The following is a 58,361-nucleotide window of genomic DNA, read 5'->3' on the forward strand; positions in this document are numbered from 1 at the left end:
CGGAAGCCAGCCACTTGTGGGTCTGGTTCTCCTACTTAGCTCTTTCCAAAGCCTCAGCCTCACCTCCTCCGACTGGGAGCCTGGCACAGTGCAATGATCCAGGACCAAGGAAAGTCAAGAACTGGGTTAAATCCAAGACCTGAGGGCATGAGGGTACTCCCAGCCCCTTCAGTGCTGAAGTACCCCCTCAGTGTTGCCCGGCAACTAACTGCTACTGCGGGGGCAGAAGGCGGGTGGGATGATGAAGGAAAAGTAGCTGGATCAATGACACGGAAAAACATGAAGTGGGAGGGGCTTTTCAAGTGTCCGCGCTTTAAATTTTACATCATCTTCCAAATTGTAGCTGTGTTTCGGGGAACTGAGTTGTGTTTACCTTGGCTTCCTTCCCAACGCTGACTATGTTAGCAACAGGTTTTCTACACTGAGCAGGTGCTGCTCCACATCCTCATCCCGCCTGCCCTGCCCCTTGCTTCCAGTAGCCATCTTCCAGTCTCCAGAGGCGTCCCAGAGTAAACGCGGGGCATTGGCCCTTTAAACGCGACCAGCGAAGGCCGACGGAGCTAAACCTGACGTGGAACGAAGAGTAAGCGGCGTCAGACACGTGGTACAAGGAGGCGCTCATCTTGGAACCGGGCAAGGAGTTTTTCCGCTTTGGGCTGTACATCTTTAATATGATGTTAGGAAAGTATCCGCCTTTGTTTGTCCTTCTTTAATTGCTTTTCCAATCCCCTCTTGATGATTCAACTCTAGAATAAAGGGTTTAGTTTAAAATCACACTTCTGTCCCTACTCTTATGCCCATATTAAAAATGGCCGCCGCCTTCCACAACGACAGTTGCTCTGCGAACTAGATCCGGGTGGAAACAGTGGGCAGGCAGATGCAGTGGGGCAGAGGCAAGGTTGCTTTATAGAGGCTCGCGGGAGTCCGGAAGGCGGCTCAGGTCAGAGTTGTTGGGTTTCGCTTAGGGTGGTGTGGGAAGATCCAGCCTGTGGCGAGCGGCCACTCCTTACTGCTGGGGCCACAGGGCTTCTGCCCAGCTTGCCCGTTAGCTAAGGAGGGGGCCGACCGGGCCCCCTGGCCGGTCACCATGTGGGCCTTCCCGGAGTTAACGATGCCGCTGTTGGTGAATTTGATCGGCTCGCTGCTGGGACTTGTAGCCACACTCACCCTCATCCCTGCCTTCCGTGGCCACTTCATCGCCGCACGGCTCTGCGGCCAGGACCTCAACAAATCCAGCCGGCAGCAAATGTGAGGGGCCGCGCGCTGGTCCGGGGCAGTGGGGAAGGGGTGGGCAGGCAGGGGCGGGGACTGGAGTGCTGGACTGCGAGCGGAGACGAAGTGCTAACCCAACAGCCAGCCCGGGACTCTGGGAGGTGGAGGGCAGATCTGGTTAGCATTGGGGAGGGGGTGGAGGCGGGAAGGTGGGACCCTTGGGTGTATCTGGGACTCCAGTAGTGTTGCCCTTCCCCGCCCCCAAGTCAGGTTATGGTGATGCTTGCCCTAGTGAGTGACCACGCCCCCTTTCCTCTTCCCCCTCCCCCCGGCTTGCTGCTGGGCCACAGCCCAGAGTCCCAGGGAGTGATCAGCGGTGCTGTTTTCCTTATCATACTCTTCTGCTTCATCCCTTTCCCTTTCCTGAACTGCTTTGTGGAGGAGCAGTGTAAAGCCTTCCCCCACCATGAAGTAAGTGGGTTAGTGAGGGCTGCTGCCTGTGGCTGGGACTGGGAGCTACTGGAGAGAGTTGGGGTTATTTGGGTGTGGGGGGAGGGGCTGAGAACGAAAGAAAAGATGGGAATTCTTGAAAGGAACTGTGAAGTGGGAGTAGGCTGGAGCCATGACCTGCCCGAGCCCTCCCCAGTTTGTGGCCCTGATAGGTGCGCTTCTTGCCATCTGCTGCATGATTTTCCTGGGCTTCGCGGATGATGTACTGAATCTGCGCTGGCGCCATAAGCTCCTGCTGCCCACAGCTGCCTCACTACCTCTCCTCATGGTCTATTTCACCAACTTTGGCAACACGACCATTGTGGTACCGAAGCCCTTACGCCCACTTCTTGGCCTGCATCTGGACTTGGGTGAGTAGCACCGCCACTTCTGCCCCTGTGGCCCCTGCTTCAGGGCACCCTTGCCCTGTGAGATATCCAGCAGAGCATCCTTTCTGGTGCTCCACATTCTCCTCCCTGTTTTGTCCCTGTGTTTTCTTAGATCCTTTTGTTGGCCTTTCATCCCATCCTCTATCCTCACCACTTTTCTCAGAAGAATATCCTTCAATTCTCATTCTACAGGTGGCATTACTTCTCTTACTGTTTTCTCCCCCCAGGGATCCTGTACTATGTCTACATGGGGCTGCTGGCAGTGTTCTGTACTAATGCCATCAATATCCTAGCAGGAATTAATGGCCTAGAGGCTGGCCAGTCGCTAGTCATTTCTGCTTCCATTATCGTCTTCAACCTGGTGGAGCTGGAAGGTAGGTGGGATTGGACTAGGGAGAGAAGAGAAGTCTGAGTGTTAAGGAAGTTGCCTGATATCTGGCTTTGGGGAATTTGTTAAACGTGAGAAAGAAACTAAGATTTGTTAAATGTGAGAAAGGAAAACAGCAGCTCTGTCATTTATAACGGCATTGGCACTAATAGGTAGGCCATGGTCTTCGCCTATTGAACATAAACAATTTCATAAAACCTCAACATCAGACAGGGTCACTCTGTGACCTTGATAGAGTATGACCCAAACTAGACCCCTCTGTAACCATGTCTGAGCATAGACAAAACCACAGGAACATGGTGCATCTCACAAAAATGACCAAGATCCCCTTCTAGCTAACACGAGTGCTTGCTGCTTCCTTCCGATAACAACTCAGTTCCTCTCACTTCTTGGATAAAAATTATTAAGATGCCCAATCATAGCATTATCTCTGCTGACAGCACCCAGTGCAGGGCAGAACTCTGCCTCCTTGCATCCTCCCCAGAATTATTTAAAACAAATTCTATAAAAAGTCCTCCTAACACCTCCTTACTGAGGCATCCCATGGTTCCCCAGGGTGTGTGGGTTCCAGAGTTTCTCTTGTTTCAAGTCAGTAAACCCAGCTTTGTCTACAGGCGTGTTTCTGGTGGTTTTCGGCTGATGGACATCCATAAGTACTTATTAAAGCACTTTAAAAATGTGATCTCACTTTAAACTCTGTAACAGCTCTATGTGGCAGGTGTTTTCATCAGCCTTTTTTCACAGATAGGAAACTGAGGCTCAGAGAAGTTAAATGTGTCATGATCAACGTCACACAGTTAGGAAGGAAAGCTGGCATTCAGACCTAGGTCTGAATGGTCTAAACCAAATGTAAGACAGTAACTAGTTTAGGAAGGGTTCATGAAAGAGGTGAAATATTGGGAACTGCATGGGTGACATAAAAGGAATAGTGAGTTCTTGGGACTTAGAGAGGTGGATGATACAGCTTGGGACAGAACTCAGGGACAGACAAAAATAGGACCCAGGTGTGCAGGGGAAGTGGCTATCAACGTTTCCTTCTTTCTTTTTCCCCTGCTTCCAAAGGTGATTATCGGGATGATCATGTCTTTTCCCTCTACTTCATGATACCCTTTTTTTTCACCACCTTGGGATTGCTCTACCATAACTGGTAAGTAGGCCTGTGGATAGTGGGACAGCTATTTGAATTTGTGGCCAGTACGGTCCTCCTCATTGTGACCCATCTCCTGACGGAGAGGCTTAACCCGCGCATCTCTGTATTGAGTGTTTTCTGGGTCTTTTTGGTAATATTCTTAAATCTTAAATATTCTCTACCCAATTGTAGCTGGGGGCAGGTGCTGTGGAGCCCCCAGGAATAGATGGATTCAGGGCCTTGTTTCCTGGAGAGTTGCTGGGAGAGCTGGAATGTCCTCTGAGCCAGAACTAGGGTCAGGGCTAGCCCAGTGAGCAGGGTGTGTGATGTGAGAGAAAGGATTGCTCATGCCTCTTGCCCCTGGCTCAGATCCTCTCCCCCACACAGGTACCCATCACGGGTGTTTGTGGGAGATACCTTCTGTTACTTTGCTGGCATGACCTTTGCCGTGGTGGGCATCTTGGGACACTTCAGCAAGACCATGCTACTCTTCTTCATGCCCCAGGTGTTCAACTTCGTCTACTCACTGCCTCAGCTCCTGCATATCATCCCCTGCCCTCGCCACCGTATGCCCAGGTAGCCACTTTGGGGCTTGAAAAGGGACATCATAGCTTTTTCCCTTGGGATGCCTTAGACGTTTGCTGTGCAAAGAGAATGGGCCCAAAGAAGGGCTAACTCTTGCCATGCGGTTAGCCCTTTATACGTTACAAAGCACATTTAGTTCCACGATCTCATGTAATGTTCACAGCAGCTCTGATCACACAGACGCAAGCAGCAGAGCCAGAAATAGATCTCAGAGTGTTTGACTCCACATTCAGTGCTCTTCCTGTTAATGAACCACAGGGAGGAGAGTTCTTTGAGTAGTGGCCCAGTCACATGAAGCTGTCTTCCCCTGCAGACTCAATACCAAGACAGGCAAACTGGAGATGAGCTATTCCAAGTTCAAGACCAAGAGCCTCTCTTTCTTGGGCACCTTTATTCTAAAGGTAACAGGGTAACAAGGAGGTAAGGCTCTAGGCTGCCATTCGGAATTCAGGGAATGGGGAACCTAGGCCTACAATCACACCTAAGGGGAGTTTGGAAGCATTGAGCAGATCCCCATTCCTGAAGCGTAGGTATTAGCTGAAGTTCTCTCCACTTTTGGCCCCTCCAGGTAGCAGAAGGCCTCCGGCTAGTGACAGTGCACCAGAGTGAGAATGAGGATGGTGCCTTCACGGAGTGTAACAACATGACCCTCATCAACTTGCTACTTAAAGTCTTTGGGCCCATGCATGAGAGAAACCTCACCCTGTTCCTGCTGCTGCTACAGGTGCAATGCTGTTGGTGATGTGGTTTACATCTCCTTGTCTCCCTTTCTCTGTGGTTCTTACTGTAGTTCATTTCTCCTTACAGGTCGTGGGCAGTGCGGTCACCTTCTCCATTCGGTACCAGCTTGTCCGACTCTTCTATGATGTCTGAGTCTGCTGATCCACTGTCCTATGCTTCACGGCCTCCAGATTTCCTGACTCAGGCCGACCTCTTCTAGACCAAGATTGCCTCCTGGCCCAGGCGTCTCCCACCCTTCATTCTCCTCCAGATTTTGTCCTCAGCATTTCCTTTCCCCTGTGATTATTGACATCCTGGGCCGTTCTTGCCCCCTAATGACTATTGATTGGACTTTGCCTATGGCTTTCTTCTACTTGCCGCTTCCCTTCTCCGTCCCATCTTTGCAGCCTCCTAAGGTGGGATACTGTAGCTTTGATGCAATTACCCACAACTCTGACACTCAAGAAATATGTTGGGCCTGGGGATAGAACCCTGGCTGGGGATAGGGACACAGGCTCGAAGGTGACTTGACATTTGACTATAAATTAAGTATTCTGATGATTTAGCAGACTGGGGGGCCTGTGCTCCCAGTGGTGACAATAAACTGTCGTCTTTTTCTTGTTGTTCCTGTAGGTGTATCTCCTATATAGGACATTTTAGGGTAGACTGGGAGGGTTGGTGGAGGCATTTCCTCGGAGAGGATGCCTATCTCTCTGCCCCATCCTTTTTCTTTCAGTACATCAGGCCCCTCCTAGCAAGAAGGGAACAGAAAGAACAGACCAGACAGAACATGTTGAATAAATAGGAAATCCTGCTGCTCAGGTGGCATAAAGGGCCATAAGATTGGCGTTATCTGTTCTCTGGTAGGGGGTTGGACTTTCAGGGGGTCTCATTCCTTCCCTTTTTCACTCTCCCTTTGCCAGGCAGGAGGAGGGAGTGACCAGACCTGGGACGGGAGGAAGAGGTAGCCCTAATGTTGACCCCTTTCCTTTAAAAATCCTAGACCCGCACAGACTTCCCTGAGGCTCTTGAGGTGACTTCGGACTCCGCCCTCTTTGTCTTCCGGCTCTGGTCTGGGCTGTAGGGTTTAAATCTGGCGCGCTTCACTTGGATTGGCTACACCCGGGAGTGGTTGGCTGTCTGCTTGCTGCCGCTCCTCCTCGCCTTTTCCCCGGGCAAAAGGTTTTCAAATTCGACCAGTCGGCGGGCGCGTTCCCTCAGCTGAGGCGCGTCATAGAAGGGTTAACCGCAGCCGACCGGAGGCGGGTACTGGAGAAAAGAGCCAATCAGGAGGACGCGGGGGTGCGCCCTGGGGGCTTATAAGGGCGGCCCTTGGGCGCGCGCGGCAGCAGTTGGACTGCGGCGGACGGCTGTGCCTTAGTCTCGTGAGCAGCCCTCCTCTCCGTTCCGCTACCTCGCGCAGCATGTCGGGCCGCGGCAAGACAGGCGGTAAGGCCCGCGCCAAGGCCAAGTCGCGCTCGTCGCGAGCGGGCCTCCAGTTCCCCGTGGGCCGCGTGCACCGGCTGTTGCGGAAGGGACACTACGCCGAGCGGGTGGGCGCCGGCGCGCCGGTCTATCTGGCGGCGGTGCTCGAGTACCTCACAGCCGAGATCCTGGAGCTGGCGGGCAACGCGGCCCGCGACAACAAGAAGACGCGGATCATCCCCCGCCACCTGCAGCTGGCCATCCGCAACGACGAGGAGCTCAACAAGCTGCTGGGCGGCGTGACGATCGCCCAGGGAGGTGTCCTGCCCAACATCCAGGCCGTACTGCTGCCCAAGAAGACCAGCGCCGCCGTGGGGCCGAAGGCTCCCGCGGGCGGCAAGAAGGCCACCCAGGCCTCGCAGGAGTACTGAGGGCGCCCGCGCCGCCGCCACCGCCGCCGCCCGGCCCCTCCCCTCGCCACCACAAAGGCCCTTTTAAGGGCCACCACAACGCTCACGGAAAGAGCTGGGCCCCGTCGGGCTCCGGGCCGGGCGGCAGCGCACTCGCCCCCTCCGCGGCCCCGGCGCCGCCGCCGCCGCGCGGCCTGCCCCTCCCCCGCGCGGCTCGCTCCAGCCGTGGCTCGGCGGAGGGCGGCCGTTTGAACGCCGCTCGGTGCCAGGAGCGAGCTCGTGACTCGGCCGGCCTGGCCCCCGAATGCTGATGGGCTGCAGGGAGGCCGCGGCACCTTCTAGAAGGCTGGGCCGGCCGCGCTGACGCAGGGCCGGGGCGCGTGGCGGGGAAGGTGAGTCGGTGCGGACGGCCGCCGGCGGGGCCGCGCGCGTTCCCCACCAGCCCGGTGCTCCGGACGAGACTCGGTTGACGGCGGCGGCGGCGGCGGAGTCAGTCGGTCACTTCATTTGTCCCGGGACGCCCTTTGCTGCCGGATCCCGAGCCTTGCACGTCCGCGCTCCCTCCATGTCCACTCGCAGGCCTGTGCGCGTCCCGGAAGACACACTTCGCGGCGTGAGCATCGCCCCCGGTGTCGGGTCCCGGCGGCGTGGGGGCTGCGGGAGTCCTGACCCTGGACCCGCGCCCCTCCCGGCGGGTCCGCTCCGCAAGCCAAGCACCTAGATACCAGCACTAGTCCGTTAATCCCCATCTGGACTGAGTCGCCGTTGGCCTCGGAACTGGAATTTTGCAGCTAACCCATCCAAGACAGTACTTTAGGTATTGGGGAGTTTCAGATGGACTAATTTTGTTTATTAAAGGATTGTTTTCTTTTTTAAACAATGAGGTGTGTCTTCATTTTGCAGACGGGTTGTAGGATCGATGACTGTAGATTCCTAAAGGTAGTGGGGGTGGGGAGCTATCTGATACAAAGGCTCTACCGTTAACTGGAGCGGCAAATCGTAGATTATAAGATTATGGTTCTTTCTTGGTGTTCCCTGGGAGACAATTTATTCTGTCAGAACTACTGAGACAGAAACAGAAGGCAATGTATTCCAGGAGAACTTTGGACAGGGGTCCTAGCCTCTGAGGTAAGGAGCAAAGAAAGGGTCTTGTGTTTGTCCTTATCTTTCTGTCCTGCAACCCCATCAGAAACAAAGCCACCTTCAAATCTAGTTTATTAGTAGAGTTGGTTACATTCAAAGGCTGTGGCTTGTTAGATGTTTTTTCTCCAGAGACTAAGCCTGCACCTACTGAGGAGACAAGGCATCACCAAGGCCCCAAGTTGAGACAAGTCTCTAAGTCTCCGCCCCTGCAGTTCCATCCCCTGGGTAATCACCCCCCAGGTAACAGTGAGACTGGGGCACTGAGGGCTGGGGTGAAGGCACGGGGCACCAGCAACCCAGGCACCTGTGCCCCACAGACCAGTTAGTGGGCATCATTGAGCTGCCGTGCCACATCCAAGATGTTCTTGGCTCCTTTGTTCAGCAACAAGGTGGCCAGGCTGATGCCCAGGCTCTCAGCAGCCAGCTGGGCTTGTCGTGAAATGTTCCGGGCAGTGATGCCCACCAGCTGTGGATCATCCTCAGGGCCATCTTCATGCTGGGTAAGGGAAGGAGGGTAGGATTTGGTGAGCACAAAAGGGGAAGTAACATACAGACGTGTTTTTTACCCTCTCCGTCACCCTCCATCCAGCCTTGGCACCTGGGCAGGGACATGGATGGTGGCCTGCATGGTCTCTTGCATGCTATCTGCGCCATTCAGACTCCAGACTCCTCCAGTCAGGTACAGCTGGGAAAGAAAACAGTTGCCTCAGCATATTGTGAGAGGGAACTGCTTAGAAACCTGGGCTTTTCTTGCTGGCAGCTCAGGATGCACAGGAGAAATGCCAGAGTCCCTTCCCTGCCCTCCCACCCATCTTCCCCTGCTTACTTGCCCATCCTTCATAGCTGTATGCACTGCCACTGGCACACTGCAGCCTCCTTCCTGCAACAAGTTCTCCCTGTGAGCTCCAAGGACCCTTACCACCACCCTGTAACCAGAGTCCTCAGAGAAAACAGACCCCTCTAAGGACATAACTGAAAATGAGGTAGCGGCCCAGACCTGGGTCCTGTCCATACTTTCAAGGATGAGTTACCACTAAATACAGAGCAACAGTTTGAGAAATCTCCCCACTACCCTTCCCAGCTCCCCAGGTACCCACCCCTCCACAAGAGCACAGGCCCTACCAGGTGCCTCAGGAAGGCCCGTTCAGCAATGCAGCGAAGCAAAGTCTCAGGATCATGCAACACACCCACCAGATCCAAGATGTCCTGGTCCTTGGCTCGAACTTCCACTCCCAGAGCCCCCTGATGGAAAAATAGCCTAAGATATCAGGGCCAATCTTTCCCCAACCAATGGAGCTAACAACGATGGGAACCAGCCTACTTCCACCTGTTTGCCAGGTCCTTTGGGGCCAGTAGCCTCCCAAGGCTTGCCCCTCTCTGGGAGTGTTCTTGGTTGAAAACAAAGGAAAGGGACACATCAATACACGGCTTCCCTGGTCAAGCATACCTGACCCACAGCATACATGCACTCCTCAGGGTGCAGGATCTGTGGGGGCAGAAGAGGCAGTCAGAAGGGTGGAGGTGGGAGTGCCTAAAAGCACACAGCAGTGAGATGGGGCTTTCCTAGCATACAGAAGGGCTGGAGAGGCAAGAGTGGGAGTTTGGCCTCTGATCCCCAGTCTTCCCAACCTGGGACTCATTTCCAGCTTGCACTGTTAGAGGTGGGAGTCAAAGAACACAGGCAGGAAGGAGATGAAGATCAACTGGGGAGGGAAGAGTGGCAGGCCCTACCTGCCCCACCCGGTTCTGCCAGCCCATGCGCTGCAGGCCAGCTGCGGCCAAGATGATGGCACTGAACTCCTGCAGCTCATCCAGCTTCCGAAGCCGTGTGTTGAGGTTTCCCCGCTGTGGAGAGGCGCTAAGGACCACAAGCTTTGGGCAGTCTGGAGCCTTATGCTGTTCCCTTTGCCTGAGTCTCTCAATCTGCTAACTTCTCACCTTTGAGTTCTCAACTTAATGACAACAGCTAACACTTACCTCATACTTACTACATGCCAGACGCTGTTCTAAAGTGCTTTAGATATGTCAATTCATTTAATTTTCACAACCCTATGATGTAGGTAAGTATTATCATCTCCATTTTACAGATGAGAAAAATGATAGAGAGGTTTTAATTTATTTAATAACTTGCCCAAGGTTACAAGACCTCTGAGAAGCCTTCCCTGACTCTCAAGTCTGTGTTTAGATGTTCCAGCTAGAAGCTTCCAGAGAATTCCCTACTTTGCGCACTGGAGCACTTAGCAAATACTATTTTGAAAATCAGTTTTACAAACATAGCATTGTAAAGATCAAAACAATATAGTGGAATATAAAATAAAAATGGAGTTATGGTTACCAAAGGGGAAAGGGGATGGGGGGAGATAAATTAGGAGTTTGGGATTAGCAGATGCAAACTACTATATATAAAATAAACAACAAGTCCTATTATATAGCACAGGGAACTATATTCAATATCTTGCAATAAACTACAATGGAAAAGAATATGAAAAGGAATCTGTATATATACGTACAAGAATCACTTGCTATATGCCAGAAACTAACACAACGTTGTAAATCAACTATAATAAAACAAATTTTTAATTATTTAAATTTAAATGGAAGCACCCCCCAACCCCCCTCCCTCGATGTAATCATTATTCAGTATCGCTCTGTATTATCAATGCCTGGTTGTCGTCTGTCTCCAGAACTAAAATGTAAACTCCATGTAAGCAGGGACAATGTTGATCTGGCTCACCATATCCCCAGTGCCAGGCACTTGCCTGGGGCTAAGAAAACATGAAAGGATTATGAATGAATGGATGGACGGATGGATGAATGGGAGGACAGGCAGTCCACTGCATCCATGGTCCACTTCCTCTGGAAGCCCCTTCCACTCTCACGACTCCCAGGGCCCTCTGGACCCCGTCTTCCTCCTTGGCTGCTGCCTCCTCCCTCCGCTAAAAGGATACAATACTCTTGAACTCCAGATGTGGGAACTTTCTCTGCAGCTGGGCCGCTCTCCGCAGGGAGCTAGTTCCCACCACGCTGCTCAGAGAGATGGTTTAAAATGAGATTTAACTCGCATGAGATTTAACTAGGCAGGCACTGTTCCCTTCCTCCTCCTCCCACCCCTCCATCTTCTGTGCACATCCCACCAAGATGCCTATCCAGGCCCCACTCACCTCTTCTCTGGCAAGGTTTCTAGGGTCTTCCCAACAAATTTTGGGTGAAAGACCACAGCATCATAGGGGCTCTCCCGCCTGGGGATGGAGGGAAAGTCATAGAATAAGGAAGGGAGAGATCTCAGTTCAGGTCACTTCCAGGCTCTCTCAATAGTCAACTAACTGGCATTTTCTGAGTTTTCTGCCATGCTTGACACTCCTCAGGGCAGGGGGGACAGCCTAGAGGCAGAGGGCCAAGTCCCAAAGGGAAAAGTCAAGGTTAACATGATGTCTACCCCATGCCGAGGCCCCCTGACTGGCAGGACTCTTACTTGCAGATGGCTCCAATGGTGAAGCCAGGAGGAAGCACTGTGGGCAGGTCTTTCAGGGAGTGAACAACCAGGTCCACTCTAGAGAGATGGCAGAGAGGGAAGGAGAAGGGGTCTGAGCAGCACGTCCCCAGCCCTTCTCCACCCACTCCTGCCTGTACGTCACTGGCAGAGCCTAGAGCAGTTCAGGAAGCAGGCCTTTCCGAGACCTTGGGTCCCAGAGACCTGCTCCCCTCCTACCCTCCCTTTCACCCCCCTCCCCCAGCCAGTCCTGCACCCCAGGCAGCGAGATGGCTCAGAACCAGGACACTCTCCTTTTCTGAGGCCTGAAAAACTCACATATGAGCCCCTCTCTAGCCCATCCAAGCATTTAAGCCCAACAGTCTAGCTGATACCCAGGTCTGATGTGCACTGGGGTCCTAGCGAGAGCATGGGAGGGCGCCATGCTCCCTGCTTTCACTTACTCATTCCTCTCCAGCGCGTGTTCCAGCTCCTTGGTAAACAGGCTCTTCTCTCCAATCTGCCAGGCAAGAAAGAGCCTCAGGGTGAATCTTTTGGGGGAAGGAAAGAGGAGGGGGAAAAGGGTTGGATGGAAAATGTTACCTTAGAGAGAGCAGTATCAAGAATCTTGTCCCCTGTGGTGGACATAGCAACTGAGGAGAGAATCAACAAATCAGACGTTCAGTGATCAGCATTTATTGAGCCCCTACTGAGCTCAGCACTTGTGCTAAGATTGTTGGTGGATACAGAGGCACATAAGCCCCAGTCCCTACCCTCTGGGAATGTACGATCTTGGAGGAAGACCAGACATAATCACAAAAAGACCCAAAGCAGATGTTAAATGCCAGGCAAGCCCAGGTAGTCAGAGCTGGAGGTGTTCAGAGAAGGAAAGGGCCCTCCAAACTGGGGACAGCCAAGAAGAATTCTCAGAGGCAACAGGACCAGGCTTTGGTCCAAGACAAAGCCAGAAACACTGTGTTCTCCCCTCCAGGGGTTAAAGGCTTCCCATTAGCTTCCATTCCTGTCCAGAAAACTCACTGATTTCAAACTGCAGGCCTGGGTATAAGGCTTTCAGCGTTGCCACCACACTGTCCGTCTGTATGCGGGCCAGCTGCGGGTAGAAATTCAGGTTAGTCCTGTCCTCTGGCCACTACCCTAAGGTCAGACCCTCACAGGGTCAGGGAGATCCTGAAAGGATTGGAATTCAGAGAGGGGATTGAATGCCCACCTAGGAAGGGGAGGGGTCTGGCCTAGGAATCCTCTGTACCCCAACTTCCCAGCCCAGGGACTATCTATTTACAGAATGCAATCTGTCATCCTGCATGGGATTTGATACTCAGTCACCCCATTTCCTCATCCCCGAGCTGCTGAGAACGCTCTGGGCCCCCCAACTTATAATACCGTGAACACAGAAGTCTCTGACATACCTCCTCCACCCCGGTACTTACACTCACCTGGCTCTTGCGGGTACCCACGCGAATCACTCTCATCTTTGAGCTGTTTTCTTCCTGCAGAAAAAGTCCCCAGGTCACAGTCCCTGCTGCTCTTTGTACTCCTCAACACCTTGTCCAAGAACCAGAATCACTGGCTTGGAAGAAAGGAACCTCAGCCCCTGGCCTGTGGCCAGCTGAGCCTCGGAGTGGGGAAACACTCCCCTCCCCAAGACTGGTCCCTTTACCTTCCCCAACAATACCTTCTGCCTCCTCAGGGATCCAGAGAAGCAGAGACCAGAGTGAAGTAATAGTAGGACCTGCTGTTGCTGTAATGACCAGGACACTAAGCCCTGAAGCCCATCCAAGCTAAGGCAGTAGGAATGCTGCACTCAGCCAGGTGGGTAGAGAGATAAGGTCTATCAGTCTGGCCCCAGGGAGGGTGGGGCCTGCAGCAGGCAGGGGCAGGACAGCTGGGGCCACACAGGGGAACATGAGCTGAGTCACTGAGGACAAGTTCAGCATCCACAACAGAGCGGCACTTGAGAAAGCTTCAGTGCCACCTAGATGCCATAAGAGCTACCCCACAGCTGCTGCACTATGGATCTCATAATCTGGACGGAATGCATGACTGGGGTGGACAGATCTGACGTACGGTCCTGCTCAGCCTCTTGGCTGGGCGAACTTGAACACATCATCTTATTTGTTCATCTATAAACCTGTTTGTTCATCTATAAAATGAAGAAGTTTGCACTCAAGTATCTTCTGCTTTTGATATTCTGTAAGACTAAGAGGGTGAGCTGTCTAATGTCCATTCATCTAGAGTGCAGCCTCTGGTTTCACCACAAAGGAAATATTAGGATGTCAGAGACCAAGCCAAGAACTCAAAGGGCCATGCCTCTTCCTCTTGCCAGGGCACCTTGGACAAAGGTATTCAGTGCCAAGCAGGCAGAACTGGGTTCTCCAGTCAGGTCCTGTTTCTTCCCAGATCAGACAGTGGTCACTATAGATACTATCAACTTCCCCTGTTCTGGGATCTTCACCCTACAGAATTCTTCTGCAGTCAGGTATCTGGGGCCTCTGTTGTTGGAGGAGGTGGACTCTAGTCCATTCCATAGCTATCACTTCTCCAAGAAATAAACGCTGGGGGACCCTAAGCAAATTAGGCTAGGTTTGAAATGCTCAACATGGCAACTAAAATTCTGGGCCCCAGGGAGCCCACAGAAAGGGATCTAAGGTCCCAGAAACTGCTATGTTCAAACAACCCCTTAATTTCATTGATTCTGCACAGCATATTCAAGTCAAATTGTTCCAGTAAAAAATTCCTTATTGAGCATGTATATCATTGCTTTTAATCTTCATAACAACCTATCAGGTAGACAGGGCAGGCATCTCTGGAACTACGTTACAGAAGCAAAGTCTGGCTCTGAAGAGCAAAGTGACTTGCCCTGGGCCACAGGGTTAATCATGGGTAGAGAGCTGGAATCCAGATCTTCTTACTCCTAGTCCAGCACTCAGGAATGTCAGCAATGGCACAGAAGCCCACTCCTTGCCAGCACACAGGTCAGGGAGAGAAAGGGCAGCTGCCCCACTCCTTTCTTATCTCAGGCTGACGTTGGCCTCATGGGCTCTGCAGTTTGCATCTGCACAAGCCCAGAACTGGGACCCCAGGCTAGGAAAAGGAAGGCCCAAGGGCGTCCCCCGTCCATGGTAGTACCCCAATGATGTGTCTCAGTTGGAGACTTTTGAGTGTAGGCCGGGGCTGGGTGTCCATTAAAAAGAAAAAGAGCGGAGAAGGTGCACTTCCAAGATGTTTGTGTGCAGTTCGGAGAATTCGAGGTACACTCTCCTCTCTGGATCCAAAATGGAACACTTCCCCAAAGTGGCTGAATCTCGACTAGGACCTGTCTCGTGTGAAGGGATCCCGGGGAATAGCACCCTGTCTCGTGCAGACGAATTTTCCTGTGTTGGGTCACTACATCTAGAGCCGTGGAAGCCACGCCTCATGAAATCCCATCCAGATCCCCGCAGGAACGGGGTTCCGTTCGAGACAATCCATCTGCTCTTAAGTCCGCCCCCACCGCTCACTGATTCCCGTAAGGGCAACCCAGCTACTGGCCCTTTAAAAACTGTTCGAACCAAAAAAAAAAAAAAGACGGATAATCGTCCCGACCAATTGACGACGGAGAGTGCCAACTTGGGGCCAATCGTGGCACTGCTAGTGCAGAAGACCGAAGCTGCGAGGGTCACCGTCTCAGGACTCACCGCCGTTGCGGCCGCGTCGCCGTTACCAGACATGGCTGTGCGCGAGAAGTAGGCCGGGGGCTGCTGCCAATGTCCTCCGGAGTCGGGCAAGCTGAAGGCCCCGGCCGGCCGGGCACTGGGCGCACGCGGAGCCCGCAGTCCTCCGGCAGCCACACACTCCCGGCTCCGCTAAGTGCGTGCGTCACTTCCGGCCCCGCCCCAGAGGTCCTAGACCTCCCCTGGGCGGGAATTAGAACGATTGCAACAGAGAAGACCTTACCTTGGGTTACCGCACCTACTCCCCCAGGCTGGCTCTCGTCTTCCCCGTTTGAGACCCAGGCCCACCAACTGTTCATTTTTACTTTTTACGTAGCCAGGAATACCGATGGTCAGTGGCCAAGATATGCTTCCCGGATTTATCCACAAAGTAAGTTCTTTGCAGTCCCTCCTACCGCCACCCAAGGGAACGTCAATAAACCAAAAGTAGGCGTGCCGAGAGGAAAAGGATATTAACCCTACAATGCGGCGTCGGAAGTTAAAGGCTACTTGAGCAACTTACCATGCCCCCAGGCTGCATTCAACGTCTACACATAAAAGAGGCCTGCTTCGGAAAGCTAGTGACCCAGAATTCCACAGCTTTATCTCCTTAGCTGTGGCACAAGCATTCAGTGCAGCTCATGTGGTGCTTCTTCTGCTACAACCCTGAAGTAGGCAACTAAAGACAAATAACTGAAATGGGAGTGCCAACACATTATTAGTGTTAGTGGGAAAAGGGCTTGTGAGTAAAAGTGCTTTACCCACTAACAGTACTAATAACCACGTATTAATTAACCACTTTCAAAAAACTGGACACTTGTCATCCATACCAGCCCGAGGGCTACAAGATTCCAGCCTTGACTTATCTCTATGTATTTCAAAAGCACCTGGTATTTGACAGAGATGTTTTGCAACCGAGCTTTAAGAGATATGCAGTGGTCAACAGCCCCGAACTAGCTCTGACTTGACCACAGGACCTGGTGGTGTCCTAAAGCTACCTTTGCTTCATTACCATGCCAAGATCCCCGCCCAAGGGGGGTATTTGTACTCTGCTAGGCACAATTCCTGCCGTGTGGAAGACTGTGATGCCCCAGCTCCCCACTCCCCAGAAATCTCTGCCCTGTTTCTAGAGCCCTGATGACGTCTGCCTCCTATCCCTTAAAATTCTTTTACTGCCCTCCCTTGGGGGAGAAGGTGTCTTTAGAGCATGTGCTCTCCCCTCTCCATTCCTTGATCAATGAATAGTTCCTGCTCTGCTATACCGAACATGGTGTTGTTTGACCGGAATTTGCAACTCCAGGCAAAGGACCCACTGAGGGGTCACTGACCTCTTGGGGACCAGTAACACATCCATTGATTGGCTCCTTTGACCTTCCTAACAGCCGTACTAGAAAGATGTAATTCCTCGTGTACAGACGAAGAAACTGAGGTCCAGAGAAGGTTCAGAGTTGCCCTAAGTGAAACTAAGAATCAAGCTCAGGGCAGCTGATCCAAAGTCTGTATTCTTAGCTGCTACCAGTGTAGTGTACTCTACCTGCCTCTTCTGAATACTACCTAAACCACAATGTCTAAGCTACTTCTTTTAATTAAACAACCCCATAGGAGCAATTTTCCAATGGGCAGTGTAACCCCAATTACACGCAGACACTTAGCAATACAAACTTCAGCTGACAACTTCGAAGAGGGAACAAAATGTTTCAATAAAGACCCTTTTATCCTGCTTATCATCTGGTACTGAATACAGCAAGACACCAACCACCCCATTATGAAGGCAGCCTTTAAAGCCCAAGGCTCCCCACGAGAATAGGCCTCCAGCTTGAATACTCTGTCCTTACAAGAGCCACAGAGACCAGCCACACTATAGAGCAGAGTCCTCAGTCCGGGCTGCTCTTGGGGCTCAGGCCTCAGGCCTTTGCAGAGGTTCTTCAACTGAACTCTACTAGATGCCACAGGCCCCACTCATTACTGGAATGAAGTCTCGTCAACATCATCTTTAAGGAACTCTGTAGGAAGGGAAGGGGAGCTCTAGGAGAGCAGAGGGGAAGAAGTACATTTTGCACAGTTAAGAATCACCAGGAAGTCCCCAGAATAAATCCTTCAACCCCGAAATCATTATATGCTTTTATTTATAGACTCTGGGAGCCAGGACCCAAGCACAGCCTGGTGCTCTTGGATAGAGAATAAAGCCGCTATTGTCCAGACTCTGAGGTTGCTGAGGTGCCCTCCCCCTCTGGTCTGGAATGATCTACACTGCTCAAAAAGTCAACAGGAGAAATGGCAGGTTGGCTGAAGGAGGAGGCAGGAAAAGAAAGTCCCCTTAAGTCCTGAGGGCTATGGCATCAGATGAGAGCAGAGTCCTGGGCATGTCTGCCTAACTCCTGTGCAACAGCCCTGTCTCTGTCCCCCTGTGTCCCTGCTGCTGGGCCTCCACCATCACACCCCTCCCACTAGCCGCTTAGGTGCCCCTCCTGGCGTGTATGAGCAAGTCCCTCTGCAGCCCAGCCTCCAGGCTCGCAGTCAGTCGGGCTGTGGGCGGGTCGGTCAGCAGAGTCAATTTGTTGAAGACACCTCGGCCAAAGTAGTCAGCAATCACAGAGAAGCTGTCGTTGGAGCACTTGAGCTGCAGGGAAAGAGAAGAGTTGCGAGTCAAAAACCCACAGGACGGGCTTCCCTGGTGGCACAGCAGTTAAGAATCCACCTGCCAATGCAGGGGACACAGGTTCGAGCCCTGGTCCGGGAAGATCCCACATGCCTCAGAGCAACTAAGCCCATGCGCCACAACTACTGAGCCTGCGCTCTAAAGCCCGCGAGCCACAACTACTGAAGCCCGCGCGCCTAGAGCCCGTGCTCCACAACAAGAGAAGCCACCACAATGAGAAGCCCGTGCACCGCAACGAAGAGTAGCCTCCGCTCAACGCAACTAGATGAAAAGCCCGCGCACAGCAACGAAGACCTAACACAGCCAAAAATCAATCAATCAAAATAAAACAGAACACCTCATTCCATCTCTTTAAAAAAAGAGAGAAGCCACCACAATGAGAAGCCCGCGCACCGCAACGAAGAGTAGCCCCCGCTCGCCGCAACTAGAGAAAGCCTGCGCACAGCAACAAAGACCCGATGCAGCAAAAAATAAATAAATAAAATAGATACATTAAAGAAATAGAATATTAAAAAAAACAAAAAACCCACAGGAGGAGGAGAAAAGAACACCAGTCCCCAGCGCTCACCACCTCCCTGTGGGCGGGGGAGTCACGTCATCCCCACCTGGTGCTGGAACTGATCATGGAGATCTCGCTTCTGTTCCTGGGCCCGAATCATATCCATGACCTTGCGGTTTTCAGGGAGGCAGGTGGGGCAGTCGGCATCACTTTCTGAGTAACTCTCAAAGCAGTGCTGGTGGAAGGAGTGGCCGCAGAGAAAGTGGACTGAGGGCAACTCCAAGGCACTGTTACAGATGCTGCACTTGGTCTTCTGGAAAATCTTCGGACTACAGGCAAGGGAGACCAGAAAAGAGTGGCAAAAAGTGAGGGCAGGGCCAGGAACCATGTGGAGAGAGAAGGCAGTTGGAGGCAATGAGGAGACAGAGGTCCCCGTTAAGGAACTATGAGGCTCTGCTCTTACCACCTAAAGCGGGTCACAGGAGGACCCCACGCTGGGCCTGCAGGGGGTCTCAGCACCCTCCCAGCAGGTCCATCCAACCCAAGAAAAGTACCTGCTACAAGATAATATCCTCCAAAGCCCAATACATCACGTTCTACGTAGTAAATCATTCTTTGGAATTCCTCCATCAAAACAGATCTTCAAGAATGAAATGCTCAAACACACTCCATACAATCCTCTGTCTTTGAAAAATGACACCCTGTGAAAAACAGTGTTATCCCCGGACGCCTCCACAGTTCTGGATGCCAAGTACCTCGCCTTCAGCTCCTGGATCTCCTGGCGGATACGGGTGGTCTCCTCTCGGTAGCGCCGCACCCGGAGCTCGTCCTGCGCGATCTGCTGGCTCTGCTTCTGCAGTTTTTGGACCAGGTAGTCCCGGATGACAGACAGGGTGGCCGTGGAGTTGTGGGCCAGGGTCTGCACCACTGAGATAGGGAGGAAACAAGACCATGAACCAAGCAGCCCTCTGGATAAAACTGAAGGGCCCCTGCCCCAGAGCCCGAGTGCCGGCAGCCTGCACCCAGCCGCCCACCCTGTCCTCGGAATACCTAGAAGAGGCGGCATGAGGTTCTTGCTCTCGATGTGCTTGAGCACCGCCGCCACGTACTGCTTGCAGTCCTCCTCCTTGCGGGCGAAGTAGCTGAGCGCCTGTTCCCACAGGGAGGGCTCCTGCTCCCCGTGGCGCTCGCACACGGCGAGCACCTGCCGGTACTGCTCGTGCTGCATGTGATAGTGCATGATCTGCTGGAACCTGCGGCCGGGCAAGGCGCACATCAGCAGCTGTCCCCCGCAAGTGGCTCGGCTGCGTTCCCCTTCCCTGAGATTCCCCAGACTCTTACAGTTTCCCCTGCTCATAGAGGTAAAGGACCCCATCCTGGAAGTCATGCATCTGGCAGAGGACCAGGGCTTTGTCAAAGACATCACAGAAGCGACCACTCTTCAGTAGGGAGATGGCCTCCGCGTGAAGCTTCTCTTTGACCTAAAAGAGGAGGGTAGAGCTGCTGGACATCAGGGAAAAACGACAAGGCCTCTCAGGACCAGGCAAGTCAACTATCTCTTCCCCTCAGTCCAATTTCCTCTTCACGGGGGACCATTTAGCCCCCAGGGGTGAGGTGTTATTGGTCTAAAGAAAGCGGCAAGAGGCAACCAGGAAAGAAATGGAAGCGGTTTTTTCTCCAGCGCCTCCAGCCACTTTGCCAGGTCTCACCTGCGGCTCCTCCTCGTGAGCCCAGTTCTGGAGTCGCAGCTCAAGGAGCGTGTCATAGATGCCCTGCGGGGAGTCAGGCTGCACCTCACTCATGTGCTCTAGGAAAGCTTTCAGCTCCCGCGGGTTGTTGGCAAAGATGGGGATGAACTCCTCTGAGTTGGCCTAGGACGGCAAGGGAGGAGAGGTGGCCGAGTGAGTGGGCTCGGTACTTGGACTGCTAAGGTGATCCCTGCTGACCAAAAGCCATTCTCCCTGAGGCCTCACCCTGCAGCCTGGAGCCTCCCTATCGCCTCGGCCTTCAAGGCTGGGCCGATAGTCGGTACAAAGTCCCTTCAGCAACTCGGTCGTCTGCTCTGGTATATGGTGCATGAGGATCTTGCCATAGCGTTTCATGTTGCTCTCTGCCTGCTCAAAAGGCAGCTTGCCGATGTATTGAAGGGCTTCCTGATAATTCTGTGGAGAGGGAAAGGGCAGAATAAGCACGTGCTCCAGCCTCACCCACCAGGAAGCACTTGCAGCATCCCAGGGATGTCCTAGAAAAAGAACAGGGTCCTGCCCGTGTCAAGGGGCTCACCTACCTTGATGTCCTCTAGCTGGATCTTCAAGTACCACTCGTGATGTGCATGGTTCTCAGCCAAATAGAGGGCATGGGAGTAGTAGCCAGCCTGCCGGAGGACCTTGATGGCTGTCTCCACATCAAAGTGGACTTCACTCTCACTCTTTGTCTGCCAGGGAGACATTAGACAAAACCAGTCATAGAGAGGTTGTGGTTGGGGAACAGAAAGGAAATATGCATCTGATTCTAAGACCAGATTCTTAAGGCAATAAAAAAGTTGATACTTTTTTTTTTGGCAGCGCTGAGCGGCATGCAGAATCTTAGTTCCCCAACCAGGGATCGAACCCGTGCCCCTTGCAGTGGAAGCATGGAGTCTTAACCACTGGACCACCAGAGAAGTCCTAAAGTTGATGTTTTTAAAGCACTGTTATCCTGCCTCTCCAAAAGTCTTCATCTGCCTCTACTATTAGAGGGACTTGTCCGGGAACACAGGGCTTCCCTGGGCTTAGATACCACGAGAAGTTCTGGCATCAAAAAACAAGAGGGGGGCTTCCCTGGTGGCACAGTGGTTGAGAGTCCGCCTGCCGATGCAGGGGACACGGGTTCGTGCCCCAGTCTGGGAGGATCCCACATGCCGCGGAGCGGCTGGGCCCGTGAGCCATGGCCGCTGAGCCTGCGCGTCTGGAGCCTGTGCTCCGCAACGGGAGAGGCCACAACAGTGAGAGGCCTGCGTACCGCAAAAAAAAAAAAAAGAAAAAAAACAAGAGGGGTGGGAATTCTCTGGCGGTCCAGTAGTTAGGACTCTGCGCTTCCACTGCCGGGGGTCCGGATTTAATCCCTGGTGGGGGAACTAAGATCTGGCAAGCCACGCAGTGCAGCCAAAAAGAAAAAAAAAAAAAAAAACCAAGAGAGAAAACAGGAGAAAACTCGCAAAAAAGGCTATTCCTCTTCCTAGTTTATAGACCAGAGGACTCTGGTCCCCAAATAAGGTCAGCTCTTCCCTGTCTCTGCAGCCCTGGTGGAGCCCCTCATGCTCAGTGGGGCCCTCACGGAATCTCCCGCCAACACCACCCTGCACCTTGATGAATTCCTCCAGCTTCGAGCTGTCCTTGAGCTTTGTGTAGCAGTTGAGCAGTAGGGTGGTGTGGTCGGCATTGGCCAGGGACTGCCGGTGCAGGGTCTGCAGGTAAGCTGTCAGGTTGTGGATGCGCTGGGCATCCAGGAACTTGCGGATCACATACGATGGCTCCAACTTTCCAATGGTTCTAGGGAGACACATGCATCAAATAGCACTGGGGTCAGCGTACTTCTCAAACTTTCATGTGCATAGGAATCACTTGAAGATCTTCTTAAAATGCAAATTCTGTTTCAGCACATCTGGAGTAAGGCCTGAGATTCTGCAATTCTTACAAAATCCCAGGCAATTTCGATTCTACTAGACCATGGACCACATGAGTAGCAAGGCTCCAGAGCACTGTTTCTTAAACTTGGCTGAAAACAGGAATTCAAGAGAGGTTGGGAAAGAGGCTAGACAGGTTCTTAAGACCCCTTATTAATTTAAGAATTAGTATTGAGGGAAGAAAGTGTGGAAGCAAGAGATGAATACCCTTTTCCCTTTAAAGACTCTTATCAAAATGAGTATTAACAAAGGTCAAGTTAACATCTAAAATAACAGAAACTCATCAGCTCAACTGCATGCTGGTCATGTAATATTTGACCCAAAACATTCCCTTTCTAATAAGGTATACTGTCTTCTCACTTGAGGCATCACAGTTTCTGGAGGAAAAAAAGACGGTTCACAGTGGAGTCCACCCTCCTTCCCCAAGTGCAGGTTTTAGATTATCTGGATGCCTGTCCCTGCATTCAGAGCTATATCCTAAAGCGCCTCCAGACTGACCGGATATACTGCTGGACAGCCCCATCGTGGTTGCCCTTGCTGTAGAGATGGTCCCCATACTGCATGAAGATCTGGGCCAACCCATCACTGTCCAGATGTTGGCTCTTGGCCAGATTAATCGCCATCTCGAATAGGTTCTTCTTAAACAGCATCTGGAAGGGAAGAGAGATTAGAAAACTGGAAGCAGCAGTCCTTAGAAGACACCTTCCCAGAACGCACCCACAACACACAAGGCAGACAGTCGTGAAGCCCCGATCAGCCTAGATCTTAGACAGGGTGAGACCTCTCAGATACCCCCAAGACCAACATCAGCTCGCCTCACAAGGTTCTCTACAGGCAGGCAGAGTGGACCCTGAGAGTGGGCTCAGGCTCCCAGCCACTGCTTCCCTCTAAGGCCTCATCCCAGGCCGCTGGCCTTGTAATCCTACCCTAAGGAAGCTGAGTAAGTGACCCAAAGGGAAGGAAACACCCTGGCCAAGGGACTTGGGGAGCCTGTTCCTAGAGCTGCATCTGGGTGCCCACGGCCTGCTCTGGGAATCTGGTGGCCTTGCCTCCAGTTTGGTCTGTGTGTCCTTCTCCTGCAGTGCGTGGACCCGCCCATCCCGCGTCAGCACGTACAGGGAGCCCCACTCAGCAAGCACATCTACTATATCCTCAAAGACGGTGCTATAGGCTATGAACTTGTTGCACAGGTCATAGATGTTGAGAATCTGCTTGTCGGAGCTCTGGGAGTCCCTGCTGGTAAACTCTGACCTGTGTGGGAAAGAGAAAGACCCAGATATTTGTACCGCCTCTGTCTCAGCTCCCCTCGATTTCCTTTCCAATACAACTTTGGTGTTGCCCATTCCACCCAGAACAAGACACCGCTTTGGCCCCTCTAGCAGCTCATCCTGTAACATTTAGCAGGGTGCTGGCAGTTGTAGGAAGAGAACATATAGACCTGGTCCTACCCTTTAGGATCCTGTAATTAATACAGGCAACAGACTGAAAAATTAACTACATTCCAACATCCATTATTTAACAAATAATTAGTGCCTGGTGTATGTAGGCCACTGAGCTTAGTACTGAATGAAAACTAACATCTGACAAGGATCACTTGCATCACGCTGAAGACCCCATCACCCTTTCTGGTGGCTCAGAGAAAAAAAACGCCCTGTCTTGCATCTCCCAGAGCTTTCCAGTTTCTCCACTACTCAGTCCCTTGTTCCTCTACCCAATTCATTTTGACCAAGGAGTAAAAATCCCAATACCAGGTCCCAAAATCCCTGGAGCATTCTAGCGCATCAGGGCTGCTCAGCAAATGTCTGCAGCAAAATCACACACTTATCAGCAAAAAAAAAAAAAACATTATAACTGAGTCTAGGTGTAAGCACAATCTACCTAAAACCAAATAGGAGATTGACGGGATCCAGGCATTAGGAGTTTAAAATCAGGTTAATTCTGGGGAACAAGTTCAGCCCTCTCCCTTTTGCTTCTCCGTGGAGTCCTTACTTGGGAGAAACCTTCCGGTCACGGGAGACAATGACAAGGTAGCCTCTAAACCAGTGAGCAATGAGTTTATGGCCCTCAAAGGCAAAGCAGGGCCCCCGTTCATCAGGCTGGTATAAGTAGACGCATTCATCCCCTGCCACTATGAACTGCAGGTCCTGAGAAGGGTCGCTTAGGGCTGAGCAGCGCAGGCCACAACCGTGGGTGTCCAACTCCACACGAGGGTAGTCCTTTCCAGAAACTATGTAGGACTGCAGGAAGTAAGAGAGGGGTTAACAGGCTCCCTTTGAGGAGGCGGCAGCTAAGCCTTCCCAAAGGTATCTCCACCTCCATATTGGCTCTCTCTTCTTAATTCTTAGCACCCTAAGACCTTCCCTGGCTGCTTGCCGTCTCCATTAACCACCACCCATCTATTAAATATATAAGCAAAGACTACATTTCTTTTCTCTGTATATACTATCACTACTTACTACAGGTATTTAGCAAGTAAGAGAATTTCACTGCTTTATCCAAAAACCACTGCTGAAACAAAACAAAACTATCGCTGAGACTAAGCTGTTATAAATTAGGAGCACAGGAACCAGAGAAGTAAAGCAACTTGTCCAGTGTCTCTTAAGTTAATTAGGAGAAAAACTTAGGTCTTTTACTACAAGACCAAGAGTTCTTTTCCTAGCTCTAACTCTTCCCAGCCTCCTAGGGGAGGAAATAAAATATTAAGCTGGGCAAATGATTCAAGGTTGTATGATGAAAGCTGCAGGAATTCTACCTCTTTTGTCAGTTCCTTACCCTAGCCCCCTGAGCAATGTTAAAGCCTTTCCTGCCTGCCCGTAACAGTGGAGGCCCTGGTCCTACCTGAACATTCTCAGTTGTCACAACAAACAAGTGAGTGGTCTTTCCTGCTTGGCGAAAGGCCAGTCCGGTAACAGGATAGTTGCCCTTGTGCAAAATCTGGGTCTTGCTATGCCGGTCCCGAGTGATGTCCCCTTTATTCAATGTAACACTGCCATCTGTGAAACCTGCAGGAGAGCAAGAAACAGCATTTTATTGAGGCTGAATAGATCAGGAAGCACAGAAGGGGAAAAAGACCACTTGAGGCACTTGTTAGATGTGACAATCTTCCTCCTCATACCAGACTTCTCCAGGGGTTACCATGAAGATCAGGACTCACTGACTCATTTTCAAAGAACAAAACTAAATGCTCTCCCATCCAAAACTTTAAAATCTCAAACGCATCAGTTCAGTACAAAATGGTCTCACGAAAACAGTGAAGATGAGCTGCAGAAGCAACTCTGAAGAAAATCTATAAAGAATCATGGGGTGTTAGCTTTGCCTTCTTTCTGCTTACCGATGGCCATAAAGTTGAGATTTTCATGGACAGTCAAACAAGATACAACAGTCGGCTCTGCCCCTGGGATGGCAGGGAAGATTCGAGTGCAGAGTGGATTGCCACCATCTCTCTTCTCCAGGTTCCAGATCTTTACCTGTGGACAGACCTCAGGTATGTGAATGCTAGTCACCCTCCAACAAACAGCCATTCCCAGGCTCCTGCGTCTTTCCCATTTCCTTTCTAGGACTCACCAGGGGGTTGATCCCCTCTTCATCCTCACCAACAGATGCCAGAATGTTGTGCTGCTTCAACTGGTACAGGTGTGTCACCCGTAGTTTGTAGGCCTGGAACCCGGTAAGCTGTAGGGAGCGGGGCAAGAACCAGATCTGGCCTTCCATGTGTGCAGAGTAGTCAAGGAGCCTCCTTTCCAAGGAGAGATACTTATATTTAGGCCAGAACCCAAATAACAGCTAACATACATACAACTCTTTAAATTTTCAAGGGTTTTTGCACAGATTATCTTCTGGGAACTCCCCATCTTAAAAAGACTAGAGGGCTTCCCTGGTGGTGCAGTGGTTGAGAGTCCGCCTGCCGATGCAGGGGACACGGGTTCGTGCCCTGGTCCGGGAAGATCCCACATGCCGCGGAGCGGCTGGGCCCGTGAGCCATGGCCGCTGAGGCTGCGCGTCCGGAGCCTGTGCTTCGCAATGGGAGAGGCCACAACAGTGAGAGGCCCGCGTACCGCAAAAAAAAAAAAAGACTAGAAAAGAAACGCCCGAGTTTAGTGGCAGCATTATGAAAAACAAAGCAGCAAACTCATGGTCTCATTTAACTCCTCCCCCACAATACTGGGCTGGGGAGATGACACCTCACATATTCATCTTTTAAAGCCAACTTGCATCCGTTCTTTTCATCGATCTTAAAAAACAAAAACAAAAGAAAAACCTTGCCGAACTGTTATTCTACGCCCCTTCTGCAGATAAGGAAATTGAAGCCCAGAGAGGTTAAGTGACTCGCCCAGGATTGTTCGCTCAGTTGGCAACAAGTTAGAGAACGGACTTCCTCCTTTCTTCCCTCGGACCACAGAAGGAGCACTGGGCGCCCATCTAAAGGAAAGTGGCACGTAACACGAACCCCTCTGAGGGACAGATATCATCCCACCTGTATCTCTTCAGGGATTCGGGGAGGGAAGAGGCAGCTCCAGAGGAAGGATATCTCCAAAGACTAGGCTCCCTCGGCCTGAGTCGCAGACAGTGATGCCAGGAGGGAGGCAAAGGAACTTGGAAGCAGAGGGTCCAGAGGCAGGCGCAGCCCCGGGAGCAGCCCCATCATTGCCCAGTGACTCCTTCACCAGCTCCTTGTCGAAGAAAACGAAGCGCCGCCACTGCAGGTAGGCCGCCATCTTGGCCGAAGGCCCCCGCCTCCGGCAGAGAGGTCACATGAGAGGAGCCGGCGGATCACGTGACCCGGCAGCTTCCTGGAGCCTGGGTGCACAGGCGCTCTCCAGTCGCCTTGACAGCTTCCCCCTGCTGGGAGAGTGCGCGCCGCCGCTTGAGGCAGTGTCCCCAGCCCGCCGCTCGCTCCGCATTTTGCGGTTTTGCCGGCTCTGTAAGTGCACTGGCTGAAATGCTTGTTAAGATCTAGACCTTCACCTCTCTGAGCATCAGTTTCCTCCTTTATTAAATTCGCAGGCAATGAGGGATCAAGATGAGGATCAAGTGTCACGCGGTTTGTGAATTGTAACCCGCTGTGCCTAGGTGAATTACCTTCTGCCCTCATAGGACTGTTTTGAGGCCTAAATGAACCCTTGTATGTGAAATTGGTTTTTCGGCTGTAGAAGAGGAGAATTAAAGTTAGAGGTTTGTGTCTGCCACTAGATAAGGATTGTGAACTATAATCAGTGTCTTATATTCGTTTTTGTGTCCCTCTGTCTGAGCGCATGGCATGTAATGGGCACCTAAAACATGTTTCTTAAGGAAGCTGGGAAATACTGATGGGTCAGGAATTCCAAGAACCTGGGCTTTCTCTCGTTGCCATAGTGGCAGGGTATGGCACGTAAGCTGAGCACAGCAAAGAGCCTTGAAGCCGCAGCCCTGAGCACTGAGTGATTAACGAGTGGTGTCTAAGAGACTTCATGGTACCCACCAGTCCCAACTCGGGCTAAACCAACTGTCCACGTGGAAAACTGCAGGTGTACTGTTTGTGTGCCACAGGAATCTACAAACAGGAGTGACACAGAGTCATTTGAGATAGTATGCATATGAAAAAGTGGCCATGTGGTTAGTATTTGTGAAGTTCATTTTTGCATCCTTGCCCCCCACAGCTTTTTGTTTTCAGAACATTTTACTCCTTATTCCTTCCCCGGAGTTCCCAGAGAGTAGGGCCTGTATCTTGGTTACCAGGAACCAGGTCTAACAGAGCCTGGTAGATACTCCATGTTTGGTTGAAGCAATGAATGTGGATGACTTTCCTCTTATCACCTCCTCTCCTTGGTCTTGTTGACGGGAAAGGTAGTGTCCATTTGTCTAAAGAAATAAATTAGGGGAAGGCACACAGATTGCCTGATTTCCAGCCCAGATTTCTTTCTTCTTTGTCACACAGGTATTGGAACTAGTTCAGGATCTCAATCCGCGGGCAGAAGCACAAATGGGGAGTAGATGGGACCAGCTTTCACCTGCTGAGCGTATTCTGTACTATTCATTAGAATTTTTAGATCGTATGTTATGTCAGTTGTTAAGACTATGGATAATGTATGTTAAAGGAAGCAAAGTGAAAGCAGAGATGTGAACAGCAGACTGGCATCTTTGTTGCTGATGTGCGTGCTCCCCCTACTGTCCAATGGTAGAGGCTCAGTATCTTCCTTTGATGTCTGAACCTGGTAAGGCCCATGCGCACTGGATCTTCTTGTTGATGGGGGTACACAGGCAGATAACTGCCCACCAGAGGACCCATGGCACCTCTTCAGACTTGCTGCCTTCCTTCCTTTCCTCTTTTTGACCAATACGTGTTCACTACTAACTGTTCCCGGCATTGTACTAAGTACCCAGAATAGGGCTTCCCTGGTGGCGCAGTGGTTGAGAGTCCGCCTGCCGATGCAGGGGACACGGGTTCATGCCCCGGTCTGGGAAGATCCCACATGCTGCGGAGTGGCGGGGCCCGTGAGCCATGGCCGCTGAGCCTGCGTGTCCGGAGCCTGTGCTCCGCAATGGGAGAGGCCACAACAGTGAGAGGCCCGCGTACCGCAAATAAATAAATAAATAAATAAATACCCAGAATATATACATGAAAAAGACATGGTTCTTACTCTTCAGGGAGTTTGACCACCACCATAGGGGACAAACAGCACTGACAGTATCCAGCCCTTAATTTCTTTTTTATAATTGAAGTATAGTTGATTTACAATGTTTCAGGTGTATGGCAAGGTGATTCAGCATATACATATATCTTTTTCAGATTCTTTTCCATTATAGTTATTGAATATAGTTCCCTGTGCTATACAGTAGGTCCTTGCTGTTTACCTATTTTATATATGGTAGTGTGTATCTGTTAACTCCAAATTCCCAATTTATCCCTCCCCCCTTTTCCCCTTTGATAACCATGTTTGTTTCCTATGTCTGTGAGTCTATTTCTGTTTTGTAAATAAGTTCATTTGTATCTTTTTTTAGATTCCACATATAAATGATATCATACGATATTTATCTTTCTCTGATTTACTTCACTTAGTATGATAATTTAGGTCCATCCATGTTGCTGCAAATGGCATGATTTCATTCTTTTTTATGGCTGAGTAATATTCCATTGTGTGTGTGTGTGTGTGTGTGTGTGTGTGTGTGTGTGTGACATCTTTATCCATTCATCTGCCGATGGACATTGTTTTTTAATATTTATTTATTTGGCTGTGGCAGGTCTTAGTTGTGGTAGGTGAGGTCTTGCGTTGTGGCGCACAGGCTTCTTCTCTCTAGTTTTGGCTTGCAGGCTCTAGAGCACGTGGGCTCAGTAGTTGCGGTGCTTGGGCTTAGTTGCCCTGCAGCATGTGGGATCTTAGTTTCCCGACCAGGGATCGAACCCAGGTCCCCTGCATTGGAAGGCGATTCTTAACCACTGGGCCACCAGGGAAGTCCCTGTCGATGGACATTTAGTTTGCTTCCGTGTCTTGGCTATTGTAAATAGTGCTGCTATGAACATTGGGGTGCATGTATCTTTTTGAATTAGAGTTTTCGTCTTTTCTGGATACCAGTCCTTAATTTCATGTAGTGAATGATACATAACAAAGTGTTTTCACTTTTCATGGATTCTTCATAGCAACCATCTATAGAAGTATCATTATCTCTGATGAGAAACAGAGTCTCAAAGAGGTTCAGGTGATTCTCTCTGGGCAAAAACATCAAAGTCCTTTGGAAATAAAACAAGATGTCTTCAGTTCCCTAACCTTTAATTAAATGGTTTGCTGGGGTGTAAAGCTAGGCCACACTTGTCAGAACCCACACTGGGGTTTAACTTTTAGTTATGCTTGTCTGAATCCAGGAACTTCAGTATAGTGAGGAAGATAAGAAGGCTGACTACACAGAAAATGATCGAGTGTACAAATTCACTTACAGTTCTGCATACTGAGAACTGGAGTTCTGAAGAGACTAAAGATGAAGAAGCAACTCAAGTCTTTAGCTTGAAATTAAAGAGATCACAACTCAGAATCAAGAATTGCCTATCAATGCCCTTTCTTTTGCCCTTCAACCAACTGCAGCCCATGATGTACAACAGTCATTTCCACTAGAGCAAAACAGGAACACTACTTGTTCTAGCTGCAAGCTTTTATTTTCTATCATTTCCCCCCCTCATCTGGCTCTCTGGGAAGAAACCATTTCCTAGACTACTGGAAAGTCTGTCTTTTTTCTCTTAGCCCCTAAAAAGGCTAGCAGCAGTTTCCACTTTAGGAACAAGAAGGTCAACCTAAAATAAACTCAGAGGTCTTACAGTATAAGAGAGTCCAGGGCTCCAAGGCTACCATGAAACAGGAGAAGGAAGCAATTAACTGATTATTGGTTGTGAAAATCTAGCCTACAAAAAGAGAAATTCCCCATGAACTTGGCAAAGCACTTAATCAAGCTTTTTTTTTTTTTTTTTTTTTTTTTTTTTTTTGCTGTACGCGGGCCTCTCACTGCTGTGGCCTCTCCCGTTGCGGAGCACAGGCTCCGGACACACAGGCTCCGCGGCCATGGCTCGCGGGCCCAGCCGCTCCGCGGCACGTGGGATCCTTCGGGATAGGGGCACGAACCCGTGTCCCCTGCATCGGCAGGCGGACTCTCAACCACTGCGCCACCAGGGAAGCCCAATCAAGCTTTTAACACTGCAATAGTGCACATCTTTTAGTTTTATTTCTCTAGACAAAAAACAAAAACAATAAAAAAGTTAACTAATGTATATTTGGTGCTTAGGATGTCCCAAGCCCTGTGTAAAGCACTTTACTACCTTCTTTTTTTTTTTTTTTTTTTTTTTTAAGTTAGGGGAACCACTAAACAGGCTCTTTTTATTTATTTATTTATTTATTTGCACAGGGCCTTAGTTGCGGCTCCAGGGCTCCTTAGTTGCAACTCACCTGCTCCTTAGTTGCGGCACACAGGCTCCTTAGTTGTGGCACACGAACTTTTAGTTGCAGCATGCACGTGGGATCTAGTTCCCTGACCAGGGATTGAACCCGGGCCCCCTGCATTGGGAGTGTGGAGTCTTATCCACTGTGCCACCAGGGAATTCCCTACTGCCTTCTTTAATTTTGACACCAACCCTGTGAGGCACATACCAGCATGCCTCTTTAAATGATGTCGAAACTGAGGCTCAGGAGAGCTAAACAACTTGCCTAGAATCACACAGGTAGGAAGTAGTGGGGTTTATAGACAAATCCAGGTCTGCAGACTCCAAAGCCCTGTATTCTGTGTGATCAGTTATTTTTTAAAGAGCACTCAAGTCCATAAATTTGTTCATAAGTCTGAGTCATTTTTCTATGTGATCATGAAGTCATAGAATTCAAGAACCCTAAAAGTCTTGCTTTCTCTCCTTGACACGTAATAATCCCCATCTCAATGCAAGCTGAGAAATGTTCCTAAGCCTTTGTCTCCTCATCACCCCCCGCCTCATTTTATTAAAACTCATAATGCTGATCCAGTGGTTAAGAATCTGCCTCCCAATGCAGGGGACACGGGTTCAATCCCTGGTTGGGGAACTAAGAGCCCATGTGCCACAGGGCAACTAAGCCCGCACATCGCAACTACTGAGCCCATGAGCCACAACTACAGAGCCCGTGTGCCACAACTACAGAGCCTACATGCCATGGAGCCCGCACGCTGCAAAGAAGAGCCCGTGCACCACAACTAAGAACAACTAAGAACCGATGCAGCCAAAAATAAATAAATAAATATTAAAAGAAAAAAAAACCTCATAATGCCAAGACTTTATTTTTTTTCCTTTTGGCCGTGCCACGCAGCTTGCAGGATCTTAGTTCTCCAACTAGGGATCAAACCCATGCCCCCTGCAGTGGAAGCGCAGAGTCCTAACTACTGGACCACCAGGGAATTCCCACCAAGACTTTAAAAATGAATTAATATTCTAATGTTAGTAAGGATACAGGGGCTGTCATCCACTGCTGTTGGGGAGTGCATATTGGTAAACCTTTCTGGAGGGCAATTTGGCAATATGTATCAAATGCCTAAAAACCAGAATTTAAGGCCACATTTCCACTTTTATAAATTTATTTATTTATTTATTTTTGGCTGCGTTCGGTCTTTGTTGCTGTGCGTGGGCTTTCTCTAGTTGTGTTCTCTAGTTGCGGCGAGCAGGGGCTACTCTTCGTTGCGCTGCGCGGGCTTCTCATTGCGGTGGCTTCTCTTGTTGCGGAGCACGGTCTATAGGCACGCGGGCTTCAGTACTTGTGGCTCGCAGGCTCTAGAGCACAGTCTCAGTAGTTGTGGTGCACGGGCTTAGTTGCTCCGTGGCATGTGGGATCTTCCTAGACCAGGGCTCGAACCCATGTCCCCTGCATTGGCAGGCGGATTCTCAACCACTGTGCCACAGGGGAAGCCCTCCACTTTTAGAAATTTATCCTAGGTAGATTATAAGGGATAGAGTTACATAAAAATTTATCAATAAATATGTCCATTGCAATTTTATAACAGTACAAAGAACATCTTAATTGTCAAACAGTAATTTTGGTAATTTTTTAAATTAATTAATTTATTTATTATTTTTGGCTGCGTTGGGTCTTCGTTGCTGCGCACAGGCTTTCTCTAGTTTTTGCGAGCGGGGGCTACTCTTTGTTGTGGTGCGCGGGCTTCTCATTGCAGTGGCTTCTCTTGTTGCAGAGCATGGGTTCCAGGTGTGTGGGCTTCAATAGTTGTGGCATGCAGGCTCAGTAGTTGTGGCTCGTGGCCTGTAGAGCTCAGGCTCAGCAGTTGTGGCGCACAGGCTTAGTTGCTCCGTGGCAGGTCCAGACCAGGGATCGAACCCGTGTACCCTGCATTGGCAGGTAGATTCTTGACCACTGTGCCACCAGGTAAGTCCTTGGTAATTAAATATTGTATTTCTCTATGCTACAATTCCATAAATATAGCCACTGAAAATTCTGGAGAGGAAAAATATGACATAGGAACACGGTAAAAGAGTGTGTATCGATTATATACATACATACCGATATTATACATTATAATACTATAAGTGATTTAATCTAGAAAATGGAATTGTGAGTGGCTTTTATTGAATTTTATTTTATTTATTTTTTGTACAGCAGGTTCTTATTAGTAATCTATTTTATACATATCAGTGTATACATGTCATTCCCAATCTCCCAGTTCATCCCACCACCACCTCCTCCCCGCCCCCGCCACTTTCCCCCCCCTTGGTGTCCATACGTTTGTTCTCTACATCTGTGTCTCTATTTCTGCCCTGCAAACCGGTTCATCTGTACCGTTTTTCTAGGTTCCACATATATGCGTTAACATATGATGTTTGTTTTTCTCTTTCTGACTTACTTCACTCTGTATGACAGTCTCTAGATCCATCCACGTCTCAACAAATGACCCAATTTCGTTCCTTTTTATGGCTGAGTAATATTCCATTGTATATATGTACCACTTCTTCTTTATCAATTCATCTGTCGATGGGCATTTAGGTTGCTTCCATGACCTGGCTATTGTATATAGTGCTGCAATGCACATTGGGGTGCATGTGTCTTTCTGAATTATGGTTTTCTCTGGGTATATGCCCAGTAGTGGGATTGCTGGATCATATGGTAATTGTATTTTTAGTTTTTTAAGCAACCTCCATACTATTCTCCATAGTGGCTGTATCAATTTACATTCCCACCAACAGTGCAAGAGGGTTCCCTTTTCTCCACACCCTCTCCAGCATTTGTTGTTGTAGATTTGTGTCTCCATACAAATTTTAAGATATTTTGTTCTAGTTCTTTAAAAAATGCCACTGGTAATTTGATAGGGATTACATTGAATCTGTAGATTGCTTTGGGTAGTATGGTCATTTTCACAATATTGATTCTTCCAATCCAAGAGCATGGTATATCTCTCCATCTGTTTGTGTCATCTTTGATTTCTTTCATCAGTGTCTTATAGTTTTCTGAGTACAGGTCTTTTACCTCCTTAGGTAGGTTTATTCCTAGGTATTTTATTCTGTTTGTTGCAATGGTGAATGGGATTGTTGCCTTAATTTCTCTTTCTGATCTTTTGTTGTTAGTGTATAGAAATGCAAGAGATTTCTGTGCATTAACTTTGTATCCTGCAACTTTACCAAATTCATTGATTAGGTCTAGTAGTTTTCTGGTGGCATTTTTAGGGTTCTCTATGTATAGTATCATGTCATATGTAGACACTGACAGTTTTACTTCTTCTTTTCCAATTTGTATTCCTTTTATTTCTTTTTCTTCTCTGATTGCCATGGCTAGGACTTCCAAAACTGTGTTGAATAATAGTGGTGAGAGTGGACAACCTTGTCTTCTTCTTCATCTTAGAGGAAATGCTTTCAGTTTTTCACCATTAAGAATGATGTTTGCTGTGGGTTTGTCATATATGGCCTTTATTATATTGAGGTAGGTTCCCTCTATGCCCACTTTCTGGAGAGTTTTTTTCATAAATGGGTGTTGAATTTTGTCAAAAGCTTTTTCTGCATCTGTTGAGATGATCATATGGTTTTTCTTCTTCAATTTGTTAATATGGTGTATCACATTGATTTGCATATATTGAAGAATCCTTGCATCCCTGGGATAAATCCCACTTGATCATGGTGTATGATCCTTTTAACGTGTTGTTGGATTCTGTTTGCTAGTATTTTGTTGAGGATTTTTGCTTCTATGTTCATCAGTGATATTGGCCTGTAGTTTTCTTTTTTTGTGACATCTTTGTCTGGTTTTGGTATCAGGGTGATGGTGGCCTCATAGAATGAGTTTGGGAGTGTTCCTTCCTCTGCCATTTTTTGGAAGAGTTTGAGAAGGATGGGTATTAGCTCTTCTCTAAATGTTTGATAGAATTCACCTGTGAAGCCATCTGGGCCTGGACTTTTGTTTGTTGGAAGATTTTTAATCACAGTTTCAATTTCATTCCTTGTGATTGGTCTGTTCATATTTTCTATTTCTTCCTGGTTCAGTCTTGGAAGGTTATACCTTCCTAAGAATTGGTCCATTTCTTCCAGGTTGTCCATTTTGTTGGCATAGAATTGCTTGTAGTAGTCTCCTAGGATGCTTTGTATTTCTGTGGTGTCCGTTGTAACTTCTCCTTTTTCATTTCTAATATTTTAAATTTGAATCCACTCCCTCTTTTTCTTGACGAGTCTGGTTAATGGTTTATCAATTTTGTTTATCTTCTCAAGGAACCAGCTTTTAGTTTTATTGATCTTTGCTATTGTTTTCTTCATTTCTATTTCATTTATTTCTGCTTTGATCTTTATGATTTCTTTCCTTCTACTAACTTTGGGTTTTGTTTGTTCTTCTTTCTCTGTTTCCTTTAGGTGTAAAGTTAGATTGTTTATTTGAGATTTTTTTTGTTTCTTGAGGTAGGCTTGTATTGCTATGAACTACCCTCTTAGAACTGCTTTTGCTGCATCCCATAGGTTTTGGATTGTCGTGTTTTCATTGTCATATGTCTCTAGGTATTTTTTGAGTTCCTCTTTGAATTCTTCAGTGATCTCTTCGTTATTTAGTAACGTATTGTTTGGCCTCTATGTGTTTGTGTTTTTTACATTTTTTTCCCTGTAACTGATTTCTAATCTCATAGCATTGTGGTCAGAAAAGATGCTTGATATGATTTCGATTTTCTTAAATTTACTGAGGCTTGATTTGTGACCCAAGATGTGCTCTATCCTGGAGAATGTTCCATGTGCACTTGAGAAGAAAGTGTAATCTGCTGTTTTAGGATGGAATGTCCTATAAATATCGATTAAATCTGTCTGGTCTATTGTGTCATTTAAAGCTTGTGTTTCCTTATTAATTTTCTGTCTGGATGATCTGTCCATTGGTGTAAGTGAGGTGTTAAAGTCCCCCACTATTATTGTGTTACTGTCAATTTCCTCTTTTATAGCTGTTAGCAGTTGCCTTATGTATTGAGGTGCTCCTATGTTGGGTGCATATATATTTATAATTGTTATATCTTCTTCTTGGATTGATCCCTTGATCATTATGTAGTGTCCTTCCTTGTCTCTTGTAACATTCTTTATTTTAAAGTCTATTTTATCTGATATGAGTATTGCTACTCCAGCTTTCTTTTGATTTCCATTTGCATGGAATATCTTTTTCCATCCCCTCACTTTCAGTCTGTAGTGTCCCTAGGTCTGAAGTGGGTCTCTTGTAGACAGCTTATATATGCTGTCTTGTTTTTGTATCCATTCAGCGAGCCTGTGTCTTTTGGTTGGAGCATTTAATCCATTCACGTTTAAGGTAATTATCGATATGTGTGTTCCTATTACCATTTTCTTAATTGTTATGGGTTTGTTTTTGTAGGTCCTTTTCTTCTCTTGTGTTTCCCACTTAGAGAAGTTCCTTCAGTGTTTGTTGTAGAGCTGGTTTGGTGATGCTGAATTCTCTTAGCTTTTGCTTATCTGTAAAGCTTTTGCTTTCTCTGTTGAATCTGAATGAGATCCTTGCTGGGTAGAGTAACTGTGGTTGTAGGTTCTTCCCTTTCATCACTTTAAATATATTGTGCCAGTCCCTTGTGGCTTGTAGAGTTTCTGCTGAAGAAATCAGCTGTTAACCTTATGGGAGTTCCCTTGTATGTTGTTATTTTTCCCTTGTTGCTTTCAATAATTTTTCTTTGTCTTTAATTTTTGTCAACTTGATTACTATGTGTCTCGGCATGTTTCTCCTTGGGTTTATCCTTCCTGGGACTCTCTGCACTTCCTGGACTTGGGTGGCTATTTCCTTTCCCATGTTAGGAAAGTTTTATATAATCTCTATAATCTCTTCAAATATTTTCTCGGGTTCTTTCTCTCTCCGCCTTCTGGGACTCCTATAATGCGAATGTTCTTGCGTTTAATGTTGTCCCAGAGGTCTCTTAGGCTGTCTTCATTTCTTTTCAATCTTATTTCTTTTCATTCTTTTTTCTTTATTCTGTCCCACGGCAGTGAATTCCACCATTCTGTCTTCCAGGTCACTTATCCATTCTTCTGCCTCAGTTTTTCTGGTATTGATTCCTTCTAGTGTATATTTCGTTTTAGTTATTGTATTGTTCATCTCTGTTTTTTTTGTTCTTTAATTCTTCTGGGTGTTTGTTCTTTAATTCTTCTAGGTCTTTGTTAAACATTTCTTGCATCTTCTCAGTCTTTGCCTCCATTCTTTTTCCGAGGTCCTGGATCACCTTCACCATCATTATTCTAAATCCTTTTTATGGAAGGTTGCCTATCTCCACTTCATTTAGTTGTTTTTCTGGGGTTTTATCCTGTTCCTTCATGTGGTACAAAGTCCTCTGCCTTTTCATTTTGTTTATCTTTCTGTGAATGTGGTTTTCGTTCCACAGGCTGCAGAATTGTAGTTCTTCTTGCTTCTGCTGTCTGCCCTCTGGTGAATGAGGCTATCTCGAGTGGTTTTTATTTTATGTTTTTCCTATGTTCCTCCAGTTTTCTTCAATAACCAGACATTTCTTTTGTAATTCTAAAAACATTTTTATAAAAATAGAAAAAAAACAACTTATCCTGGTGCTTCTCCTGCCTAAGGTTACAGTAAAATCAAACCCTCTAGTCCTTTGTGTGACACATACAAAATAATTTTTAAATTTTTTATTGAAGTATAACATGCAAACAGAAAAGTGTACATACTACAATCCATTGAATTTTCCCAAAGCCACTGCAACCAGCATCCCAAAAGCCTGCCCTACACCCTCTTCTTATCCTGAAAGGGTAAGCACCATCCCAACTTTATCACTGTAACTTAATTTTGCCTGTTTTTAAACTTTATACAAGTGAAGTCATAAACTGTGTGCTCTTTGGCTTCTGGCTTCTTTCACTCAATATTGTTTCTGGGATTCATTTAAGTTGTTGAATGTAATAGTAGACCATTTGTTTTCATTGCTGTACAGAATTCCATTGTGTGAATCTACCCCTATTTATTTATCTATCTAACTATTGATGGGCATTCGGGTAGTATTCAATTTTGGGCCCTTATGAATTAAGCTATTATCAACAGTCTCTACATTTGTTAGATATACAGCTAAGAATGGGGTTGCTGGGTGACAACAAATTTTTTAAATTCTCCTGGATTATGTTCGCCATAATCAACATTGCCCTCAGCCCATAACATAACGTGCATGGTTTATAATGTATGAATGTGCTCTGGCTAATGTGTTCATTTTAGTCTTCTGTCAGTTTGGCACATGTTCTGCAAGACGGCAACTTTCTTCCCTTGCGTTTCTACACAGCGTGGGGGAAGGGATGTAGTCCTCAAATGTTATTACAGGTTATTCTGGAGAACTAGTGGATTCAGCTGTCTTAGTTCATCTAAATCAGGTGTTTTACATTAAGAATTTCCCATTATTTTACAACTTGCCCTTGTGAAATGCTATTCTCTTCTCTGGTCAGAGAACAAAACAGGTGACTTCCCAGAGCACTTGCACCTGCTGCACATCCCATGGGGACAGACACCCAGGTCAAGAAGCGTAGCTGCAGCAAACTGTGCTCCCACCAAGGGTATTCTGGGAGTGGGAGCTCACTTAGGAGCAGGGGAGACTGACTTTCTTACTCTTCCAATTAAGTCATTCAACAGGTTTTTAATAAGTGCATGAAACCATGAACATACTTGTTTCCCAACAGACTGACTTCTCTGAAGGAAAGGACAAGGTCGTCCCCATCTCTGGAATCCCAGCACCTAGCACAATGCTTTCAGACGACAGAGGGCCAATAAATGTTAAAATGCATACTCTGAAAGGGATGGAAAGAATCTACCCTCCTGGATAGCTGGTCAAAAGTAGAGTCAGTTATTGAGAAACAAAATCTTTCTCTGTGGAACTGACATGACAACTTCTATGTTCATCAGTATGGCTAAACAACCCCCATGCTATGGAATGTTCTGTAGCAGTAAACAAGGTGAATCTTTGTGTACTGGTATGGAAAATGCTCCATGATTTATTGTTAGTTACCAAAAAAAAAAAAAAGAGCAAGTTGCAAACAATCTAATTGTATAACATTTTATCATTTAGAAAAAGACAACAGCTACATGTTTCAAAACACATATATGTAAATACAGAGGAAAAGGCCTGGAATGTTACACGTCTGATAACAGCAGATACCTCAGACAGAGTAAGGTTGTGGATATTATCAGAGGGATTTAGCTTTATCTAGAATATTGGAACTTTTTCAAGATTACATTTGTGTATGGTGCTCCAGCGGTTAAGAATTTGTGCTCCCAATGCAGGGGGTGCAGGTTCCATCCCTGGTTGGGGAACTAAAATCCTGCATGCTACACAGCGTTGACTTAAAAAAAAAAAAATTACATTTGTGTATTATTTGTGTAATTAAACCGTTTTAAGCAAATTTCTATTTCTACCAATTTCTCTGCTACCTGAACACTGAACTGTTCTTAAAGGGAAGGAAAATAGACCTTTCCCTGGTACTGCCAGTAGGTTTATCTTCTAAGCATAGACACGAGACTCTCCCTAAGCCTCATAAAAAATGTAGGGAGGGCTTCCCTGGTGGCACAGTGGTTGAGAGTCCGCCTGCCGATGCAGGGGACACGGGTTCGTGCCCCGGTCCGGGAAGATCCCACATGCCACGGAGCGGCTGGGCCCGTGAGCCATGGCTGCTGAGCCTGCGCGTCCAGAGCCTGTGCTCCGCAGCGGGAGAGGCCACAACAGTGAGAGGCCCACGTACCGCAAAAAAAAAAAAAAAAAAAAAAATGTAGGGAAAGGAACAGAAAGAGAGTTCCTTAACCAAGCCCTGGCTGTCATAGCCAGGGCCTTCACGAGAACCTTCTGTGAAGCAAGGCCAGGCGTCGATTTCGTGAGAGAGGCGACTGATACCACGTTTAAGAAAAGTGCGCTCATCTCAGTAAAACTGGGAAAAGAAAGTGCTCTAAGGACCGTGCATATTTCTATGGGACTGCAAAGCACAGAGAGGGAAGTGAGGAGCGCCAATACCCGCCCGAGGTTCTTTAATTCAAAAAAAAAGGAAAGTGCACAAGCTTTAATGGAGGAGAAACAGGAGGTGGTGCATCTGTGCTTAACCAATCACAGCTTCACAAATATTAAAAGCGTCTCGTGTGTAGCGATTTGCAGTTTGGAATATTCCTTCTCATACAAATTAAAGAGTCCAGGCCAACTTCTGCCACGAACACAAGCGTTATCTCCGACCCATCAGCGAATATCTCTCCTTTGGTGGCTTTAGTTTCCGCAAAGAAACAAAGAGGGGTTGAGGTGCACTGAGCCAGAAGCGCAGCCATTCTCTGATTTCCAGCCAAAACCAATACCGACCAACAAGCGAGCGCCTCTTCCGCGTGCCTGCGGAGGGGATGCCGATCTTTCCTGCTCCTCGGCTGGAGCTCCCAGGTGACCAGAAGAATAGGGCCGAGCGCGGGACCGCCCGTGCGCCGACTCGCTCCAGGGACCGGTCACTCCCAACCCGGGGAGTCAAACAACCAGCGCCGCGGCCGGAAAAGGCCCGCGAGCGCACCGGGACTGACGCTGGGCCGCGTGACGTGGTCCAATCCACGGCCAGCATCGGCGGGTTTCCTCCAACTGGTTGACTGGCCCCTCCGCTGCCTCCCCGGGAGCGGTCGGAGACGGAGGAGGGGGCGGGCCTAGGACGTGGCCCAATGGGAATGCGCGCCGCGGCGGCGGGGGGCGGGGCCGGGCCCGCGGCGCAGGGCCGGGCGGCGGAGGCTCCAATGAGCGCACGCCGCGTCCGGGGCCGGCTGGTACGCGAGACGCCGCCGGGAGGTTGGTGGCTAATGTAACAGTTTGCAAACCGAGGGGAGTTGTGAAGGGCGCGGGCTTGAGGGGCGCGCTGCTGGCCTCGTGGGTCCATCGGCCGCCGCGTTTGTCCCAGAGCTGGGGCCACAGGAGCGGAGGCAAGAGGTAGCGAAGGTGGGGATGGCGATGGGCACCGGCCACCCCTCCTAGAGGAGGCAGCGTGCTAGCTCCGGGGGCGGGTCGGTAGTGGGAGTGAGGGCCGCACGAACGCCGGTGCGCTTGGCCCTTCATCTTGGTCCCCGGGGCGCCCCCACGTCTTAGGGGTGGGCCGGGACCCGTTTCCGGGACTGGAAGCCGCCGTCTTCGGCTGGTGAGGCTTAGGTGAACTCGGGGTGCTCTGTACCCAACGGTGCGGAACCTTACCGTTCCAGGCACAGCGTCTGAGTAGGCAGTGGGGCCTGGTATGGGATGGAGAAGGGGAGCGGGCGGGACAACCCGAAGGGATGCTGAGGATGAGACAGGCCCTTCTTCCATCCCAGCCTCCCCCAACGTCACCATCTCTCAGTTCCCGTCCAGGCCCGGCCCGGCTTTCCCCGCCAGCAGGGGAGCTCCAGGTGTAGGAAGGTAGTTGAGTCCTGGGCGGGGATCCCTGGCCGCACCCCAGGTGTCTGACAGCAGGGACAGTGCTGGGGTGCGCCAGTTGCTGCCTATGCTGTGGACGGAAGGCCCTGGTCTCCTTTCTCCTGTCCTGTTACGTTTATTTTGAGATGTGGTGGCTGGCGGCCAGGATCTCTGATGTTTCACCTGGGCCTTTGTGTGGGCACTTCTGAGGATGCTGAGAGTGCTTGGTTCTCATTGGGAGGGAGGGGATAGGATGTAGACTGCTCTGCCCTGGGTTAGGAGGGAGTAGGTATGAATCTTAAAGCTTCTCTGTTCTGGATGAGGTTCTGCCTCCTTCACTCAGGGCATCCAGTTACAAGTGTTGTTTTTCTCCTCCCCCAGAGACACAATGGCAGCCACCGTCAGGAGGCAGAGGCCGAGGACGCTAGCCTGTTGGGCCTTGATGGCTGTGCTCTTGGCAGACCTGTTGGCGCTGAGTGGTGTGTACCCCAACAGAGGCATCAAAAGAAATATAAACGAGTGAATGTTGGATGACACATGGTGGGAAGGGGGAAAGAAGCTGGTGGTGGGAAACTCTGGACTCTTAGGTTGCCAGACCCAGACCTTTTTCTTTGTCCATTGCTGTCTTACTTTCTCCATGGAAAGCAGTGTGTTTTGATTAGCGGGGCCTCAGGAAGTGGGGGAAGAGGGGCTAATTGACAAATCTGTTTCCCCTTCAGACACGCTGGCAGTGATGTCTGTGGACCTGGGCAGTGAGTCAATGAAGGTGGCCATTGTCAAGCCTGGAGTGCCCATGGAGATTGTCTTGAACAAGTGAGGGCGGCCGCAGGGTCGGGTGGGGAAAGGGAGTCTGCGGCCCAAGCCACAGTGTGTTCTTCGTAGTGCCCTCGGCAGACTTTGGTGTCTGCACGATTGATTGTATGTGGGGTGTTGAGGCGCCTGAGAACACACGCTGCCATAGACACCTGGTCCCATTGTCTCTTTTCCACAGGGAATCCCGGAGGAAAACCCCAGTGACTGTGACCCTGAAAGAAAATGAAAGATTCTTTGGAGACAGTGCAGCAAGCATGGTGAGCTAGCGGCCCGCCCCCTTCCCAGGAGCAGGGGGCAGAGGAGAGGAGGTCACAGACCCCAGAGTCTGTTCCCTGATCGATCTCTGAGGTAGGAGGTAGGTGATGGCCAGCTTGGGAGCCTAATACTCTGCTTCCTCTTTACCTCCTCTCAGGCCATCAAGAATCCAAAGGCTACGCTGCGATACTTCCAGCACCTCCTGGGGAAGCAGAAGAATAACCCCCACGTGGCCCTTTACAGAGCTCGTTTCCCCGAGCATGAGCTGGGTTTCGACCCAGAGAGGCAGACTGTGTACTTCCAAATCAGCCCGTGAGTGCCCTGCTGGGAAGGGTGGGCTCAGCGGGCCTGATGGGGTCCCCATTGGCATGTGCTCACCCTTGTGCTTGCCTCGATGCCTGGCTTTCCTTGCCTCTAACTGCTTCCTTCCCCCAGGCAGCTGCAGTTCTCACCTGAGGAGGTCCTCAGCATGCTTCTCAATTACTCCCGTTCTCTGGCTGAAGATTTTGCAGGTGAGCAGCCAAGATGGGGCCAGTGGTAGCCAGGTTCCCTAGGGACTCAAATGGAGGTAGTTTTGCCTCCCAGGGAATATTTGGCAACGTCTGATGACATTTTTGGTTGTCACAACTGGGGAGCTACTGCTACTGGCATCTACCAAGTAGAAGCCAGGGGTGCTGCCAGACATCCTAGACTGCACAGGCCCGCCCCCCAAACCAAAGAATTATCTGGCCCAGAGACTTCCCTGGCAGTCCAGTGGTTAAGACTCCATGCTTCTACTGCAGGCGGCACGGGTTTGATCCCTGGCAGGGGAACTAAGGTCCCGCATGCTGCACAGTGCCACCAAGAAAAAAAGAGAGAGACTTATCTGGCCCAAAACATCAATTGTGCTGAGAATGGGAAACCCTCCTCTAAGGTATGAAGCTGGTGGAAACTCTGTTCTGTTGTCCCCTGTAGAGCAGCCCATCAAGGATGCAGTGATCACCGTGCCAGCCTTCTTCAATCAGGCTGAGCGCCGAGCTGTGCTGCAGGCTGCGCACATGGCTGGCCTCAAAGTGCTGCAGCTCATCAACGACAACACTGCCACTGCCCTCAGCTATGGAGTCTTCCGCCGGAAAGATATCAACAGCACTGCCCAGGTGAGCCGGGGAGGAACTGCTGACCAGACTCGCAGGGTGGCTGAGTCTGATGATGGAGGCCATTTGGCTCATTTTGCATCTTGTTTCCATGGCTGGCCTTGGAGCTGTTTGGCTTTCACTTGAGAGTTGGTACAGCCCCTTGCGGGCAGGGAGGCAGGCACCCTGGAGTTGAATAAGGTTCCTGTGACAGTGGCCTTGATGTCTCTACAGAATATCATGTTCTATGACATGGGTGCAGGCAGCACTGTGTGTACCATCGTGACCTACCAGACAGTGAAGACTAAGGACGCAGGGATGCAGCCACAGCTGCAGATCCGGGGAGTGGGGTAAGTGGGTGCTGGGAGGAGGGCTGCTTGCTGAGATACCCTCGGGTCAGGGGTTTCTTCTCAGAGGGGCAGCTGCCTCACTTTCTTGCTCCCTGCAGGAAAGCTCTCCTGGTTAAAGCATCAGTCATCATAGGGTACCTCTCCCGAAGAGCAAGGGGTAGATGGAAGTTGGGGGAGGACAGCTTGGGAAGACTGAAGGGCAGGGAACGTCCCAGGCTGCTTCTGAGGAAATCCACGAGGCCATAGGCCATACGTGGAGTGTCAGGTTCAATTATTTTTTTGTTCTTGTCATTCCCAGTTTACTTATCACTGGCGTTATCTTATTTCACGAACCCATCCTTTCCTGTCCATCTTTACTGCTTCTATGCTAGTCCAAACCACCATCGCCTCTTACCTGCAGAATTGAAGATCTCCCCGCTGCCAGTGTGGCCTCCCTCCAGTTCTTTCTCCGCATCTCAGCCAGAGGGTTCTTTTCAAAATGCCAACCTGACTGTATCTCGTTTCTTTAAAAACCCTACAGTGGCTTCAAACCTTTGCCTTGGCCTATGAGGCTGTGCCTGTGTGCTCCTGGGCTCCTCCTGCTTGGCCTTGACCCTGAACCTCTTGCTCTTTGAGCTCCAGCCACCCTTGCCCTCCATGAAACTTACACACCGCACTCTCTCTCACCTCACAGTTTGTTTTTTTTTTGTTTTTTTGTGGTACGCGGGCCTCTCACTGTTGTGGCCTCTCCCGCTGCTGAGCACAGGCTCCAGACGCGCAGGCTCAGCGGCCATGGCTCACGGGCCTAGCCGCTCCGCGGCATGTGGGATCTTCCCGGACCGGGGCACAAACCCATGTCCCCTGCATCGGCAGGCGGACTCACAACCACTGCGCCACCAGGGAAGCCCACCTCACAGTTTTTATGCATGCTTTTCCCTCTGTCTAGAATCTGTCTAGAATGTTCTTTCCTCTTCACCTAGTTAACCTCAACTCATCCTTCAGGTTTCAGCTCAAGCTTCACTTATTCACAGAACTTTTCCTGACCTCTCTAAATAGCTGACATTTTCCATATATATGTTTAGTGGTGGTGTCTCTCTGTTATAACACATAGGTTGGTTAAAATTTCACATTTATATGATTATCTGGTTGCTGGATTATAAACTCTTTGACAACAGGGGGCTTGTCTTGTCTTTTCCTTCTCACAGTTGCATCTTCAGAGACAAATACATATTTTGATGCCCAGTAGGTACAGTTGAACGAATGGGCGGATGCCTGTCGCTGTGAGGTGTCAGCCATGTGGGTGAAGGCCAGGTTCTGTGCAGATGAAGAAGCCCTGTGTGTTCCTCATGCTTTTCCCTATTCCCTTTCCTGCACAGGTTTGACCGCACCCTGGGGGGCCTGGAGATGGAGCTCCGGCTGCGTGAGCACCTGGCTGGGATTTTCAACGAGCAGCGCAAGGGCCAGAGAGCGAAGGACGTGCGGGAGAACCCCCGCGCTATGGCCAAGCTGCTGCGTGAGGCCAATCGACTCAAGACCGTCCTGAGTGCCAATGCCGATCACATGGCCCAGGTGCTCACATGCGGCTGCTTGAGGGCACATATTCCCCACCCAGAGGGTGGAGGATCGCGCCACCCTGAGCTAGACTCCCTGTGCCTGGTGTGGCGCATCCCTTCTTCCTGTGCTTCCTTCCATCCTCCCGAAGTCCTGTTCCCTTGGTGTCTGACCTGCTCACTCAGAGAGCAGGACCTGGGTGAGAACTCTGACCCTCCTCATCCTCCCGCAGATCGAGGGCCTGATGGACGATGTGGATTTCAAGGCGAAGGTGACTCGGGCGGAGTTTGAAGAGCTGTGTGCAGACCTGTTTGAGCGGGTGCCTGGGCCCGTGCAGCAGGCCCTGCAGAGTGCCGAGATGAAGCTGGTGAGGGGGTCGTCGAGGAGGGCATGGCGGGGAGGCAGGTGGGATAGAAAGTGATGAGGTGGCAGGAAGGAGGGAGCGGGAACGTCAGGGAGGAGTCAGTGCTGAGGAGGAGGGTTAACGCGTGCTGACCCATCTGCCATTCTTTCTCCCCCTGCAGGATGAGATTGAGCAGGTCATCCTAGTGGGTGGGGCCACTCGGGTGCCCAAAGTTCAGGAGGTGCTGCTGAAGGCTGTGGGCAAGTGAGTGTGGGGGGCTGGAGGGCTGAGGGGAGGCGGGCCAGGCTGGGAGCTGCAGGTGGCTGGTGCTGAGGCTCAGGATGCTCACAGGGAGGAGCTGGGCAAGAACATCAACGCCGATGAAGCCGCCGCCATGGGGGCTGTGTACCAGGCAGCAGCGCTCAGCAAAGCCTTCAAGGTGAAGCCGTTCGTGGTCCGAGACGCGGTGATCTACCCCATCCTGGTGAGTAAGCCTGTCTGGTGGGGTGACGGGCTCCCTTTACCTCTCCCAGGGCCGCCTCCACTGTCTCCTCTAGACTGTCCGTCTGTCTTCCTGCCATTGGTGTTCCCTGCCCTTCTTCCCCGAGACCCTCCTCTGCTTCTCCAGCGTACCTCCCCTCTGCCTGCCGTGTAGGTGGAGTTCACGAGGGAAGTGGAGGAGGAGCCTGGAGTTCGCAGCCTGAAGCGCAATAAGCGCGTCCTCTTCTGCCGGATGGGGCCCTACCCTCAACGCAAAGTCATCACCTTTAACCGCTACAACCACGACTTCAACTTCCACATCAACTATGGTGACCTGGGCTTCCTGGGGCCTGAGGATCTTCGGTGAGGGGATGGGGCAGGGAGAGGGCTCCAGGGAGGGAGGGTTTGGGGTCTGAGGGTGACACAGGGGAAGCAGGCTGTGGGCTTGGTCTTGGGGTTGGGCTGAGCGTCTCCTCCGGGAGGAGCTTCCATCCCGAGGGTGTCCTCGGGGAGGGCCCCACATCTCGTGCTGGGAGGCTGTGTAGGCTAGAGCTGGGGGGGCTCCCCTTAACGGCTCTCTCCTCCCCACCCAGGGTATTTGGCTCCCAGAATCTGACCACGGTGAAGCTAAAAGGTGTGGGTGAGAGCTTCAAGAAGTATCCCGACTATGAGTCAAAGGGTATCAAGGCTCATTTCAACTTGGATGAGAGTGGCGTGCTCAGCCTAGACAGGGTGAGAGCAGGAGACCCCGTGTGCAGGGCGGGGGCCCAGGCCCCAGCAGCCTTTTCCAGAGCAGTTCCTCATGGTATTAGAACGTGATAAACGAAACGGGTTCTGGAGTTGGGTAAACCTTAGGTTAAAGCTAACCGGGGACCCGGTATGGGCCATCTCAGAGCCTGTAAATGCTCGTGGATGTTACAAGTTTCAGGATCTGTAGAATGGTTGAGGAACCTGTTTGTTTTTTGTTTTTTTTTTGCGGTACGCGGGCCTCTCACTGTTGTGGCCTCTCCCGTTGCGGAGCACAGGCTCCGGAGGCACAGGCTCAGCAGCCATGGCCCACGGGCCCAGCCGCTCCGCGGCATGTGGGATCTTCCCGGACCGGGGCACAAACCCATGTCCCCTGCATCGGCAGGCGGACTCTCAACCACTGGCGCCACCAGGGAAGCCCTAGGAACCTGTTTTTAAAGAACGGTTCTGGGGTTAATATCTGTTAGAACATACGGGGGCAGTAACGGCCCATTCAGTGGAGTGGAGAAGTGTGAGGGTGGGTGGAGGAGGAGCTACGGTCCCCTCCTGAAAGGGCTCATAATCAACAGGGCTGGCGGTGACTCCATCCAAGAGCCTGTAGAAGGAGGCCGGTGAGAGAACAGGCCGGCACACCTGGAAGTCACTTGCATGTGCCTAAGCAGTCACCCGCCAGGCAGGATGTTTGTGGGGAAAAGGTGGCTTAGCGTGTGCATTTCTTCACCTCGGATCCCTGTCTTCAGGTGGAGTCTGTGTTTGAGACGCTGGTGGAGGACAGCCCAGAAGAGGAATCTACTCTGACCAGTAAGATGAGTGTGCACACACGTGTATGTGAGAGGGTGTACTTGTGTGTGTTTCGGGGAGGTGGGCGGGCCATGCCCTTAGGGTTGGGGGTGGAGTCAGTGCTGTGGTCCCCTTTAAGTCTTCGGGTTTTCTTCTTTCTAGAGCTTGGCAACACCATCTCCAGCCTGTTTGGAGGTGGCACCACACAAGATACTAAAGAGAATGGTACTGACACTGTCCAGGTAAGGCCAGGATGGAGCCAAGGGAGCATGGAGGATGGTGCGTGGGACCAGGCGGAAGCAGCAGGGACAGGGGGTTGGAGTGGGCGTCTCAGCTGCCCAGGATATGACAGACCTACCCCTCGTCTCAGCCCAGGCCGAGTTCACCACACCCTCCTCTGGACTCTGAGCTGTCCCTGTGCTTGAGCTCTGAGGCCCACCCTCATCTCCAAACACTTTTCCTTTGTCCAGCTAGACTGCCGCAGTCCAGATGCCTGCTGCCGATTTCCATACAGTCGTCCTCTGTCTCCCCTCAGCTGTGTCATGGGCGGGGAGCCCCTCAAAGCAGAGCCATGGGGACCTGGCATTGCTGAGCCGGTCCTGATCCGTAGGCTCTGCTAGTGACTATTGTGGGTGGGCGTGTCTGTGATTGTTTCCCAGGAGGAGGAGGAGGGACCTGCTGAGGGGAGCAAGGCTGAGCCTGGAGAGCAAGCAGAGCTCAGGGAGGAAGCTGAGGCCCCAACAGAGGACACCTCTCCACCCCCACCCCCTGAGCCTAAGGGGGATGCAGCCCCTGAGGGAGAAAAGGCTGCAGAGAAAGACAGCGGGGAAAAGCCCGAGGCCCAGGTGAGCTCTAGGCAGAGTGAGGCCAGCCTGGACCCAGCGGCTAAGGGGACAGGTGCCTGCTTTGCTTCTTGGCCCCCAGAGCCCTGCCTGTGGAGGATAGAAGGGCCAGCACTTTCCCTGACACCTTGGTCTCTTCACCCCAGAAGCCAAGTGAGAAGGGCGAGGCAGGGGCTGAGGGTGTCCCGCCAGCCCCGGAGGAAGAAAAGAAGAAGCCGGCCCGGAAGCAGAGAATGGTGGAGGAGATTGGGGTGGAGCTGGTAGTCCTGGACCTGCCTGACTTGCGCCAGGATGAGCTGGCCCGCTTGGCCCAGAAGTGAGTAAAGGCTGCAAGTGCGTGGAGGGTGCCCAGGGTGTGTGGAATGGAGCCCCTCATGCCTACCGCCCCTGTCCACAGACTCCAGGACCTGACGCTCCGGGACCTAGAGAAGCAGGAACGGGAAAAAGCAGCCAACAGCTTGGAAGCATTCATCTTTGAGACACAGGTTGGTCGGCTGGGAAGCACACCTGCCCCAGGCCCTGTGTCTGGGGCTGGGGAGCAGGGAGGGGGTCCTGCTCCATGAGCCTTGCCCCCAGGGCCTGCTGCATGCTTGCGCACTTGTGCACCTCCCCAGGACAAGCTGTACCAGCCTGAGTATCAGGAAGTGTCCACCGAGGAGCAGCGTGAAGACATCTCTGGGAGACTCCATGCCGTGTCCAGCTGGCTGGAGGATGAGGGCTTTGGGGCCACCACAGTGGTGAGGGACCTCCCAGGACATGGCGGGCCGGATGGGAAAGGGAGGAGAGCTGGGGTGCGAGGCCATGATGAAGGATGCACGGCTGGCTCTAGGGCTGACATGTCGTCCCCTCAACCCGTCTGCCCTCTCCCTCCCCCACATCCATCAGATGTTGAAGGAGAAGCTGGCCGAGCTGAGGAAGCTGTGCCAAGGCTTGTTTTTTCGGGTGGAAGAGCGCAAGAAGTGGCCCGAACGGCTGTCTGCCCTTGATAACCTCCTCAACCATTCCAGCATGTTCCTCACGTGAGCGGCCCCTTTGCTTTTCTTCCTCATTCAGTCCCGCCCTGTCCCTCCTGGACTGATGGTCTCCTCTCTGGCTGCAGGGGGGCCCGACTCATCCCAGAGATGGACCAGATCTTCACGGAGGTGGAGATGACAACGTTAGAGAAAGTCATCAATGAGACCTGGGTAATCCCTGTGTAAATACTTAACTGGAGACTTACCTGGCGAGGTGGGCTGTCCTAGGCAGCGTGGGAGATGCAGAGAAACGGAGACCTGGCAGCTTCTGCCTCCGGGCTTGGCAGCTAATCCGGAAGGAAGAAGATGGTTGCGTTTGAGGCTGTGTCGGATTAGTCCCAGACTAGGGTCATAGCCATGAGTCGTCAACCAGACGAGCAGCAGAGCCCATCCCCGTGAGGTTAGAGAAGCTGCTTTGAGGAGCTGGGACTTAAGCTGGATGCAGAAAGTGGGCCAGGGTTTGGGGAGGTGAGAATGACTTGTCATGAGAAGCAGAAACTGTTTTGGATTTGGGGACTTTTTTTTTTTTTGAACCAGAGCTCAGAAGTGGAGAGATAAGGAGAAAATAATTAAGACGTTCAGCTGTATTAGTCCATAGTAATAGGATGTAAGCCAGAAATATGTAGTTTGGGACTCCCATGTGGAGAGTCTCGAATGCCATTCTGAGGGGTCTGCTTACTTCTGGGGCTGACGGCCAGGGGCAGCAGTGATTAGGGGTCTGAGGGAAGAGCCTGAGGTTGGTTGGGGGGGTGTATTTCACCTGGGACAGAGGTGTCTGCCATCTCCGTGGCTGGCTCTGAGCCTGTCCTCGCCCACAGGCCTGGAAGAATGCAACTGTGGCCGAGCAGGCCAAGCTTCCTGCCACAGAGAAGCCCGTGTTGCTCTCCAAAGACATCGAGGCCAAGATGATGGCCCTGGACCGAGAGGTGCAGTATCTGCTCAATAAGGCCAAGTTTGCCAAGCCCCGGCCCCGGCCCAAGGACAAGAATGGGACCCGGGCAGAGCCTCCCCTCAATGCCAGTGCCAGTGACCAGGGGGACAAGGTCATCCCTCCAGCAGGTGAGGGCAGGGTGCCTGGTTCCAGGTGCTACTGGGCAGCAAGAAGCTTTCCTTTCCCTCCCGGGACTACATCTTCCTCCTGGTTTCCCTCCAGGCCAGACTGAAGATGCAAAGCCCATCTCAGAGCCTGAGCAAGAGACTCGTGAGTTGGGGAAACTGATTGGGAATATGGGCGTCGTTTAGCCGAGGGGTCAGCAAACTGGCAGGTACAGCCTCTTTGCAGACGGCCCGTGAGCTATGAATGGCCTTAGAAGGTTATTTCCAAAAACGAAATAAGGAAAGAGACCTAGTGTGGCTCACAAATCCTAAAATATTTACTATCTGGCTCTTTGTAGAAAAAGTTTGCCATCCCCTCCGTTAGCCCCTTCCTTCCTTTGCAGACACTAACCCATTCCTTCCCGAAAGCAGGATCTGAACCGGCGGGCTCTGAACCTCTGGAGTTAGGGGGTCCCACGGCAGGTGAGGGCAGAGCGGGAGATGGGGGGTACCGGGAAGCCTAGCAGGGTCTGGGGGGAGATGCCTGCCCAGAACTGGGCCCGTTACCTCCATCTCACCTGCTTTTGTTCCTTTGCTGTCCCCCAACTCCCACCAGAATCTGAACAGAAGGAGCAGCCTACAGGACAGAAGCCAACTTTGAAGAATGATGAACTATAACCCCCACCTCCCAGTTCCCCACTCGTCCCCGCCCCCTTCTCTTACCACCTCTATTTATTAAACACCAAGGGCTGGGGGAGGGGTTGGTCCCGCTCTCAGAGGCTTAAGTTCCTCTTCTCTCACCTGTGATTGGAGGTGTGGAGAAGGGAGAGGAAGGCACAGCTCACCAGTTCTGGAGTAGTTCTGTGGTTAAACCTGAAATTGTCCCGTTCCCCAATCACACCTACTGGTTCCCTACCCATCCAGGCCCTAGTCTGGGAAAAATCACTATTAGGTCTTAATTCTTCGCCTGTGGGTAGGTGAGAGGATGGCCATGGGTAGTTGGTTGACAGACCTGGTAGTGGGAAGGGTGTCCTGGCTTATTAGAGGGTCTCCAGTCTTTTCTGGTCAACCTTCCCTCCCTCACTCTTCCACCACGAGATCAATGCCACACAGGCCAGTGTCTGCAGAGCCTTGGTTACCAGGTTTGATTTCTGAGCACCTGTCTGTGCTCTTGCCTCCTCCAGGGTTTTTTCTTTAAAAACCCCCACCCCCATGCCTCCTCCCCGTGGGTCTCCTTGGCTTCCTCTTGCAAGTTGGGCAGTCCTCTGCCTCTAGGCCAGAGCCCTTCCATCTGGACTGCCTAAATCAATCTAGGTTGACTCCCACCCACACGTACAACCCCCGGTGGCCAGAGTAGGCAGGGAGAAAGTGAAGAAGGGAATCCAGCTGCCTCTCCAGGGAATGAGGTGTGTGAAAACCCTGTAGCTCCCCAACCTGTGGACTCTTGGGCCTAGGAAAGCTGTGTGCAGTGGCTGGCACAGGATGCCAGTGTCCTGCAAGCACTGTTGAAAACTGTCTTTCTAGTAGCCTGGTACTCCGTGGCCCTTTGACTTCCTGCCCCCATTCTCTCCGCTCCTGTTCTGCCCTCTCAGACAGAGCCTTTCCCTCACTTCCTGGCCCCCTGGGCTGACCAAAATGTGCTTTCTACTGTGAGCCCCTGTCCTAAGACCCTGGGGGCAGGAGAGACCATGGCGTGAATGTAAAAATGCCACCTCGCTCTATTGGAGGCAGGCCTTGGCGGGGGAGGGAAGAGGGTACAGGCTGGCCTTTCTTATTAATGTGTTGCTCTGCTGGGATGGGGGCCCTTTACCCACCACACCGGTGTTGGGCAGCCTGCCCTCCAGGATCCCATCTGTAGCAGGGGCCAGGGCTGCCACCCCAACTTCCAGGGCAAGGGGGAGCCTGCTTGTGTCTGTCTCTTGTGTTTTTTTCCTCTTTTTTTTTTTCTTTTTTTTGCCACATTGGCAGAAATGTGACCCAAGTGTCCTACCCTGTCCTGTTTGTTTGAGTTGTTTCACTAGCAGTTGAGGCTGGTTGGACAGCTTTGAGTCAAGTTGTACTTTGCTCCATTGTTAATTGAAAAGCTGTTTCAATAAAATATTCTTTTCTACAGTTTTTTGTGCTGTGAATTTTTAAAAATATGTTTATTTTTTGAATATAAATAATGCATGTTTATAATGGAAAATTTGGAAGGTAGAAGTTTGAATAACAAAATTGCCTATAATACTACCACCGAAACATCATTAACATTTTGGACTTAGTTGAGATTCATGTATGTAATTTTTCTTCATGAGAACAAAACTGTGGTTTTATTTTTCCCCTGACATCATTTGGATCCTTATATTCCAGCTATTTATAGGTAATAATCCATTTTTAAGGTAACCTCATTTTACAAATAAGAAATCAGCAGTTCATAGAGGTTCAGAGGTCCAAGGAATCAGAGGTGTTAGGTGACTCAGCTAGGTTTGAACTTAATTCTGACCCAATAACCCTTGCGTTATTACCCTGATACAAGAATGTGTTGCTAGAGCTTCATTACTCGTAGCACAGTTAATTTGGGTTGTTCATCAGTTGTAATGGAGCCATGTTTTACCAAAGGAAAATCACTGTAATCATTAATTATTATTAACAACAGCCTCAGTCTTTTTTTTTTTTTTTTTTTTTTTGGTTGCACCGGGTCTTAGTTGAGGCAGGCGGGCTCCTTAGTTGTGCAAACTCTTAGTTGTGGCATGCACGTGGGATCTAGTTCCCTGACCAGGGATCAAACCTGGGTCCCCTGTATTGGGAGCGTGGGGTCTTATCCACTGTGCCACCAGGGAAGTCCCTAGTCATTAATCATTCACATGTCTAAGCAGTTGAATAAAAAAATGACCATGAAGTTTATGTTTTTCTCTAAAGGTTGAACAATTCAGACAAGTTTTGAACCTGCAAGTCTCTTTTTGTTTCCCAATAGACTTTTTTTAAGGGCAGTTTTAGTTTCACAGCAAAATTGAGCAGAAAGTACACAGTTCCTATATACCCTCTGGCTGCATACATGCTCAGCCAACCCCAGTATCAACATCCCACACCAGAGGGACGTTTGTTATGATCTATGAACCTACACGTCATTATCACCCAAAGTTTACATTAGGGTTTACTCTTGGCATTGTACATTCTTTGGGTTCCAACACATGGATAATGAAACGTATCCGTTAACATGTCATACAGAGTACTTTCACTGCTCTAAAAATCCTCTGTGCCCTGCAAATCCATCCCTCCCTCCCCTTTAATTCCTGGCAACCACAGATCTTTTTACTGTCTCCATAGTTTTGCCCTTTCCAGAATGTCATGTAGTTGGAGTCATACAGTATGTAGTCTTTCCAGGTTGGTTTCTTTCGCTTAGTAACATGCATTTAAGGTTCCTCAATGTCTTTTCATGGCTTGATAGCGCATTCATTTTTATTTATTTATTTTTATTTTTGGCTGCTTTGGGTCTTCGTTGCTGCCCACAGGCTTTCTCTAGTTGGGGCGAGCGGGGTCTACTCTTCGTTGCAGTGCGCAGGCTTCTCATTGTGGTGGCTTCTCGTTGCAGAGCACGGGCTCTAGGCACGTGGGCTTCAGTAGTTGTGGCTCGCGGGCTCTAGAGCACAGGCTCAGTAGTTGTGGCGCTCAGGCTTAGTTGCTCCACGGCATGTGGGATCTTCCCAGACCAGGGCTTGAACTCGTGTCCCCTGCATTGGCAGGCAGATTCTTTTTTTTTTTAATTTATTTATCTATTTTTATTTTTGGCTGCATTGGGTCTTCGTTGCTGCGTGTGGGCTTTCTCTAGTTGTGGCAAGCGGGGGCTACTCTTCATTGCGGTGTGCGGACTTCTCCTTGCGGTGGCTTCTCCTGTTGTGGAGCACAGGCTCTAGGCATTCAAGCTTCAGTAGTTGTGGCACACGCACTCAGTAGTTGTGGCTCGCAGGCTCAGTAGTTGTGGTGCACGGGATTAGTTGCTCTGCCGCGTGTAGGATATTCCTGGACCAGGGCTTGAACCTGTGTCCCCTGCATTGGCAGGTGGATTCTTAACCACTGTGCCACCAGGGAAGTCCCAGATATATCTTTATTATTATTATTATTTATTTTGGGGGGCTGCATTGGGTCTTAGTTGAGGCATGAGGGATATTTCATTGAGGTGCGTGGGCTCTTCGTTGTGGTACATGGGCTTCTCTCTAGTTGTGCTGTGCAGGTTTTCTCTTCTTTAGTTGTGGCGTGCAGGCTCCAGGGCCCGTGGGCTCTGTAGTTTGTGGCACACAGGCTCTCTAGTTGAGGCGCATAGGCTCAGTAGTTGTGGTGCACTAGGCTTATTTGCCCCGTAGCATGTGGGATCTTAGTTCCCCGACCAGGGATCCAACCTGCATCCCCTGCATTGGAAGGTGGATTCTTTACCGCTGGACCACCAGGCAAGTCCCTATTATTATGTTTAATTAATTATTTATTTGGTTGCGCTGGGTCTTAGTTTTGGCATGCGGGCTCCTTAGTTGTGGCATGTGAACCCTTAGTTTCGGCATGCATGTAGGATCTAGTTCCCTGACCAGGGATTGGAACCAGGCCCCCTGCATTGGGAGCACAGAGTCTTAACCACTATGCCACCAAGGAAGTCCCTCTTCAGTTGTTTTTAAGATTGGAAAACACTGCCTCATCCAGAAACTATTCTAGTGGTTTTATTTTCTTCAATGGCACTCTTTAATCTATCTGGGGTTTATTCTTTGTGGGGTATGCAATAGAAATCTAAATGGATCTTTTTCTAAATAGCTAAACAATTATCTTACACCATTAATTAATTAATTACCCCCCCCATTGATTTGGGATGTCTTCCTTATCATGGTTTAAATTATACATGTGAAGGTCTGCTTCTAGTACTTCTTGTTCCTTTTAAATGCCTGGCTATGCTCTAAACCACATAATTACCATAATCTTACAACTGTTAATATTTGGCAGTGGAAATTCTCTTCTTTACTCTCTTTTTTTTAAAATTCGTCAAGTTTCTTACTCTGATGTTATTTATTCTCCCAGATGATCCTTAAAACAATTTTGCCCAATTTCCAAGAAATCCTATTGGGATTTTGATTGGAATTGCTTAAAAAAAACCCAAATGAAAGGAATTCCCTGGTGGTCCAGTGGTTAGCACTCCACGCTTTCACTGCCTGGGTTCAATCCCTGGTTGGGGAACTAAGATCCCACAAGCAGCGTGGCCGAAAAACAAAAAACTCCAAATGAATTTGGAAAGGATTGATGTTTTTACAGTATCAAAATCATAGTTTCATTTTCAGGCATGTAGTATAATTTGCATTTATTCACGTTAGGTTTTATTATCCTGTAGCAAAGCCTGCTTACTTTTGGGGGATGTCATCGTCTTATTTCCTTTCCTTACTTTTCTTGGGAAATAAAGAGTGAGAAGACTAGCGTTTACATCTCTACAATATCCTGACCATAAGATGCTTTACAATGTTTTCTCATTTAATTCCCACAGTGATGCTGAGGTGGGTTAGATCGTCCATGTTTTATATGAGGGAACTGAAATGGGAGAAGGCAGGGAAATAACTTAGCATACCCCTGGCTGAAAGGAGGTTGAGGATTGTGGTAGCTATGTTGGTGCTGCAGGCGTTGAAGGCCTGTTAAACTCCATTTCTGGGCCATTTTCAGAGCTCTTGGCAGGTGTTTCTGTTCTCACATATGTGGCTGAGCAAACCTCGCCCAGACTTTCTAGCTCTGGCTGACCTCTGAGATCTACTCCCTTCCCCTCCGAGCCAACTAGCTGCATCAGCAGTGGCCAAAGCAAGATTCTGTGCCTACCTCTGCCTCTGAATCCCCATGGTTCTCTCTCTGGTAGGAACTTTTAGCACTTCCCATTGGAATTATGACTCTGTCCAGTTTCTACACCTTCCATCTATTGCTCCTCAATAGCAAGCTAATTCTTAACAGTTTTTTGAGTGTTTCATGCCCCTCAGCCCCAAATTCTTAACTCTATAAAACATGTTTATGCTATAATAGAAAAAAAATCAAGATATAAAAGTATTTAGATGGTGTGAATAATTGTTCATCTAGCAATTTACTGAGTATTACAGTAGTGTTTTGTACCAAACACTTAGCTGGGTACAGTGGTAAAGGGGCCATAGTCCATCCTCAGGGATGGGTTATTTAAGTGTTGAGAACCCAATAGAAAAACACTTCAAAAAAATCTCACAGGGCTTCCCTGGTGGCACAGTAGTTAAGAATCTGCCTGTCAATTCAGGGGACACAGGTTCAATCCCTGGTCCGGGAAGATCCCACATGCCGCAGAGCAACTAAGCCTCTGCGCCACAACTACTGAGCCTGCACTCTAGAGCCTGTGAGCCACAACTACTGAGCCCGTGTGCCACAGCTACTAAAGCCCACGCGCCTAGAGCCCGTGCTCTGCAACAAGAGAAGCCACCGCAATGAGAAGCCCGCACACCGCGATGAAGAGTAGCCCCTGCTCACTGCAACTAGAGAGCCCGCGCGCAGCAACAAAGACCCAACGCAGCCAAAAATAAATAAATACATAAATAAATAAAACCAAGAAGAATACCAACTCATAAATACAGAAGGAATGATAGAATGAAAAAATCTCCACTTTGCAACCACCATATTAATAAATGATTCAGGAAAGAATCATCAATAGATGATAAAACCACTGGGTGAAAGATTGTTGAAACAGGAGGATATATCTGTAGTATCAAAGTATGGTCCACTATAGATTAGTAATTATAAAGAGGAAAAGTTTCCTCTAGTACAGAAATCAGGTGGACACCATTTTAACTAAATGATCAAATTTATCACATGCTTCCTGATGTGGTACACTGAGAAAGACACATTGTCATCTATACAGTACAATTCTGCCAAAATTATTTAATATGATCCTTATTGCAAACACAGTCAGACAAATCCATATGAGGGACATTCTGCAGAACAACTGACCTGGATTTTTGAAAAATATTAAAATCATGAAAGATTTCTCTTTCTTTCTCTCTCTTTCTTTCTTTTCTCCTCTCCTTCCTTCCTTCCTTCCTTCCTTTCCTTCCTTCCTTTAATAGGAAACTGCTTTCTCTTTATTTAGGCCCTAGGAAGACAATTAAATTTGGTCACATATTACTTTTTTAAAAATCTAGTTTCAGGAGTTCCCTGGTGGTCTAGTGGTTAGGATTCTGGGCTTTCACTGCCATGGCCTAGGTTCAATCCCTGCTCCGGGAACTGAGATTCCACAAGCTGCGTGGCGTGGCCAAAAAAAAAAAAAAAGAAAAAAATCTAGTTTTACACAGATAGGACCAAAGTATCAGAGAAATAATTTCTTCTGTAAAAACTGGCCAAACTTTATAAAAAATCTAACATACAATGTAATTCAAATTATATAAAGACTGCTTGGGATCATAACTCTGAATGTATGACAGTTGCAATTCCATTCTAATAGGTGTGAAAATATTTGCTCTCCTGTGGCTTTGGTCCAAAAGAGGTGAGCTGAATCTGCAAGAATAAACTAAGTACCTGTGGACGAAGAATGTCGTATTAGTAAACAAAGGATGTTACAGCCATCAAGCCCTCAGCCACTGCAGCCACCACCAACTGTGCATTCTGAGGGGATTCAAAGGAGAGAAATAGGATAGTGGCCCAAAGAATTCATGTGCATATGAAAGGAATGATTTCAATAAGCCCAGACTCTTACATCTTCCAATACATTAACTTGAAATGTCTGGTTTTTCTTTAATTAACAGTAATCGTTTGATGTTCTGACAACCTGGTTTTTGCCCATATATCCTGGCTCCTGCCTTACCTCTTTAGAGCAGTCCCTCAGAGCTATCTGAGAAGGCTGTCTTCCG

At 49.7% G+C, this 58,361-nt stretch overlaps 5 protein-coding genes across 14 annotated transcripts; 3 read left to right on the forward strand and 2 right to left on the reverse strand.

The window, feature by feature from the left end:
• Nucleotides 1–221: 221 nt before the first annotated feature.
• On the forward strand, nt 222–5,532 carry DPAGT1 (dolichyl-phosphate N-acetylglucosaminephosphotransferase 1). 4 transcript variants are annotated; one of them, XM_081239043.1, is made up of 9 exons: nt 227–1,248; nt 1,563–1,683; nt 1,859–2,072; nt 2,318–2,464; nt 3,541–3,625; nt 3,995–4,183; nt 4,506–4,593; nt 4,761–4,916; nt 5,000–5,532. In XM_081239043.1, the coding sequence occupies exons 1-9, from the start codon at nt 1,088–1,090 to the stop codon at nt 5,063–5,065; spliced, it is 1,227 nt and encodes a 408-aa protein (XP_081095169.1). In that variant the 5' UTR covers nt 227–1,087; the 3' UTR covers nt 5,066–5,532. The 4 variants fall into 4 exon arrangements, with proteins under 4 accessions (XP_081095170.1, XP_081095169.1, XP_081095172.1 ...); XM_081239046.1 differs by having other exon boundaries at nt 1,157–1,248; nt 1,660–1,683; nt 1,875–2,072; XM_081239045.1 differs by having other exon boundaries at nt 1,164–1,248; nt 1,660–1,683.
• Nucleotides 5,533–5,627: 95 nt separating this feature from the next.
• H2AX (H2A.X variant histone) lies at nt 5,628–7,627 on the forward strand. The gene has a single exon (XM_081239050.1). The coding sequence runs from the start codon at nt 6,337–6,339 to the stop codon at nt 6,766–6,768; it is 432 nt and encodes a 143-aa protein (XP_081095176.1). The 5' UTR covers nt 5,628–6,336; the 3' UTR covers nt 6,769–7,627.
• A 318-nt stretch (nt 7,628–7,945) lies between these two features.
• On the reverse strand, nt 7,946–15,256 carry HMBS (hydroxymethylbilane synthase). 2 transcript variants are annotated; one of them, XM_081239048.1, is made up of 14 exons: nt 15,055–15,256; nt 12,808–12,867; nt 12,398–12,470; nt 11,963–12,012; nt 11,824–11,879; nt 11,363–11,440; nt 11,052–11,129; nt 10,839–10,914; nt 9,622–9,735; nt 9,338–9,376; nt 9,013–9,132; nt 8,717–8,770; nt 8,489–8,575; nt 7,946–8,386 (listed from the first exon to the last, which is right to left on the reverse strand). In XM_081239048.1, the coding sequence occupies exons 1-14, from the start codon at nt 15,085–15,087 to the stop codon at nt 8,213–8,215; spliced, it is 1,092 nt and encodes a 363-aa protein (XP_081095174.1). In that variant the 5' UTR covers nt 15,088–15,256; the 3' UTR covers nt 7,946–8,212. The 2 variants fall into 2 exon arrangements, with proteins under 2 accessions (XP_081095174.1, XP_081095175.1); XM_081239049.1 differs by having other exon boundaries at nt 12,814–12,867; nt 15,055–15,255.
• Nucleotides 15,257–17,177: 1,921 nt separating this feature from the next.
• On the reverse strand, nt 17,178–26,643 carry VPS11 (VPS11 core subunit of CORVET and HOPS complexes). Of its 2 annotated transcripts, none has more exons than XM_081239216.1 (16): nt 26,419–26,643; nt 25,456–25,603; nt 25,223–25,358; nt 24,730–24,893; nt 23,881–24,128; nt 22,941–23,142; nt 22,390–22,541; nt 21,571–21,757; nt 20,515–20,661; nt 20,201–20,389; nt 19,937–20,098; nt 19,569–19,708; nt 19,278–19,480; nt 18,983–19,154; nt 18,334–18,556; nt 17,178–17,689 (listed from the first exon to the last, which is right to left on the reverse strand). In XM_081239216.1, the coding sequence occupies exons 1-16, from the start codon at nt 26,604–26,606 to the stop codon at nt 17,525–17,527; spliced, it is 2,826 nt and encodes a 941-aa protein (XP_081095342.1). In that variant the 5' UTR covers nt 26,607–26,643; the 3' UTR covers nt 17,178–17,524. The 2 variants fall into 2 exon arrangements, with proteins under 2 accessions (XP_081095342.1, XP_081095343.1); XM_081239217.1 differs by having other exon boundaries at nt 25,223–25,370; nt 25,456–25,627; nt 26,366–26,446.
• A 97-nt stretch (nt 26,644–26,740) lies between these two features.
• Nucleotides 26,741–52,617, forward strand: HYOU1 (hypoxia up-regulated 1). Of its 5 annotated transcripts, none has more exons than XM_081239213.1 (26): nt 26,741–26,812; nt 41,587–41,684; nt 41,925–42,018; nt 42,197–42,275; nt 42,431–42,585; nt 42,709–42,785; nt 43,228–43,409; nt 43,620–43,735; nt 45,091–45,283; nt 45,498–45,632; nt 45,790–45,872; nt 45,960–46,092; nt 46,264–46,451; nt 46,682–46,820; nt 47,576–47,636; nt 47,778–47,857; nt 48,275–48,460; nt 48,604–48,773; nt 48,855–48,942; nt 49,072–49,194; nt 49,343–49,476; nt 49,557–49,641; nt 50,289–50,529; nt 50,624–50,671; nt 50,938–50,988; nt 51,122–52,617. In XM_081239213.1, exons 2-26 carry the CDS (start codon nt 41,594–41,596, stop codon nt 51,181–51,183), a joined length of 2,994 nt encoding a protein of 997 aa, XP_081095339.1. In that variant the 5' UTR covers nt 26,741–26,812; nt 41,587–41,593; the 3' UTR covers nt 51,184–52,617. The 5 variants fall into 5 exon arrangements, with proteins under 5 accessions (XP_081095339.1, XP_081095341.1, XP_081095338.1 ...); XM_081239215.1 differs by lacking the exon at nt 26,741–26,812 and adding an exon at nt 40,520–40,611; XM_081239212.1 differs by lacking the exon at nt 26,741–26,812 and adding an exon at nt 40,618–40,758.
• The last annotated feature ends 5,744 nt before the right edge of the window (nt 52,618–58,361 follow it).

The sequence above is a fragment of the Mesoplodon bidens genome, assembly GCF_964165515.1.
Source record: "Mesoplodon bidens genome assembly, chromosome: 7".
NCBI classification, from domain to species: domain Eukaryota; kingdom Metazoa; phylum Chordata; class Mammalia; order Artiodactyla; family Ziphiidae; genus Mesoplodon; species Mesoplodon bidens.

Bases quoted from the DNA above. Each gene is read 5' to 3' on its own strand.
- HYOU1 (XM_081239213.1), top strand. From the start codon at position 41,594: ATGGCAGCCACCGTCAGGAGGCAGAGGCCGAGGACGCTAGCCTGTTGG. The intron at 42,019-42,196 runs GTGAGGGCGGCC...TCTTTTCCACAG, and splicing joins ATGGAGATTGTCTTGAACAA to GGAATCCCGGAGGAAAACCC. The intron at 48,943-49,071 runs GTTGGTCGGCTG...GCACCTCCCCAG, and splicing joins CATTCATCTTTGAGACACAG to GACAAGCTGTACCAGCCTGA.
- HMBS (XM_081239048.1), bottom strand. From the start codon at position 15,087: ATGTCTGGTAACGGCGACGCGGCCGCAACGGCG. The intron at 8,771-9,012 runs GTAGGGCCTGTG...AACTTGTTGCAG, and splicing joins GGGCCTTCCTGAGGCACCTG to GAAGGAGGCTGCAGTGTGCC. The intron at 8,387-8,488 runs GTGCCAAGGCTG...TCCCTTACCCAG, and splicing joins CCATCCATGTCCCTGCCCAG to CATGAAGATGGCCCTGAGGA.
- DPAGT1 (XM_081239043.1), top strand. From the start codon at position 1,088: ATGTGGGCCTTCCCGGAGTTAACGATGCCGCTGTTGGTGAATTTGATC. The intron at 4,594-4,760 runs GTAACAGGGTAA...TGGCCCCTCCAG, and splicing joins TGGGCACCTTTATTCTAAAG to GTAGCAGAAGGCCTCCGGCT. The intron at 4,917-4,999 runs GTGCAATGCTGT...TTCTCCTTACAG, and splicing joins TGTTCCTGCTGCTGCTACAG to GTCGTGGGCAGTGCGGTCAC.
- H2AX (XM_081239050.1), top strand. From the start codon at position 6,337: ATGTCGGGCCGCGGCAAGACAGGCGGTAAGGCCCGCGCCAAGGCCAAG.
- VPS11 (XM_081239216.1), bottom strand. From the start codon at position 26,606: ATGGCGGCCTACCTGCAGTGGCGGCGCTTCGTTTTCTTCGACAAGGAG. The intron at 25,604-26,418 runs TATCCTTCCTCT...CTACTCTGCACA, and splicing joins GGGAGCCTAGTCTTTGGAGA to CATGGAAGGCCAGATCTGGT. The intron at 24,894-25,222 runs GTAAGCAGAAAG...GCTCTCCTGCAG, and splicing joins TCTCAACTTTATGGCCATCG to GTTTCACAGATGGCAGTGTT.